The sequence below is a fragment of the Bos indicus genome, chromosome X (genome assembly GCF_029378745.1).
Source record: "Bos indicus isolate NIAB-ARS_2022 breed Sahiwal x Tharparkar chromosome X, NIAB-ARS_B.indTharparkar_mat_pri_1.0, whole genome shotgun sequence".
NCBI lineage: Eukaryota > Metazoa > Chordata > Mammalia > Artiodactyla > Bovidae > Bos > Bos indicus.
The window spans coordinates 24,072,631-24,144,719 of NC_091789.1; the positions used below are offsets into that span (position 1 = coordinate 24,072,631).

Genomic DNA, 72,089 nt, shown 5'->3' on the forward strand with positions numbered 1-72,089 from the left:
TTACTCAACGTTCAAATGTTCTTTCAATGAATCTGTAGGGGAGAAAGTGGTCTCCCTGTCCTATTTCTCTGCCATCTTAAGACCGCCCCCACAATATACATGTTTCAATGCTATTCTCTCAAATCGTCCCACCCTCTCTTTCTACCACACAGTCCAAAAGTCTGTTCTTTACATGTGTCTTTTTTGCTGCCTTGCATATTGGATTTCCATCACCGTCTTTCTAAATTCTATGTATATGCGTTAATATACTGTATTGATGTTTCTCTTCCTGACATACTTCACTCTGTATAATAGGCTCCAGTTTCACCCATCTCATTAGAACTGACTCAAATGCATTCCTTTTTATAGGTGAGTAAGAATCTACTTCTGCTTTATTGACTATGCCAAAGCCTTTGACTGTGTGGATCACGATAAACTGTGGGAAATTCTGAAAGAGATGGGAATACCAGAACACCTGACCTGCCTCTTGAGAAACCTATATGCAGGTCAGGAAGCAACAGTTAGAACTGGACATGGAACAACAGACTGGTTCCAAATAGGAAAAGGAGTACGTCAAGGCTGTATACTGTCACCATGCTCATTTAACTTGTACGCAGAGTACATCATGAGAAACGCTGGGCTGGAAGAAGCACAAGCTGGAACAAGATTGCTGGGAGAAATATCAGTAACCTCAGATGTGTAGATGACACCACCCTTATGGCAGAAAGTGAAGAGGAACTAAAAAGCCTCTTGATAAAAGTGAAAGAGGAGAGTGGAAAAGTTGGCTTAAAGCTCAACATTCAGAAAATGAAGATCATTGCATCTGGTCCCATCACTTCATGGGAAATAGATGGGGAAACAGTGGAAACAGTGTCAGAATTTGTTTCTTTGGGCTCCAAAATCACTGAAGATGGTGACTGCAGCCATGAAATTAAAAGACGCTTACTCCTTGGAAGGAAAGTTATGACCAACCTAGATAGTATATTCAAAAGCAGAGACACTACTTTGCCAACAAAGGTTCGTCTAGTCAAGGCTATGGTTTTTCCTGTGGTCATGTATGGATGTGAGAGTTGGACTGTGAAGAAGGCTGAGCACCGAAGAATTGATGCATTTGAACTGTGGTGTTGGAGTAGACTCTTGAGAGTCCCTTGGACTGCAAGGAAATCCAACCAGTCCATTCTGAAGGAGATCAGCCCTGGGATTTCTTTGGAAGGAATGATGCTAAAGCTGAAAAACTCCAGTACTTTGGCCACCTCATGCGAAGAGTTGACTCATTGGAAAAGACTCTGATGCTGGGAGGGATTGGGGGCGGGAGGAGAAGGGGACGACAGAGGATGAGATGGCTGGACGCCATCACCAACTCGATGGACGTGAGTCTGAGTGAACTCCGGGAGTTGGTTTTGGACAGGGAGGCCTGGCGTGCTGCGGTTCATGGGATCATAAAGGGTCAGACACGACTGAGTGACTGAACTGAACTGAATATTCTATTGTGTATATGTACCACAACTTCCTTATCCTTTTGCCTGCCAATGGGTATCTAGGTTGCTTCCGTGTCCTAGCTATTGTAAACAGTGCTGCAATGAACTTTGTGGTACATGTGCCTGTTTCAGTTCTGGTTTCCTCTGCGTGTATGACCAGCACTGGGATTACTGGGTCATTTGGCAGTTCTATTTCCAGTTTTTAAAGGAATCTCCACACTGTTCTCCATAGTGCCTGTCTCAGTTTGCAATCCCACCAAAAGTGTTAAGTGAGTGAAGTTGCTCAGTCGTGTCTGACTCTTTGTGACCCCGTGGACTGTAGCCCACCAGGCTCCTCCATCCATGGGATTCTCCAGGCAAGAATACTGGAGTGGGTCGCCATTTCCTTCTCCAGAGGAAATCCGGACCCAGGGATCAAACCCAGGTCTCCCTCATTGCAGGCAGACGCTTTAACCTCTGAGCTACCAGAGGAGACCCCGTGTTAACAGTGTTAAGAGGGTTGCATTTTGTCCACATTATCTCCAGCATTTAGTGTTTGCCAGCTGCAACGGACCTCGCAGAAGCGTGACTGAGAGGAGCTACCCCACGTCTGAGGTCAGGGGCGGCAGCCAAGAGTAGCTAACCCATGTCCGAGGTCAGGGGGGCGGCCGAGAGGAGCTGCCCCACGTCCGAGGTCAGGGGTGGTGGCCGAGACTGCCAGGCTGCGATGGCACAGGAGCAGCCAGGAGGAGCTACCCCACACCCGAGGCCAGGGGCGGCGGCCGAGAGGAGCTACCCCATGTCCGAGATCAGAGGCGGCGGCCGAGAGTGCCAGGCTGCGAGGACGCAGGAGCCGCCGAGAGGAGTTACCCCACGTCCAAGATCAAGGGCGGCGGCTGGGAGTGCCAGGCTGCGATGGCGAAGGAGCGGCTGAGAGGAGCTACCACACGTCCTAGGTCAGGGGCAGCGGCTGAGAGGAGCTACCCCAGCCCAAGGCCAGGGGCGGAGGCCGGGAGGAACTATCCCATGCCCCAGGTCATGGGCAGCGGCCTAGGGGAGCAAGCCCATGTCCAAGAAGTGGTGGCTGCATGGGCGCAGGAGGGCCGAGAGGAGCTACTCCACGTTTAAGGTCAGGAGGGGTGGCAGTGAGGAGATACCTCTAGTCCAAGGTAAGGAGCAGCCATGAAGAGATATCCCACGTCAAAGGTAAGAGAAACCTAAGTAGGTGTTGCGAGAGGGAATCAGAGGGCAGACACACTGAAATCATAATAACAGAAAACTGGTCAATCTAATCACATGGACCACAGCCTTGTCTAGCTCAATGAAACTAAACCATGCCATGTGGGGCCACCAAGACGGGCGGGTCATGGTGGAGAGGTCTGTCATGACTGAACGACAGAACTAAAATGAACTGAACTGAGACTTTTTGATGGTGGCCATTCTGACGAGCATGAGATGATATCTTATTGTGGTTTTGATGTGCATTTCTCTAATAATGACCACAGCTCAGAACATCCAAAGAGATTCATTAGAGTTATATAGAATAGAGAAGCGGGAGGAAGGAGATAGAGGTGACCCAGAGGAGAAAAGGGAGAGTGAAAAGGGGAAAGGGCAATCAAGCCAGTAATTAAAATCCCTAATTAAATACTGAAGATTAGATTATTAAAGGTACAAAATTGATAACAAATACCAAAAAGCAAAGATGAAAAACCTAGAATAGAGGTTCGACTCTCAAAAATACAACATAAAAAATTCAAAACAGAATCGATCACAAAAATTTAAAAAATATGTATGGAATTTGTTTTAAAAAATGTTTTTTTTTTTTTTGGAAAGGTAATCAGTTCAGTTCAGTTCAGTTCAGCTGTTCAATCATGTCTGACACTTTGTGATGCCATGAACTACAGGAATAGTAGGCTATAAAAATGAAAGTTAAAGGAGTAATAAAGAACTAATTTTTTTTTAATTAAAAAGTGATCATGGTAACAATATATCTAGGAATTTCTCTGGAGCTGTTGCGGGCAGCTCAGACAGTCCATTCTCCCTGCTTGTACTTGTTCTCCGTTTCCTGGGTGCACTGTGAGGGCACAGTCCCAGGTGTGCTATGTATCTCCTCTGGTGAGCTGATCTCAGGCTGTGACTCTCCTGGGAGATGTGAACCTTCCAGGATCCCAGGAAGATGTTGTTAGCAACTGGCAGTCTGCTCACAGTTTGGTGAATGATGCAGTCTCTGGGGCCGAGATTGCAGCAACCCCTTTCCTTCTGGCTCTGGCTGTCACACACCTACCTCTCTGCTTTCCAGGAGGGAGGGCCCTAACTGGGCAGCCAGCTTGCTCTCCTTTGGTATTTGCTAGGATGCAATCCATTGTTCTGTGATCGCGCCAGGGGTCACCATGCAGCATTAGAGTTTTGGGTGGGAAAGGCCCTTTCTTTTCTTTTTTGTCTCTCTGGAGATCCTAAGGTTTGGGTTGCTCTGTTACATTAGTTCTGTCAGATTGTTCTCAGGGCGTTCAGGCCCAATCCTTACCCTAAGGACCAACCAATGAAGCAGCCCACACTTCCCTGCCCAACCCACACTCGCTGGTCAAGGACGCGAGTGTCTGTGTCACTTTGCCGCTGGTATTTGCAGTTAGGCACATACTCTGTGGGTTTTTTTTTTTTTTTTTTTTTTTCCCCTCCCGGTTTGTTGCCCTCTGAGTCCAAAGCTCCCCATAGACACGTCTGTGAGAGGGTTTCCTATTGTGTGCAAAGTTGTCCTTTACGACTCCCTCCCCAGGACGGGTCTCCGTCCCTAAATCTTTTGTCTCTGTTTTCCTTTTCTATACTTTGTCCTACCTCGTTTTGAAGAGATTGGGCTGCCTTTCTGGGTGTCTGGTGTCCCCCGCCAGCGTACAGAGTTGTTTTGTGGAAGTCGCTCAACATTCAAATGATCTTTTGATGAATCTGTGGGGGAGAAACTGGTCTCCCCATCCTATTGCTCCACCATCTTGGAACTGTCCCCGGGGTTTTTAATTCATTTATTTTTTAATGTGAGTAGGAATTCCTTGAACCCAAATAGGAAGGAAAGAACAGTGCATGAACTTGTGGTTGAGGGAACTTTGTGTCCAGGTGGCCAAAATGAAGATTCCGGGAAGGGGCTAGCTGAAAACAAAGCCGGAGTGGGTAATCAGGGTAACCCTTATAAACAGGTTGTGTGTTAAGAATCTTTCTTTAAGTCTGTTTCTCCATCTTTAAAATGAATAGAAAAGAGATGAAGGGGTAAGCCTGAATGGGTAGCAGTCTTTGAAACCATTATTTGGGGGTCATTGGAATAGAACAAAATTAAATATTCTTTGGAAAATAAAACTCAGTTTTGCCCTGAAGCTCTAAATAATCCTGCTCTTCAAATACTTTTAACTGTATAAAGATCAGAAATGCTAGTTTTATGCAATGTTACGTGTAAGTTATATCTCAATAAAGCAAGGGAAAAAAACTAAAAAGAGAAGATGTTACTTTATTGCTTTTTGAATCAAATAATTTTAATTTGGTGCTTATGCTGCTAAGTCGCTTCAGTCGTGTCCAACTCTGTGCGACCCCATAGACAGCAGCCCACCAGGCTCCCCCGTCCCTGGCATTCTCCAGGCAAGAACACTGGAGTGGGTTGCCATTTCCTTCTCCAATGTATGAAAGTGAAAAGTGAAAGGGAAGTCGATCAGTCATGTCCAACCCTCAGCGACCCCATGGACTGCAGCCTATCAGGCTCCTCCTTCCATGGGATTTTCCAGGCAAAAGTACTGGAGTGGGGTGCCATTGCCTTCTCTGTTGGTGCTTATAAAGAAAAGAATATCTGTCAACTCTTTTTTCAAAAAACTCAGTATTTTCCCTAGTGGTGGATAGATGATAAAAAATATGTTAAAGCCAATATTTCAGAAATAGCTTCCAAGTTAATTTATCATTAACTTCACATTGCCAATGGATATAGGAGCTATGGTGTATTTTTTTTTTTTTTTTTTGCTTTCACATAGATTTATATGATTTTTTTAATGTGAGCTCACATGCCTAACATGTTAGAAATTCAAATTCATTTCAACTCAGAAATTCTGGGGTACAATTTTGATTAAAATCATGCATAACAGATGTGCTTTAAAATCCCATTTCTTGCTTCAAATTTGTTGTTATTCTTTTTGCTAGAACAAGGATGAGGCTCAGAGACTCTTGCCTCTGGCAGAAAACTTAAGGGGTGTTCAAACACTCCATAATCAAGATAAATAACATTTTCATGTAATATTTTAAAAATAAAAATGAATCCACAAAAAATTCATGTTGTACAAAATATGAAGTATTTTAAATAAAGACAGGATCTGACCCTGTGCTAGCCCCTGCCGATCCCAACTCTGTGTTTTAAGTTTGCAGGGCCATCCTTATCTTGTCCATTTTAAAAAAGCAGAGGGGCAGGTTCCAAGGACTCAGTCACTGCCTCTAAACAGGCCTGTGAACCCAAGAGCTCTAGAAATGTCTCTAGCCTTCTGCCCCAGGACTCTGCTCCTGGGCTTGTGTTTGATGATCCTCTGTGAAAAATGTCTTTTCCTGCTTTCTCTCCCCTTAGATCTCTCTAAACTTTTCTGATTTCCCCTCTTTTATCCAATTGTCTTGCTCCCAGAGTCTAGCCAACACCGTCCTCACTGGAAAGTATCTGAGCTTGTCCTAGCTCCTTCTTGGCTAAATTATAATCCTTTTCCAGGTGAGAGGGAGGAAGAAGAACCTTTCCTGGGTTTCCACCTCATGGCTTTCTACTGCCCTCCTCTGGGCTTCAGTTACCACTGCAGTTCCACTGCAGGCCTTCAGTTCATTTTTCCCATTAGATATTTTTTCTAATTAAAAACAGCATATGCACCTTATAAAAGTTTCAAATCACACAGAAGTATTTCACCTTTTCTTTATCCCTTCAGTTCTTCGGACCCCTTGAAAATTGCTTTAAATATTTGTTACCGATAGCCTGCTAAGATACCTTTATTTTATATTGCATTTTAAAATTCTGTGAGGAATGTTTGAATCTATTCTCATTATGAAAAATCAAAAATATAGAAATATGCAGAATAGGAACTTCTCTGCTGGTCCAGTGGTTAAGACTTCTCCTGCCAATGGAGGGGTGCGCGTTGTATCCCTGGCTGGGGAACTAAGATCCTAAATGCTGTGGGGTCAAAAAACAAACAAACAAACAAACACAGAACACAACATAAAAGAGAAGCAGAATGTATGCAATCAATTCAATAAAGACTTTAAAAATGGTCCACATCAAAAAATCTTAAAGAACTATACAGAATAAAAAGTTACAGTCTTGGCCCATGGGGGAAGGGCCTCTGCACCAAAGGGGCCCAGTCAGCTGGTGGTAGACTCCCAGTGAAGGCACCTGGAAGAGTAGGCCGTGAATCCGCAGGCTCGGGTGGAAGCCCGGCCCGTCCCCAGACCTCCCTGGGGACTGGACTCTGACCAAAAGGGCCTAGGGTGTGTGGTGAGGCCAGAGGCAGCCTAGGGCCTTGTGCTGTATGCTCAGTTTTGTTTTGTTTTTTTTTCCTCCTGGAGCTTGATCCTGGCCTGGGAGTGCTTTCGGCTTCACATTCTGTACCCTTGGAACTTTGGTTTAGTAATGCTGGCAACGTCTGACTGGCCCCAATGTGGAGGTGACACCGGGTTTGTTTTTCTACCTGAAAATGAAAAGCTCTGGAGGGGTATACATTCTCTACCAGATTATGAGGTTTGCACACTTTTGGGCACTCTACTCCCTTGGTAACAGCAACTTCTTGCCGTGAATAGATGACTTTCTACTCCTTGTGAAGACTTTGTTAAGAAGCAGGAATAGCTTGAGGAGTCTCTAAACAGACAGTGGTCTAGAAAACAGAAATATCTAGAAAACGAATAGTGTATGTTTTCAACCAGGTACATTTTTACATTTCTGTTGAGGGCTGTGTCTGCTACTGCATCTGATGGTATCTTAAGAGGGCTTCCACTCCAGAACCTAGATTCACTACTTTCCCTATGTCCTCACAACACTATGGTTTTGAAAAGCTATCCTTAAACTGCATTTGCTGGTGTTGGCTCATTTCAGACTTAACAGTTGATAGAACTATCAAATGAAATTCACTTTTATGATCAGAATGATTCCAAAATATTTGTTCTTTTGACACATTACACCTTAGTTCTGCTATGGCTTTTTATAGTCTTTTGGTTTGACACTTGGAAAACTCCAAAAAAAAAAAAAAGGATAATTCCTTATCAGGATCCAATATCTGCTTATTGAGCACTTGTCCTGTGCGAAGTAACATGCTAGCTCCTGAAAAAAAGTCACAGTCTTTTCTTTGATGACCCCATTCTTTTCCCATTCTAGAGGTGATGACACAAATGTTTTATGGGCATCTCTCAAATCGTTTTCTACATATTTAAGTAACTACCAAGTACATGATAGACACAGCCACATAATGAACATAAGTGGGATAATTCCGTGAGTGTTGTTTTTCAGAGTTTTAGAAAATTACACAACTACATGTACACTCCTATTCATAGCAGTATCATTCACAAGAACCAAAAGGTGGAAACAACTCACACGCCCATCAACAGATGAATAGATAAACAAACTGTAGTATGTGCATACAGTGAATTATTATTCACCCTTATAAAGGATTTAAATTCTGAGACATGCTAGAGCATGAATGGACCTTGAATATAATTATGCTAGGAAAGAAGCCAGTCACAAAAGACCAAATAATGTATGATTACACTTACATGAGCTACCCTAAAATAGTCAAATTGATAAAGATATATAGTAGAATGATGGTTACCAGGGACTGGGCAGAAGGGAGAATGCAAAGTTATTGTTTGGTAGATACCAAGTTACAGTTTGGGATGCTAGGAAAAATCCAGAGATGGATGGTGGTGATGATTTTGCATGTATTTAATGCCAGTGTGAATGTATTTAACACTACTGAATTATACCCTCAAAAAGGGTTAAAATGGTAAATTTTAGGTTATGTATATTTTACCACAATTTAAAAACTGGGGGAAAAAAATCACACAACTAGTACCTGAATGATTTCCTTGTAAGAAAGTCAAACATAAACATTTGCAGTGGAAAACATGATGAACCCTACTGATCACTTCCCCCTCCATCCCATTATGCTCTCCTGAGGTAAATGCTTGTAGACGGTCTGGTGTGTGCTCTGAATCTTATCTGTGAACCGACATACATTACAGAGCAAAGTTAAAGACTTTGCTGGGACCAGACTGGGTTAAAATCCTGGCTCTACCATTGACCAACTTGGTGACCCTTGGGCAAGTTAGTGTTTCTGTGCTTTAGGTTCTTCACTTGTAAAGGAAGAATGGTAATTGAAGCTTCTGAATGAGGGCCCCAGTGATGATATTAGATAATGCACTTAGCACAGTACGTAGCACTTAAGTGGTCAAGAAATGTTAGCTTGCTATTGAATGTAGTGTGTTCATATTTAGAGATTGAGGAAAGTAAGCCGGCAGATAATACTTGTGACATTAAAAGCAGAAAGCAAGGATGGGGTGAAATTTGAGGAGGGGGGCCAAAAAGGGCAGCAGAAGAACCCAAGAAAGGAAATGAATGGCTGCCAATCAAATCTGCTGCTGCTGCTGCTGATTCTAAGTCACTTCAGTCGTGTCCGCCTCTGTGCGGCCCCATAGACGGCAGCCCACCAGGCTCCCCTGTCCCTGGGATTCTTCAGGCAAGAACACTGGAGTGGGTTGCCATTTCCTTCTCCAATGCATGAAAGTGAAAAGTGAAAGTGAAGTCACTTAGTCGTGTCCGACTCTTAGTGACCCCATGGACTGCAGCCCACCAGGCTCCTCCGTCCATGGGATTTTCCAGGCAAGAGTAGCGGAGTGGGGTGCCATTGCCTTCTCCACCAATCAAATCTAGCATCTACCAATGGAACAAAATGTAGAGGAGATACAAGGAATCACAGAGAGAGGCACAGTAAGGAGACTATCATATACTACTCTCAGTAAAAGACAAATCAAATGGACACAAAATTATTAAGGAGATAGAAGATGTAAATGAAATAATTGATAGAGTCCATCTTATGGATATACATAGAACTTTGTACTCCCTCTTATTTTCTCATGAGCATGACAAGTTGTTTTATCTGCTTGGAATGGGAAATCGATTATTTTGGAAAACCACTTCTCCCCACCCCAGCCTGGTTCTGGAAAGGGGTAGCAGTGATAGAATCCCTCCTAACTGGCAACAAGGACGGGCATGTGGCTTAGGCTAGACCAGTAATAATTTCCTATCTTTGGCCATAGTGGTTGGTTTATAGTTGGTCATGTGACTCAGGACAGGTGAACCAGAGGTCTTCAAGTTTTTTCGAACAATTTGGGCTAAGAAGTTCCTTTAGCACTACTGGTGGTAAACTTGATATGGGAAACCTGAATTCACCATATGGTAAGTTCAAGGTTATGAATTCAGAGTTGCCTGTGCCATGGGACTGTTGGTAGGACTTAGCTGACTAGAAAGAGTAAAACTGACATAAGGAGCAACAGAGATGCAAAACAGAGAGAGTTTTCCAAGGAGAGTCACAATTCTGATTGTTCCTGAGGCCGTCTGCATCACTGCCATTTCGTGGGTTGATTATACGCATCTGTATATACTTGAGCCTTGAACAACTCAGGCTTGAACTGCATGTGCCTACTTATAGGTGGATTTTTTTCCCAATAAATCCCAGGATGTGGAGCTGTGGATATGGAGGTCAACAGTGAAGTTTACAACTGCAGGGAGAATCGAGAATTCCTGCCCCTAACTCAATGTTGTTCAAACATGAACTGTATTCCTTCTCTTGCTGATTGGAATTGGGGCTTATGTCATTTCAGCCACAAGAGTTGTAGTTAATATGAACTGGTGTGGTATGTGTAAACAATAGGATAATAACACAGGGTGTTCCTGGGCCATTAATAAAGGAAAGTGGGGCAAAGGGAAGCCCAACATGCTTGTTCGTAGGACAGCAGCCCCCAGCCTCACCTCTGTGGCACAGGGCCTGCTGCTAAGGTGTGATGAGGCCAAGGCCAACGCTGACCGAAATTTCAAATTGCCCCCTTCCCACATTTGGCAGTGCACCCTGTCATTGCAGGCTTGAGCATTTCCAGTGAGAAGGATGTTCTCAACTTCCCCTCCTAATCCCTCTGTGCTTACCCACAAGACTTCCCTGCCAGTGTGGTGCATTTATCTTGTCACCTGCACATGCTCACAGCATGTGTGCACATGTGCCCTCAAGTGCCTTCACGAACACACACATCAGTATCCATGAAACCTCAAGTGAGATTTTGCAGAAGAAAGCATCTGTAGGTAAAAAAATTTTGTCTTGTTGACCTTTAAATAGTTGGTTTTTAAATTTCATATGCCTGTTGTGCTCTAGTTATTGCCACATAAACAGCAAGAAGCCGTTTTGATCTCAGCTGCCTGTCCAGTCTCATTTTATTCAGTGTCCAACATTAATGAACTGGCAGTTCATTACTTTCTAGGTCTTGAGCCTCCAAAGGAGATCCTGACAGATGAGTATCCACTTCACCATTCTTAGCCTGTTCTGCCCTCGTGTGGGCAAGGGACACAAATGCTTTGGGATTTAAGCCCCAAGTTCCATTTGCAAAGAGCTCTAATGGTCAGAGATCTGTTTCCCTCCAGGGGTGAAGGAGATGTGAGTAGGACACTTAGAGAAAACATGAGTTTTAAACCAAGTAAGACTGACTCCTTTTGTTGAATCCTTACAACCGATTCAGACTGGAGGATTTGCTCCTCTGAATGCAGCGTCCCTCAGAGGATCTAGCATTTATTAGCCCTGCCAGGTACCAGGCAAGGAATTCCTACAGCAGTTCTCCTGGTGCCCATTATATTATTATCTTCATCTTACAGATGGTTTATTGAGGCTGGGAATGGCTAAGTAGTGTACCCAATTTCCCAAAGCCAGGAAGTGGCAGGAGGTTTTGAAAATAAACTGGGAATATAAATGGGAAATATAAAATATAACATTTCATTAGGACATTGCATGGAAATAATCTAGGTTGTATCTGTCTGTCTGTATGTTGTGGTTCAGCCATTAAGTCATGCCTGACACTCTGTGACCCCAAGGACTGCAGCACACCAGGCTTCCATATCCTTCACTAACTCTCGGATTTTGCTCAGACTCATGTCCTTTGAGTGGGTGATGCCATCCAATCATCTCATCCTTTGTTGTCCCCCTTCACCTCCTGCCCTCAGTCTTTCCCAGCATCAGGTCTTTTACAGTGAGTCAGCTCATCGCATCAGGTGGCCAAAGTATTGGAGCTTCAGCTGCAGCATGAGTCCTTCCAATGAATATTCAGAGTTGATTTCCTTTAGGATTGACTGGTTTGATCTCCTTGCCATCCAAGGGACTCTCAAGAGTCTTCTCGAGCACCACAAGTCAAAGGCATTGATTTTTCTGTGCTCAGCCAAGAATTAACATGAATGCTCATGAACCCATTAACCTGAGAACACCATCAGTGCCATTAAATTCTCCACTGTATCCTTACAGGCCTGCCTCGCTGCCCTGAAATACTAACGTTTTTTTTTCTTTCTTTCATTTGGCTGCACTGCCTGATCAGGGATTGAACCTGCACTCTCCGCAGTGAAAGCACAAAATCCTATCCAATGGATTGCCAAGGAATTCCTGATCCTGACTTTTAAAACATTCCTTTGGTTTTCATTAATGCTTTATCCCACAAGTACGTGTCATTAGTTTTGCTTAATTTTTAAGTGTATAAAAATGGGATGATATTTTACATTTCTTCTGGAGTTTGCTTTATTCACTCAAAATTTCTTGTGACTTCCATCCATGTTCCTGTGCGCACGTGCAGTTATTTCCCCCCCTGATGTATAGGACTCTATTATATGACTATACCAGAATGTTCTCATTCCCTTCTCCTGGTAATGGACACTTTACTTGTTTCTAGCTTTCCACTATTATATCCAGTGCTGCTGTAAATCCATGTACCTGCCTCTTGATGTGTATGTTTGAGTTTATCTTGGGAACATACCTGGAAGAGAATGGTTGGATTATAGGCAATGCAGATGTTCAACATTTGCATGATAATCTAATATTTTTCCCCAAAGTGTTTGAATCACCTTATAGTCCCTCCAGAGTGTCTTAGAGTTGCCATTGTTGCAAATTCTTGCTATCATTTGAATTTCCCAGAACTTTACATTTTGTCCCAATTAGTGAGTGCAAAAAACAGTGGTATGTCACTGTGATTACTAGGAGTTTGTCAAATTTGTTTTCAAATTCAATGGCCTTAAGCTGAGTCACTGAATGGGGCAGTGGAGTAGTATTCCAGATGGATGGACCACTTAGGAGAGTTTCTTTGTCCACTTGGGCCACTGTAACAAAATATCACTGGACTATGTAGAAAGCTGAGTGCCTAAGAATTGATGCTTTTGAACTGTGGTTTTGGAGAAGACTCTTGACAGTCCCTTGGACTGCAAGGAGATCCAATCAGCCGATCCTAAAGGAATCAGTCCTCAATATTCATTGGAAGGACTGATGCTGAAGCTGACACTCCAATACTTTGGCCACGTGATGTGAAGAACTGACTCACTTGAAAAGACCCTGATCTTGGGAAAGATTGAAGGCAGTAGGAGAAGCGGATGACAGAGGATGAAATGGATGGCATCACTGACTCAATGGACACGAGTTTGAGTAAACTCCCATAGTTGGTGATTGACAAGGAGGCCTGATGCGCTGCAGTTCATGGGGTTGCAAAGAGTCAGACACGTCTGAGCTACTGAACTGAACAAAATGCCACAGACTGGGTGGCTTATAAACAAGAACATCTATTTCTTACCATTCTGGATGCTGAAGTCTAAAACTGGAGTGCCAGCGTGATTATGTGAGTGCCTTTTCCAGATCACAGACTTCTTGTATCCTCACATGATGGAAGGGTATAGATCTCCCTGGGGATCTCTTCTTATTAGGGTGCTAATCCCATTCATGAGATTAGTGTGCCCTCAGGACCTAATCATCTCCTAAAGATCCCACTTCCTAATACCATCATATTGGACATTTGGATTTCAACGTATGGATTTTGAGGGGATGCAAATATTCAGATCATAGCAGAAAGAGTTCTGAGTCAGGTCAGAATTTAGTACGTTTAAAGAAGAGAAAAAAGTCACCACAGGTGGAACTGAGTTGACTGCTGCTCAGTTAGCTAACCTCTCAGTACCCATGTCTTACCTGGCTTGACTTGTGAATTTTGCAAGAGTCCACCTGCCAGTCCTTATCTCTTCTGACCAGCTCTCAATGATTGCATCATATAATATGGTGAAATTGTATTTTAAGTTTAACCAAGTTGATTCATACTGGGTCTTATCTTTCTTATCTTTTATCAGATAGGTTTAATATTTGGATGAACTTCCAGAAGATTATTTCAAAATATCATTTTTATCATCTTATCACTGGTTTCTTGCCAATTCTTCCTTGATAATGAAACAAGGTTAAAACTGATTTTTGAAGCACATGTGGACTCTCATATGGAGTCCTGAAAGATGGGTGAGAATGAGTTTTCAGGACTTTATTTTAGAGATTTCTTAACTGTAGTACTTTGGCCACCTCATGTGAAGAGTTGACTCATTGGAAAAGACTCTGATGCTGGGAGGGATTGGGGGCAGGAGGAGAAGGGGATGACAGAGGATGAGATGGCTGGATGGCATCACTGACTCAATGGAGGTGAGTCTGAGTGAACTCCGGGAGTTGGTGATGGACAGGGAGGCCTGGCGAGCTGCGATTCATGGGGTCGCAAAGAGTCGGACACGACTGAGCGATTGATCTCATCTGATCGGATTGGCCAAGAAAATGTATAGACCCTGCCAACTCAGTGGCTTTGAATTATAGGTATATTTATTCTTTGGACAATATAACTGCTGGTTAACTGAGGGTGATTCTACATGAGATTTTGCCCCTCCTTACCATCTTGTTGGGGCTTCTCCTTCAGCCTTGGATGTGGGGTATCATTTTTTGGTGGGACCCAACATTCTCCTGTCGATGGTTGTTCAGCAGTCAGTTTGAATTTTGGAGTTCTTTTTTTTTTTTTAATTTTTTTTATTTTTTTATTTTATTTTATTTATTTATTTTTTTTTCTCTAATTTTATTTTATTTTTAAACTTTACATAATTGTATTAGTTTTGCCAAATATCAAAATGAATCCGCCACAGGTATACATGTGCTCCCCATCCCGAACCCTCCTCCCTCCTCCCTCCCCATACCATCCCTCTGGGCCGTCCCAGTGCACCAGCCCCCAGCATCCAGCATCATGCATCGAACCTGGACTGGCAACTCGTTTCCTACATGATATTTTACATGTTTCATTGCCATTCTCCCAAATCTTCCCACCCTCTCCCTCTCCCACAGAGTCCTGAATTTTGGAGTTCTTGCAGGACAAGTTTAGCGTGTGTCCTTCTACGCCGCCATCTTATTCTCCTTTCTATAGTTCTGTGTATTGTGCCACCTCTTTTTAACATCTCCTGCTTCTGTTAGATCCATACCATTTCTGTCCTTCATTTTGCCCATCTGTGCATGAAATGTTCAATTGGTATCTCTAATTTTCTTGAAGAGATCTCTGGTCTTTCCCATTCTATGTTTTTCCTCTATTTCTTTGCATTGATCTCTTAGGAAGGCTTTTTTTTAAATCACTCCTTGCTAGTCTTTGGAACTCTGCACTCACATGGATATATCTTTCCTTTTCTCCTTTGCCTTTCTGATTCTGATGATGGCCCTCAATGGACCACACCAACTGGTATTTGTGCCCTTGTACAGTCCCTGCCGCATGAGCTTCTGGCTGGCACCTACTAGTAGGATGCTATGAAAAGGATAGTGTGCCAGTTCCAGACACAGTCTTTTTTTTTTATTCAGCCCTTATATTTTCCCAACTTTATTGCTATGTTATTGACATCTAACACTTTGTAAGTTTAAGGTGTACAATGTGATGATTTAATATATGCATATATTGTGAAATGATTACCATGAAATAAGGCTAGTTAACACAGCCATCACCTCACATAGCTACCTTTTGTGTGTGTGTGGTGAGGACTTTTCAGATTTAATCTTTTAACAAGTTTCATGTATTCTATGTAGTATTGTTAACTATAGTCATCATGCTACACATTAGATAGGCAAGAAATTGTTCATCTTATAACTGGAAGTTTGTACCCTTTGACCACATTTACTCATTTCTTCCTCCTGGCCTCTCCAAAAACCACGAATCTACTGTCCGTTTCTATGAGTTTGGGTTTTTCTTTTTTCTCAGATTTTACATATAAATGAGATCATAGAATATTTGTCTTTCTCCGTGTGACTTCATTAAGCATAGTGTCCTCCAAGCCCATTCATATAATCACAAATGGCAGGATTTCCTTGTTTTTATTGCTTAATAATATTCCACTTTGTGTGTATATGCACACATGTGTACACATATACACACACACTACAGTTTCTTTACCATTCACCTGTCAATGGACACTTAAATTGTCTCCATGTCTTGGCTATTGTGAATACTGTTGCAGTGAATATGGAGGTACAGCCATCTCTTCAAGACAGTAATTTCATTTCCTTCAGATATATAGAGAGAAGTGGGATGGCTGGATTATATGGTAGTTCTAGTGTTAATTTTTTGAGAAACCTCCACACTGTTTTCCAAAGTGGTTGTACTAATTTACATTTCCATAAGCAGTGTACAAAAATTCCCTTTTCTCCACATCTTTGCCAGCATTTGTTATGATTTATCTTTTTGTAATAGACTTTCTAACAGATTTGAGAGGATATCTTATCGTGGTTTTGACTTGCATTTCCCTGATTATTAGTGATGTTGAGCACCTTTTCATATATTGGTTGGCCATATGTATATATTCTTTGGAAAAATGGCTATTGAGATTCTATGCCCATTTTAAAATCTTATTATTTGTGTTATTGCTGTTAAGCTTGATCAGTTTTTTATATATTTTGGATATTAACCCCTTATCAGATAGTTGGTTTGCAAATATTTTTTTCCCATTCTGTAGGCTGTCTTTTCATTTTCTTGATTATTTCCTTTGCTGGACAGTAGCTTTTATTTTGCTGTAGTCCTACATGGTGAGTTTTGCTTTTGTTGAAAGCAAAAACTGAAGTAGCATAGTAGAAACTATTCATGAAGGCTGAAGGAAAATTTCATTTTGGAGATTGCTTAGTCACAATGTAAGAAGTCTAATGAAGGAGTGTCCAAGATGCCGGAGAAGGAAGAACCTTAGCTCAAGTCCTTCCATGAAATTTATACTACTTAGAGAGCTTCCATTGAAAAGAAAGACCTACAGAAGGCAGAAAATATGTACAATGAAATTTACAAAGAAGGAGCCACAAAGAGTTGGGTAGGAGGGCCAGATATGTGGTATAGTTAAGACCAATAACTCCCTGAGCAGGAAACTCACAAAGGGGAGAATAGTTACAACTGCAGAAGTTCTCCCAAAGGAGGAAGGTGTCCAAGCTCTACATCAGGCTCCCCACCCTGGGGGTTCTGTGCCAGGAAGACAAACCTCTAGAATATTTGGTTTGGGAGACAACAGGACTTAGTTTCAGGAGTGCCATAGGCCTGGAGGAAATAGACTCCTCTCTTAAAGGGTGCACACAAAAGCTCACATGTTTCAGGACCCAAGGAAGAAGCAATAATTTGGGATGAGCTTGGGTCAGCCCTACCTGTTGACCTTGGGAAAGCCTCCCAGGGAGGCAGGAGGCAACTGGAGCTCACCCAGGGGACACAGATGCAGCAGCCATTTTGGGGAGCTTGTTCTACCACAAAGACACTGGTACTTGCAAATATCATTTTGGAATCCTTCTAGCTTATTCACACTGGGTCCTACCAACCTGTTGGCACCAGTACTTAGACAACTCAGGACAAGCAGCTGGCCAGATGGTGACACAGCCTTACCCACCAACAGGCGGGCTGCCTTAATACCCTTGAACCTCCAGTCATCCCAGGACTAGGCCGCCTATACCAGAGAGCCGTGGAACCTTCCCCACACCTTCAGGGCCCTGCAGCAAGCCTTTGATACCCTGCCCTGCCTAGAAGCTCTCTTGCCTGGAGCATTCCATGGATGGAGGAGCCTAGTGGGCTATAGTCCCTGAGGTGGCAAAAAGATGACTGAATGCACACACATACCCCTGTCTACCAGCAGGCCAGCACCAACCCCTGAAGAGCCACAGTTCTGGAGCCAGAGACCACAGCATACTATACATAGAAAATCCTAAAGACACCACCCTAAAAACTCCCTGACATCATCAATAAATTAGGATTCAAAATTAGTAGTTAGCAATCTGTTGTGTTTCTATATACTAACAATGAACTGTGAGAAAGAGAAATTTGCCAGTGCAGGAAAATGAATAAAATATCTAAGAGTAAATGTAACCAGGGGGTAAAAGACTTGTCCTTACAAAACTTGCCAAACAGGCAAGTTTGGCCCTGGAGTACAAAATGAAGCAAGGCAAAGGCTAACAGAGTTTTGCCAAGAAGATGCATGGTCAAAGCAAATACCCTCTTCCAACAATGCAAGAGATGACTCTACACGTGGACATCACCAGGTGGTCAATACCCAAATCAAATTGATTATATTCTTTGCAGCCGAAGATGGAGAATATCTATACAGTGAACACAAACAAGACCGGGAGCTGACTGTGGATCAGATCATGACATCCTTATTGCAAAATTCAGACTTAAATGGAAGAAAGTGGGGAAAACCACTAGACCATTCAGATATGACTGAAATCAAATCCCTTTTGATTATACAGTGGAAGTGACAAATAGATTCAAGTGATTAGATCTGATAGAGTGCCTGAAGAACTATGGATGGAGGTTTGTAACAATGTACAGGAGGCTGTGATCAAAACCATCCCCATGGATAAGAAATGCAAAAAGGCAAAATGGTTGTCTGAGGAGGCCTTAGAAATAGCTGAGAAAAGAAGAGAAGTATCAGGCTAAGGAGATTAAGGAAAGATATATTCATCTGAATGCAGAGTTGTAAAGAATAAGAAGGAGCGAAAAGAAAGCCATCCTAAGTGATCAATGCAGAAAAAGAGAGGAAAGCAATAGAATGGGAAAGCCTAGAGATCTCTTCAAGAAAATCAGAGATACCAAGGGAATATTTCATGCAAAGATGGGCACATCAAAAGACAGAAACGGTATGGACCTACAGAAGCAGGAGGTATTAAGAAGAGGTGGCAAGAATACACAGAGCTATACAAAAGTAGCAAGAATAAACAGAAGAACTGTACATGAAAAAGATCTTCATGACCCAGATAATCACGATGGTGTGATCACTGACCTAGAGCCAGACATTCTGGAATGTGAAGTCAAGTGGGCCTTAGAAAACATCACCTCGAACAAAGCTAGTGGAGGTGATGGAATTCCCGCTGAGCTATTTCAAATCCCAAAAGATGTTGTTGTGAAAGTACTGCACTCAATATGCCAGCCAATTTGGAAAACTGAGCAGTGGCCACAGGAATGGAAAAGGTCAGTTTTCATTCGAATCCCAAAGAAACGTAGTGTCAAAGAACGTTCAGACTTCAGCACAGTTGCACTCATCTCACACACTACCAAATTAATACTGAAAGCGTTGCCGGAAGGGTGTCCCCTTCCAGGGCCCGAAAGTGGGCTCTTGTCTAACACTCAGAAATGAATTGTGTGAGGATACAAATGTGCTGACAAAGCACACGATTTCATTGGAAAGGGCACCTGGGCGGAGAGCAGTAGGTAAGGGAACCCAGGAGAATTGCTCTGCCACAGTCTTCTGTTTTCTGGTGATGGGATTAGCTTCTGGGTTGTCTTTAGCCGATCATTCTGACTGTCAACTACAAATTGCACTTCCCAGTGCAATTGCATTGCATTGCCAGTGACTGAACAGCAAAGGCATTTGCCATCTGCCTCTATGGAGATTGAAGACCATGCTGCTGTAGCTATTGACCTTCAGCAACCCCTGAGGGAGTTCAGGGTGGAGTGAGGCACTCTGTGCTCCAGGGAATCGGGTGGGACAGGTCTTTAGATAGTTGGATGTTTTTAGGAACAAATTTTATCCTCTTAGTCCTTGCATCTCCTCATATCTAGAGAAGCACTAACTTCCTTCATGGTGACATCAGACCCTCATGACTAACAAAAATCCTTTTGCAAATTGAGTGCTTCATGGCATTGAACTCCCCCTTCACCAAAACCTTATATATTGACTTTCCCCCACTGCCACTTTGGAGCAGTCTCTCAGAGCTATTTGAGATGCTGCCTCCCTGGCCGCAGTCTGCATTTTGCCCCAAATAAAACTTGCAGCTCTCAAGTTGTAAATCTTTTTCTTTTAGTCGACAGTTATGGTGACCAAGAAGGGACCCAGAGTGGACTTCCTTTCTTCGACTGGACTCCACGAGGAACCAGAGCTTTGGTACCAGCAGTGGCCCCTTGTGCCCATCCGCATCCTTGGGGAGTGCTGACGAATTTGAGTAAGTCTCTCCTGGTTTTTGAATCTCACATATTGGTTGAGATTCTGAGTTTTATTTGGCGGTGGAGCAGGTTACCTGCCACCTCCTAGTAGGAACGTACTGGTGGGGAGGGGGGCACGACTTGGGTCAAACATCCAAGGACTACCCAATTATGGTCTAGACAGTGAGTGGGGCTCGGTAGAAAGATACTGAGGAATTCCAGTCAAAAAATTCCAGTCAAAAGATACTGGGTGGGGGGCTGGCTGAAAGATGCCAGGAGAATTGCCCACCCAGTGGAAAGGTACTGAGTAGGGGGGTCTTGATTGGAAAAAATCAAGGAATACCCGGGTCTCGGCTGAAAGATTCTCAGGTCGCTCCATTGTAGGGGACTGTATGGTCTTGACTGAGTGGTTAAGTAAAAGGCTAATCTGACACTTTCCCTCAATTTGACTGCCTTTATAGAATTTGTCAGGATAAAAGTGAGGAAAATACATGAGAGCTTTGCTCTGAAGAAAAAAGACAAGACTCCTCCTGGTCTGTTTTGGTTTTCTCAGGTGACTGAGAAATTCATGGGAGCGGTTCAGGCCTACTCCTCATACCATGCAGTGGTCCCATAGGGAAACCCACACATTAATTAAAATGCTTGCTCATCCGGGGGTCACACATGAGAACTGGCCATTCAGCAACCTGAGCAGCCATGGTGGCCTTAGATTGCTGGAGGCAGAATCCGAGACACATAAGACAAGCTGAAACGAGTCTGGGGTGACTCCTGGAGAAGTTAAGTTCACAAGAAGCACATGGGCCCACTACACAAGTTCACTAGTGAGTTTTCTCCCTGACAAATTCAGCTTAAAATGGGAAACAGAATCTCTCAAAAACAGAAACAAAGGGGTATCAGAAAGACCAGCGTGTGACTAACACTCCAGCCAGATTCATGTACAATACATACGGAGCACTAGTTAATTGGAGAAATTATACTGAAGGAGATCTCAACCTAAAATGGCCAAATTGGGGTTCTTTTGATATTCCGAAATTGGTATTTTTTTGCATGCACAATTTGAAAAGGTCGGTGTGCTTACTTTGACTGGTATCTAGAAGCTTCTAAAACAGGAAATGATAGAGTAACTTCTTCACAGAAAATCAACGAGAAAATGCTTGAAATTATACCAAAACTAAAAAGGCTGCTAGCACTGACTTTGCCAGGTCTCAGGTCTAGTCAAACTGGGACGTCACGTTTGACATTTATGGCATTTGGTTTTTGATTTCTGGGCATCACTTTACCACATTTTGGGGGCACTCTTGCCACTTGGCTTTTGATTTCTGGGCATCTCTTTGTCTTTTGTTTCATTTGGAGTGTGACTCCTGGCTGGTGAAATTCTGCTTCAGTTTGGTTTTGTTCTTTTGGTTTGAGTGCACAGACATCTGGTATAAACTGTTTGAGCTAATGTGGGAATTGCTCACTGTAAATGAAAGGTTGTTGTTGAATCAGGTGAAGACACCAGGATTCTTGGCCCCCAGAAGAGAATTCAATCCAGGGCCAGAGACGAGGCTTGATCGCCCAGAGCTTTTGTGTAATAAAGTTTTATGAAAGTATAAAGGAGATATAGAAAGCTTCTGACATAGGCATCAGAAGGGGGCAGAAAGAGTACCCCCTTGCTTGTGTTAACAATGAAGTTATATACTCTCCAATGAATCCAAAGAATGTCTGGAGGTTGTAAAGACCTCACCAGACCTACTCCCATAATTTACATTTTAAGATAACAGAATTAGCCAGAAAGTATAATCCAGAGACTGTCCTCAGGCAAGATACTTGATTGTTATATTAGTTCAGTTAGTTAGTTCTGTCGCTCAGTCATGCCTGACTCTTTGCAACTCCATGAATCGCAGCACACCAGGCTTCCCTGTCCGTCATCAGCTCCCAGAGTTCACTGAGACTCACGTCCATCGAGTCAGTGATGCCATCCAGCCATCTCATCCTCTGTCGTCCCCTTCTCTTGCCCCCAATCCCTCCCAGCATCAGAGTCTTTGCCAATGAATCAACTCTTAACATGAGGTGGCCAAAGTACTGGAGTTTCAGCTTTAGCATCATTCCTTCCAAAGAAATCCCAGGGCTGATCTCCTTCAGAATGGACTGATCGGATCTCCTTGCAGTCCAAGGGACTCAGGGATTCTTAAGAGTCTTCTCCAACACCACAGTTCAATCGCATCAATTTTTGGCGCTCAGCCTTCTTCACAGTCCAACTCTCACATCCATACATGACCACAGGAAAAACCATAGCCTTGACTAGGCGAACCTTTGTTGGCAAAGTAATGTCTCTGCTTTTCAATATACTATCTAGGTTGGTCATAACTTTCCTTCCAAGGAGTAAGCGTCTTTTAATTTCATGGCTGCAGTCACAATCTACAGTGATTTTGGAGCCCAGAAAAATAAAGTCTGACACTGTTTCCACTGTTTCCCCACCTATTTCCCATGAAGTGGTGGGACTGGATGCCATGATCTTCATTTTCTGAATGTTGAGCTTTAAGCCAACATTTTCTCTCTCCTCTTTCACTTTCATCAAGAGGCTTTTGAGTTCCTCTTCACTTTCTGCCATAAGGGTGGTGTCATCTGAATATCTGAGGTTATTGATATTTCTCCCAGCCATCTTGATTCCAGCTCGTGTTTCTTCCAGCCCAGCATTTCTCATGATGTACTCTGCATATAAGTTAAATAAACAGGGTGACAATATACAGCCTTGACGAACTCCTTTTCCTATTTGGAACTGGTCTGTTGTTCCATGTATAATTCTAACTGTTGCTTCCTGACCTGCATACACATTTCTCAAGAGGCAGTTCAGGTTTTCTGGTATTCCCATCTCTTTTGAATTTTCCACAGTTTATTGTGATCCACACAAAGGCTTTGGCATAGTCAATAAAGCAGAAATAGATGCTTTTCTGGAACTCTCTTGCTTTTTCCATGATCCAGTGGATGTTGGCAATTTGATCTCTGGTTCCTCTGCCTTTTCTAAAACCAGCTTGAACATCAGGAAGTTCATGGTTCACATATTGCTGAAGCCTGGCTTGGAGAATTTTGAGCATTACTTTACTAGCGTGTGAGATGAGTGCAATTGTGTGGTAGTTTGAGCATTCTTTGGCATTGCCTTCCTTTGGGAATGGAATGAAAACTGACCTTTTCCAGTCCTGTGGCCACTGCTGCGTTTTCCAAATCGGCTGGCATATTGAGTGCAGCACTTTCACAGCATCGTCTTTCAGGATTTGAAATAGCTCAACTGGAATTCCATCACCTCCACTAGCTTTGTTCGTAGTGATGCTTTCTAAGGCCCATTTGACTTCACATTCCATGATGTCTGGCTCTAGGTCAGTGATCATACCATCATGATTATCTGGGTCATGAAGATCTTTTTTGTACAGTTCTTCTGTGTATTCTTGCCATCTCTTCTTAATATCTTCTGCTTCTGTTAGGTCCATATCATTTCTGTCCTTTATTGAGCTCATCTTTGCATCAAATTTTCCTTTGGTATCTCTGATTTTCTTGAAGAGATCCCTAGTGTTTGCCATTCTGTTGTTTTCCTCTATTTCTTTGCATTGATTGCTGATGAAGGCTTTCTTATCTCTTCTTGCTATTCTTTGGAACTCTGCATTCACATGTTTATATCTTTCCTTTTCTCCTTTGCTTTTCACTTCCCTTCTTTTCACAGCTATTTGTAAGGCCTCCCCAGACAGCCATTTTGCTTTTTTGCATTTCTTTTCTTTTCTTTTTTTTTTTTTTTGCATTTCTTTTCTATGGAAATGGTCTTGATCCCTGTCTCCTGTACAATGTCACGAACCTCATTTCATAATTCATCAGGCACTCTATCTATCAGATCTAGTCCCTTAAATATATTTCTCACTTCCACTGTATAATCATAAGGGATTTGATTTAGGTCATACCTGAATGGTCTAGTGGTTTTCCCTACTTTCTTCAATTTAAGTCTGAATTTGGCAATAAGGAGTTCATGGTCTGAGCCACAGTCAGCTCCTGGTCTTGTTTTTGCTGACTGTATAGAGCTTCTCCATCTTTGGCTGCAAAGAATATAATCAATCTGATTTTGGTGTTGACCATCTGGTGATGTCCATGTATAGAGTCTTCTCTTGTGTTGTTGGAAGAGGAGCTACCCTACGCCCAAGGCCAGGGGCAGTGGCCGGGAGGAGCAACCCATGCCCGAGGCCAGGGGCGACGGGCGGGAGGAGCTACCCCACGCCCCTAAGCCCGAGGCCAAGGGTGGTGGTGGGGAGGAGCAACCCCTCATCCAAGGAGCCATGTCTGCGCGGGCACAGGAGGGCCTAGAGGAGCTATCCCACATTGAAGGTCAGGAAGGGCGGCAGTGAGGAGATACCCCTCGTCCAAGGTAAGGAGCAATGGCTGTGCTTTGCTGGAGCAGCCATGAAGAGATACCCCACGCCCAAGGTAAAAGAAACCCAAGTAAGACGGTAGGTGTTGCAAGAGGGCATCAGAGGGCAAACACACTGAAACCATACTCACAGAAATCTAGTCAATCTAATCGCACTAGGACCACAGCCTTGTCTAAATTACAATCCCATCCTGCAATTAAAATTATTCTGCAAAAGACAAGGGAAATGGACAGAGATCCCCTATATCCAAATTTTCTTCCGACTAAGAGATATGAAGGAACTCTGTCTTAAGTATGGGATTGTAGTACGCCCTAAAAGTGAGCCCACTAGGCAAATGGTGTTAGGCACAGGGAACCAAGAAAAAGAACCCCCTCGTGTAGGCTCACCTCCCACAGCTCCCGAGTTGCCTGGTGCTCCTTCCTCGTACCCAAACGTGCCTCCATATCCGGGAGCACCTCCTCCACAAAAGACAGCTTGAGTATGTCCCTTAGTTAAAACTGGAGGAGAATCTGGACCAACCCGGGTCCATAAGCCCTTCTCCCTCTTAGAACTAAGGCAGATCAAACAAGACCTGGGAAGCTATACAGATGACCCGGGCAAATATATAGATACATTCCAACATATTACCTTGGCCTTTGACTTGACATGGAAAGACATCATGGTCATATTTAGTAAAACTTTATCTGATCCTGAACATACCAGGGTCTTAAAGGAAGCCCGGAGGTATGCAACAGGGCTCCACATGTCGAGTGATAGATACTCAGAAGGGGAAACTGCAGTCCCCTCCTCCGATCCTAATTGGAATTATAATGACCCTGAGCACATCTGGGAAAGAGATCATTTTCTAATCTGTGTGAAGGCAGGACTGAAAGTAGCCCAACAAAAAGTAATTAGCTATGCCCGGGTCTCAGCAATAACTCAGGAGCCCAACAAGAACCCCGTTGCCTTTCTGGAGAGGCTAAAAGAGGCACTCCAAAAGTTTACCAACCTGGACTTAGACTCTTACGAGAGACGGGTGATTTTAAAGGACAAATTCCTGTCCCAATGTGCATCAGATATCAGAATTAAGTTACAGCAGCTACAACAGCAGGACCCTGCTGCCTCTTTAGATGAGATGGTCCAGACAGCCACCAATACCTTTTATAACAGGGAACAGGAGAAGGAGGCCAAGGCCCAGGAAAGGAGAGAAAGAAAGAGACAAGGCATGCCCAGATGCTGGCCGCCCTCCAGAGAAGCCCGATGGCAAACCCCGAGTCCTTGAGGGACAAGACACGAGACAGATGCCTGATCTGTAGACAGGCAAGGCTTTGGGCCAAAGAGTGTCCAAACCGTGACAAGTCTCCTAGAACGGCTTGCCACAAGTGCCATCAACTGGGACATTGGGCGGCACTCTGCCCTCGGGACCCAAGAGCCTCAAGGTCAAGTGCCAAGCCTACCCTCACGATGGTTCAAGAGGACTGAAGCGGCCTGCTCCAGCCAGCCCGCCTGTCACAGATAACCATCATGGGGCTGGAGCCAAGGGTGCAACTGGATGTGGCAGGTAGGTCCGAGAATTTCTTGGTTGACACAGGGGCTACCTACTCTGTCCTGATCTCCTACTCTGGAGCCTTCTCTTCCCAAACCTGTACCATTTTGGGTGCTACAGGAAAAGCAACTACTAAAAGATTCACCCAAGCACTTCTTTGTTGCTGGGATGGACAAATATTTTCCCACCAGTTTCTGGTGGTCCCTGAGTGTCCTACCCCCTTATTGGGAAGAAATATACTCACTAAACTGGGGACCACCCTTGTGATGGGAGGTTTTTCAGCCCCTAGAGCTCTACAGCTCCTGGTTACTACTGAAGAACCCATTACACCTTCAATATAGAGGGACCAAAAACTACGGGAAGACAAAATTAACCCCCAGGTGTGGGACCAGGGGATTCCTGGATGAGCCCACCAAGCTGAACCGGTCATCATTGTCCTCCGAGATCCCACTCGGTTTCCTAATTGGAAACAATCTCAAAATAGAGGCTCGGGAGGGACTACAGCCTTTAATAAATAAATTCCTTGCTTGTGGGCTATTGGTCCCCACCAGTTCGCCATGTAACACCCCAATCCTCTCAGTAAAGAAAAAAGACGGAACCTGGCGACTGGTTCAAGATCTCCAGATCATAAATGAAGCTGTAGTCCCCCTCCACCCCACAGTACCCAATCGCTATGTAATCTTGGGAGAAATCCCACCCAGTGCCAAGTGGTTTACAGTCTTGGATCTCAAAGATGCATTTTTTTGCATACCACTGGCTAAAGAATCCCAATACCTTTTGCCTTTGAGTGGGAGGCCCCAGGAGAAAAACACCAACAGATGATTTGGACAGTATTACCTCAGGGGTTCAGAGATAGCCCCCACCTGTTTGGACAGGCCCTTACCCAGGACCTCCTAGATCTGGACCTGGGACCTAATGGGAAAATATTACAATACGTAGATGACCTACTAATCTGCTCTCCAGATGAGAAAAGTGCCCATCGACATGCAATTCAGGTTCTAAGCTTGGCAGAAAGGGGATATAAAGTCTCCCGTGCTAAGGCACAGATGGTGGAGACAAAGGTCACTTACCTGGGAGTTCAGATTACGCATGGGTCCAGGAGGCTGTCCTCTGATCGGGTACAAGGAATCCTCCAGTTGCCCTCCCCCACGACTCGAAAACAATTGCGAGCTTTCCTAGGGCTAACTGGTTATTGTAGAATCTGGATACCCAATTATGGTCTAATTGCCCAGCCTTTATATGAAAGCTTAAAGGGACGAGATGATTCAATCCCACTGATGTGGGGAACTCCTCAAAAGAAGGCAGAGCTACACTAAAACAGGCCTTAACTCAGGCACCAGACTTGAGGTTGCCAGACCCAGAAAAAGCATTCCAACTTTATGTCCATGAAAGAGAGGGAATAGCCTTGGGAGTGTTAACTCAAAGGTTGGGATCTGAGCCCCAGCCTGTAGCTTACTTATCCAAGAGGCTCGATCCAACTTCCCGAGGTTGGCCCCCCTGCCTTCGAAATCTTGCAGCTATTGCAATCATGATAAAAGATGCTTTAAAACTCTCCTTTGGGGGCAAACTAACTATTTTTACCAGCCACCAAGTAAAACAACTCCTAAATGGGAGAGGCCATTTATGGATGTCTGATCAAAGAATCTTCAGATATCAAGTAATGCTGATGGAAAACCCAGGCCTCACTATATCCCCTTGTGAGGTTCTTAACCCAGCCACCCTCCTGCCTATCCCCCGAGGGCTCTCTCCCCTTTCACTCTTGTCTAGAAACCTTGGACCACTGGACAATACCCCGAGAGGGATTGTCAGAAGATCCTCTGACCAATCCTGAGGAAATCTGGTACACTGATGGAGGCAGCTTTGTCTTGGATGGAAAAAGAAGAGCCGGGTATGCAGTAGTCTCCAATTTTGAGACCATAGAGGCTAAGCCTCTGCCACCAGGTACTTCAGCCCAATTAGCTGAGCTCATAGCCCTGACTCGAGCTTTAGAGCTGGGAAAAGGAAAAAGAATAGCCATTTACACTGACTCCAAGTATGCCTTTCTGGTGCTACACGCACATGCGACTATTTGGAAAGAAAGGGGCCACTTGACCACCTAAGGGTCCCCAATCAAATATGGTGATCAGATTCTTCAACTCTTGAAGGCAGTCCATCTGCCCACTGAGGTTTCAGTCTCCCACTGTAAAGGACACCAAAAAGGGAACACAGAAGTGGCACGAGGGAACCAAGCAGCTGATCAGGCAGCTAAGAGAGCATTACAGAACCATGACCTAATAGAGATTGCCACCTTAGTTCCACAGACTAATTTGCCAGAAACTCCTTCATATACTGAAGGTGAGACTCTTAAAGCTAAGAGTGAGGGCTTTCAAGAAGATCATATGGGATGGTTCCAAAAGGAGGGACTCCTTTTTCTGCCTGGAAACCTCCAATGGAAGTTGGTTAACTCCTTACATGCCACTACTCATTTAGGAGAAAAGGCCCTCCAAAGATTACTAGAAAGGTCCTTCAGAGGAACAGGCCTCCAAACAACTATAAGACAGGTGGTCTCCTCTTGTCCCACTTGCCAATTAAACAACCCCCAATGAGCTCGAAGACCCCAGCTGGCCCAGACCATCCAATGATGTGGGGCCTACCCAGGAGAGGACTGGCAGATGGACTTCACCCAGATGCCAGTTTCTCAAGGGTATAAATACCTATTAGTTATGAGAGATACATTCACAGGATGGATTGAAGGCTTTCCCACCTGGACTGAGAAGCCTGAGGAGGTGGTAAAAAAACTGCTCCATGAAATCATTCCAAGATTTGGTCTGCCCCGGTCATTACAAACTGACAATGGGACATCATTTACTTCTAAGGTCACCCAAGGAGTCTCAAAAGCATTGGGCATTACTTATTGTCTCCATTGTGCCTGGAGGCCTCGATCTTCAGGAAAAATAGAAAGAGCCAATCAATTCTTAAAATCAGCGATAAAAAAATAACCCAGGAGACTTCCCAGGGATGGAAGGAGGCTTTACCAATAGCTCTCCTCCATACCCGCATTGCCCCTAAGGAACAGGTTGGTCTTTGTCCTTATGAGATGCTATATGGGAGACCTTTTGTTTATGTCAATGACCTCTTCCTAGATCCAGAGGTTCAGACCCTCCAGTCTTATACCATAGCCACTGGGCAATTCCAACAGGATATACGCTTGTGGGGTATGAACCAGGACCCAAAAGATTCTAAAGAGTCACCACTATATGCTCCAGGAACTCAAGTCCTAATTAAAGTCTGGAAAGATGGGTCCCCAAAGGCTCAACTCCAGTCCACATGGAAGAGCCCCTACCCTGTAATACTTTCTACCCCCACAGCAGTCAAGGTACCAGGACATGACTCCTGGATTCACTACTCATGAGTCAAGCCGTGGAATCAAACAGAAGACACTCAATACACCTGTGAGCCCCTGGGAGCTCTCAGATACCTATTCAGGACTACCAGTGAGTGTCATTCTAATGAACACCCCCAAAATCTGGTTTCTGGGGATAAGATTTCTCAGGATAACTCTAAGGAGCCAACACAGTTTGACAGAGATTGTACTCCAAGACAGACAGGAGATAAATCTTTTGATCCCTGAACAAGGAGGGACTTGAGCTATCCTGGCGATGTGAATTTAAAATTGACCAATGTCCCTACTAGTCCTTGTTATGTTATATTGATGATGCCTATGATTATTCCATGTACTGTCAATTGTCTGACCTGTTTTGTCTCTGCCCAGGTCAACCAGCTACAACATGCAGTGCCAGTTCAACAAAGATATAAAACTACAGCTGACCACGGAAAATATCACACACCCTTGGACACCGCTATAAGGACTCTGAGGCTTGAGACTAGCAAGAGGGGGAGGCCCAATGCCCCTCACCGTCCCAGTTCAGCAGGAAGTAGCCAGAAAGACCTCAACGCCCCTATTCCCAAAAAATTGGGCCTCCCATCTCTTGAAGGGGGAATGTTAGGTAGGTAGAATAGGGAAAAGGAGTCCAAAATGGCGGTGACTAAAAGACAAGGTCAAAGGAAGGTCCGAGGACCAGAGTGAAGACTTCAGGCAGAACAAACAGCACTCCTGGCTAAGCCCAATTTGCATAGGGCAGGCCCAGGTAGAGGAAAAAACGTATAAAAGGAGGAGCCAAAATGCTTTCTCACGGACTCTCTCTCGCGCGCGTGCATGCGCTCCTCCACTCTCTTCTCTTCGAGTCTTGGATTCTCCTGCTATCTTCTAAATAAAATGGAGCTGTAACACTGATTTGTCTAAGAGCTGTAGCATGGTTTGTCCAAGACCCGAGAGCTGTGACGCGCTGAGGGCTTTAATGTCTGTTGCTCCAAATCTTTGTTGTGACGAGACAAAGAACCGAGGAACATACACTCGCATGACACTTCCATGTCCTTGTTAAACCTTTCTTGCATCTTCTCAATCCTTGTCTCCAGGCTATTTATTTATGATTCCATTTTCTTTTCAAGATTTTGGATCATTTTCTCATCATCATTGGGAATTCTTTACCAGGTAGATTCCCTATCTCTTCCTCTTTTTTGGTTTGATGGACATTCTTTCTCTTTTGGTTTGATGGACATTTATCCTGTTCCTTTACCTGCTTGGTATTCCTCTGTCTTTTCATCTTGTTTATATTGCAGTATTTGGGGTGGCCTTTCTGTATTCTGGCAGTTTGTGGAGTTCTCTTTATTGTGGAGTTTCCTTACTGTGGGTGGGGTTCTATGGGTGGCTTGTCAAGGTTTCCTTGTTTGGGAAGCTTGTGTCTGTGTTCTGGTGGGTGGAGCTGGATTTCTTCTCTCTGGAGTGCAATGAAGTGTCCAGTAATAAGTTATGAGATGTCGATGGGTTTGGAATGACTTTGGGGAGCCTGTATATTGACGCTCAGGGCTGTGTTCCTGTGCTGCTGGAGAATTTGCATGGTATGTCTTGCTCTGGAACTTGTTGGCCTTTGGGTGGTGCTTGGTTTCAGTGTAGGTATGGAGGCATTTGATGAGCTCCTGTCAATTAATGCTCCCTGGAGTCAGGAGTTCTCTAGTGTTCTCAGGATTTGGACTTAAGCCTCCTGTTTCTGGTTTTCAGTCTTATTTTTACAGTAGCCTCAAGATTTCTCCATCTATACAGCACTATTGATAAAACATCTAGGTTAAAGATGAAAAAGTTTCTCCACAGTGAGGGACACCCAGAGAGGCTCACAGAGTTATATGGAGAAGAGAATAGGGAGGAGGGAGATAGAGGTGACCTGAATGAGATGCAGTGGAATCAAAAGAGGAGAGAGCAAGCTAGCCAGTAATCACTTCCTTATGTGCGGTCCACAGTCTGGACTGCTCAGAGATGTTCACGGAGTTATACAGAGAAGAGAAGAGGGAGGAAGGAGACAGAGGTGGCGAGGAGGATAAAGGGGGGAATCCAAAGGAGAGAGACAGATCCAGCCAGTAATCAGTTCCCTAAGTATTCTCCACCATCTGGAACACACAAAGAGATTCACAGAGTTGGGTAGAGAAGAGAAGGGGGAGGAAGGAGATAGAGGCGACCTGGTGGAGAAAAAGAGTCTAAAGGGGGAGAGAGCAGTCAAACCAGTAATCTTGCTCCCAAGTAAAAATGGGTACTGAAGATTAGGTTCTTAAAGGTACAAAATTGATAACAAACACCAAAAAGCACAGATTAAAAATCTAGAGTTTGGATTTTCAAAAATACAATATTAAAGGGAAAAAAGTCACACAAATTATAAAATATAAATATATATGAAGTTTGTTTTAAAAAATAAGGTGTCTTTTTTTTGCAAAGTAATAGTAGGTTATAAAAATGAAAATTAAAGGAGTAATAGAGGACTTAAATTTTTTTAAATTAATAAAAAATAAAGAATGATAGTAAAAATAGTAAAAATATATCTAAGACTTTCTCTGCTGTTGTTGTGGGCAGTGTGGGATCAGTTCATCTTCGGATAGTTCCTTGATCTGGCTTATATTTCTCAAGATCTATAGGCCCCTTCCTATGTAGTTGGTGTTAACTACAGGGTTTTAATCTATTGCTCCTGTCACTTCCAAGGAGGTTCCCTCTGGTTTAGCTTCTTCTGTTTGCTGGTCTCTTCAGTGGCTAATTTGCCCCCTGACACAAGGGGAGGTGGTGGACACTATTTTAGGCTCACTTGTTCAGTCGTGCTGTGGGGAGGGAGGGACGCTGCAAACAAATAACACTGGTGTGTGCTCGCAGTGTCTCAGCCACACTGGGTTTGCCCCCGCTCACGGAGTCTGTGCTTTCCCTGTCAACACTGCTTAGGCTCTAAGTTGCTTGCCGGGAACTGTCTGAGGCCAGCAGTGGGTTGTTTGCACTTCTCAGGTCTAAGCCGCTCAGGTTCAGGTACTCAGGTAGTCCTCAGAAGCGCAGAGTCAGTTGGGCCTGTGTTTTGTGCCCTTCCCAGGTCCGAGCAGCTCAGGTGACCAGGTGTTTGCCGAGCGCGGTCGCTGCGACTTATCGCCTCCCCCGTTCCTGCTGCTTGGTTTTCAGGGTGTACAACTGGTGCACCTTCTCAGGCGGATGTTGATCGTCCAGAATCCCAAGATGTCTTAATTAGCAACGAAGCCTGCTTGCAGTTTGGTAGATAATGCCTCTCTGGGGCCGCGATTGCCCCCTTCTGGCTCTGGCTCCCTGTCACCAGAGGGGGATGGTCTACAGCCTGTTAGCTCTGCTCAGTCCTTTGTTCTGTGAGCAGGCCTGGCAGTGTCTTAGGTTAGGGCTTTTCACGTGGTGGCTATCCTGCAGTCTGGTTTGCTAGCCCAAGTTAGTTCCCTCAGATTGCCCTCGGGGTATTCAGGCCCGGTCCTTACTCTAAGCAATGCAGCCCACGCCTCCCTGCCCAGCCCCTCCTTGCTAGTGGCAAATGCAGGCGTCTGTACTGCTTCTTTGCTGGGGGAGTTACTGTTGGGCACATAATCTGTGGGTTTAAATTATTTATTTATTTTTCCTCCCAGTTATGTTGCCCTCTGTGGTTCCAAGGCTCACCACAGACTCGGCAGTGAGAGTGTTTCCTGGTGTTTGGAACTTCTCTTTTTTAAGACTCCCTTCCCAGGATGGAGCTCTGTCCCTACCTCTTTTGTCTCACTTTTTTTCTTTTATATATTTTCCTACCTCCTTTGGAAGACAATGGTCTGCATTTCTGGGTGCCTGATGTTCTCTGCCGGCATTCAGAAGTTGTTTTGTGGAATTTACTCAGTGTTCAAATGTTCTTCTGATGAATTTGTGGGGGAGAAAGTGGCCTCCCCAACCTATTCCTCCGCCATCCTAGAACTGCCCCCTGGAGAAGACTCTTGAGAGTCCCTTGGACTGCTAGGAGATCCAACCAGTCCATCCTAAAGGAGATCAGTCCTGGGTGTTCATTGGAAGGGCTGATGTTGAAGCTGAAACTCCAATACTTTGGCCACCTGGTGTGAAAAGGCCCTGATGCTGGGAAAGATTGAGGGCAGGAAGAGAAGGGGATGACAGAGGATGAGATGGTTGGATGGCATCACCGACTCAATGGACGTGGGTTTGGGTGGACTCCAAGAGTTGGTGATGGATAGGGAGGCCTGGTGCACTGCGGTTCATGGGGTCTCAAAGAGATGGACACTGAGTGACTGAACTGAACTGAACTGATGATAGATTTAAGTTTCTTTATCTCTTAAATGATCTGTTCTGAAATCCCTTATTGTTACTTTGGCTAAGTTTTCGCTAAGTATTGTTTCACACTGACCTATAATCCCATCTGACTAAGTGTTCTAAAACTTTTTGATATTTATTCACAAAACTTCCTAAATCATTCTAATGAAGAAGATTTCTAGCTAACTTTGGGATGCTTCAGAGGGCCCCTGAAACATCCCAAAGAGAGATATTACACTAATAGGTTCATTTTGTATATAGAATTACATGGAAGGTATTCTCAAGTTAGCAATAAGTCTCAGGTTATATTGTATGGTAAATGTTATTAATATAGATACACTAGAAACTGTACAAAGTTCCTAAAATTCTGATATGTTTGGGTAAAATGTTACCAGGCATAATTCTAGTTACTATCTCAAAATATTGTCATAGCACTAACCAAGTTTTGCCTCTTCAAGAAGATTTATAAAAAAGACTTTTGGATAAATACCAGTTTCTGAACTGTGTAAAAATTCTAATAGAAAACTGATGACTTCACAAAGTTTAACAAAAGGACTGAATGAACTGGTGAATATGCTTATAAGTTTTATGGTTTCTCTCTGAAAAAATTACTGATTTGAATCTGTGTTTTCCAGGTGTAAAGAAACCTTCCCCTCGAATTATGACAGTAATTTGGTAAAATTATATTTTATAAACAAATTGAAACATTTAATATTTTCTCTCTATCTGAACCCTCCAGAGCTTGGAAACCTTTAGTTTCCAGTAAATTTATCAGATAAGTTAGGAAAATTATCTCAATAACAGGTACAGAAATCTCAAGGAATTTTGGAGACCTTGAGAAGGGAGGAGTTTACTTAGATCTGTTAGGCAAAATCTGTGATAAGCCTTTGGCATGACTTTCCTAGCCCTGAAAGCTCTTATTTTAAAAGTTCAGTCTGAGACGCTATAACAGTCTCAGCAAAGCAAAAAAGTCTATGACCAATTATGGTTATATAAGTCATCAGGCCAAGTTTATTGAGAGCAAACCCATATTACAAACAGGTCTCAATTGGGTTATATTTGGTAAAAATGACGGTGATTTCAGGTAGAAAGAGATGTTTCAATGAATGTTGAATCCCAGTTTGTTAATGGAGGTCTGTATCTACTAAGACTCATTTCCTTGGTGGTTCTTTGCTGTTAGGGTATATTAACATAAAATTGAATTATTAAAGGACACTCTAGGGTTGTTTCTGAAGCTAATCTCAGTAATCTGTCTTTAAGTGAAGATCAGGTGCCTCACACATGACCTTCAATCAAGACTGGAAGAAGATATAATTTAAAGAACTGTCTCCAGCCTGGATGGAAGTACCTTTCCATCAGGAACTCTTAACTAGCTCATGCCCAGTGACACTGAAGGGAAATTGACTCTTGGGTTAACTCCCACTTCCAAAAGGCCCCTAAGCTGGACTGGTCTATAGAGAGGCCTGCTGACCTCAAAATCACCTTAAAACAGTGCTCAAATAGAGGAAACTATACTACACGAGGGAGAAGGCAATGGCAACCCACTCCAGTACTCTTGCCTGGAAAATCCCATGGATGGAGGAGCCTGGTAGGCTGTAGTCCATGGGGTTGCTAAGAGTCGGACACGACTGAGCGACTTCACTTTCACTTTTCACTTTCATGGATTGGAGAAGGAAATGGCAACCCACTCCAGTGTTCTTGCCTGGAGAATCCCAGGGACGGGGGAGCCTTGTGGGCTGCCATCTCTGGGGTCGCACAGAGTCGGACATGACTGAAGTGACTCAGCAGTAGCACACTACACTAGGATGAGAAGAAGATGACATCAGAAGCAGACAGCTTGCCCAAGATGCTGATCTGACTTTTATGATCATTTATAATGTTTTCTTGATTCCTTGGACCTATGCCTATTAATCAAATTTTTCTATCATGGACATGATTCTATGCTAGTTTAAAACGCAATCCAATTGTTCGGTTGTGGCCAGTTACCTGTGTCTAGTACTTCTGGATTACCTTGGTGGATTTCTGTTCTCTAGGGATACTCACAAGGAAATTTAGATGAGTGTTCAGTCCTGTTCTATCTTCATGATATTACTAGATGGGATTCTCTCACCTGGCCAGTTAATAGTACCTGTTGTGATCCTGGCCATAGATTTAAGATTTCTCTTAGGGTGATTTAAACTCAAAGGGAGTGACAAGCTAAGTCTCCATTAAAAAATTAACCTCTCATTTATGAAAAGTAAAAATCCCGCAATTATGGGGTAGATCTACATGGTTAACAGCAGACTATGGTCATTTAAGTTTAAAAGCTCCTCTACGTTGGGAAGGGTTAAATCATATTAAAAATGATCAACCTGGTTATTATGAAACAAGGCTGGGTGCTTTATGAACTGTGTCTATTATTACCCTTAGAGAGTGTGATTGGTATGGAGCTCAGTGGATTTGTGGCACTAGTTCATGGCCTTCACATCTACAAGGATGGATACGAAGGTGTAGCCTGGGATTCCCAGGAATTTAAGGTCATACATGTTAACAAGTTAGAGGTAACCCTAACCAATCTAGCACTGGTATGATGTCAATGGGTCAAAGATCTGTATTCTACTGGTATGACCATTTAGCAGCTTGTGTGTGTGTGTGCCTTCAATGGGGTTGGAGGATTTAATTGACCATATCTAAGCCTTAACACACAGGCACATAGCGCAGCCAAGAGGAGCTACCCCACTTCCGAGGTCAGGGGAAGAAGCCAGGAGGACCCCATGTACGAGGGGCGGCAGCCAAGAGGAGTTACCACATGTCCAAGGTCAGCGCAGTGGCAGAGAGTGCCAGGCTGTGACGGCACAGGAATGGCTGAGAGGAGCTACCCCATGTCCAAGGTCAGGGGCAGCGGCCGGGAGGAGCAACCCCACGTCCAAGGAGCGGTGGCTGTGCAGGCGCAGGAGGGCCTAGAGGAGCTATTCCATGTTCAAGGTCAGGAGCGGCGGCAGGGAGGAGATAACCCTTTTCCAAGGTAAGAGAAACCCAAGTAAGATGGTAGGTGTTGCAAGAGGGCATCAAAGGGCAGACACACTGAAACCCATAATCACAGAAAACTAGCCAATCTAATCACACTAGGACCACAGCCTTGTCTAACTCAATGAAACTAAGTGATGCCTGTGGGGCCACCCAAGATGGGAAGGTCATGGTGGAGAGGTCTGACAGAAAGTGGTCCACTGGAGAAGGGAATGGCAAAGCACTTCAGTATTCTTGCTTTGAGAACCCCATGAACAGTATGAAAAAGCAAAATGATAGTATACTGAAAGAGGAACTCCCTGGGTCAGTAGGTGCCCAATATGCGCCTGGAGATCAGTGGAAAAATAACTCCAGAAAGAATGAGGGGATGGAGCCAAAGCAAAAGCAATACCCACTTGTGGATATGACTGGTGATAGAAGCAAGGTCCGATGCTGTAAAGAGCAATATTGCATAGGAACCTGGAATGTCAGGTCCATGAATCAAGGCAAATTGGAAGTGGTCAAACAAGAGATGGCAAGAGTGAATGTCGACATTCTAGGAATCAACGAACTGAAATGGACTGGGATGCGTGAATTTAACTCAGATGACCATTATATGTACTACTGCGGGCAGGAATCCCTCAGAAGAAATGGAGTAGCCATCATGGTCAACAAAAGAGTCTGAAATGCAGTACTTTTGAAATCTCAAAAACGACAGAATGATCTCTGTTCGTTTCCAAGGCAAACCACTCAATATCACAGTAATCCAAGGCTATGCCCCAACCAGTAATGCTGAAGAAGCTGAAGTTGAATGGTTCTATGAAGACCTACAACACCTTTTAGAACTAACACCCAAAAAAGATGTCTTTTTCATTATAGGGGACTGGAATGCAAAAGTAGGAAGTCAAGAAACACCTGGAGTAATAGGCAACTTTGGCTTTGGAATATGCAATGAGGCAGGGCAAAGACTAATAGAGTTTTGCCAAGAAAATGCACTGGTCATAGCAAACACCCTCTTCCAACAACACAAGAGAAGACTCTACACATGGACATCATGAGATGGTTAACACCGAAATCAAATTGATTATATTCTTTGCAGCCAAAGATGGAAAAGCTCTATACAGTCAACAAAAACAAGACTGGGAGCTGACTGTGGCTCAGATCATGAACACTTTATTGCCAAATTCAGACTTAAATTGAAGAAAGTAGGGAAAACCACTAGACCATTGAGGTCAGGTATGACCTAAATCACATCCCTTATGATTATACAGTGGAAGTGAGAAATAGATTTAAGGGCCTAGATCTGATAGATAGAGTGCCTGATGAAATATGGACGGAGGTTCATGACATTGTACAGGAGACAGGGATCAAGACCATCCCCATGGAACAGTAATGCAAAAAACCAAAATGACTGTATGGGGAGGCCTTACAAATAGCTGTGAAAAGAAGAGAAGTGAAAAGCAAAGGAGAAAAGGAAAGATATAGGCATCGGAATGCAGAGTTCCAAAGAATAGCAAGGAGAGATAAGAAAGCCTTCCTCAGTGATCAATGCAAAGAAATAGAGGAAAACATCAGAATGGGAAAGACTCGAGATCTCTTCAAGAAAATTCGAGATACCAAGGGAACATTTCATGCAAGGATGGGCTCGATAAAGCACAGAAATGGAATGGACCTAACAGAAGCAGAAGACATTAAGAAGAGGTGGCAAGAATACACAGAAGAACTGTACAAAAAAGATGTTCAAGACTAAGATAATCACGATGGTGTGATTACTCACCTAGAGCCAGACATCCTAGAATGTGAAGTCAAGCGGGCCTTAGAAAGCATCACTACGAACAAAGCTAGTGGAGGTGATGGAATTCCAGTTGAGCTATTCCAAATCCTGAAAGATGATGCTGTGAAAGTGCTGCACTCAATATGCCAGCAAATTTGGAAAACTCAGCAGTGCCCACATGACTGGAAAAGGTCAGTTTTCATTCCAATCCCAAAGAAAGGCAATGCCAAAGAATGCTCAAACTACCACACAGTTGCACTCATCTCACACGCTGGTAAAGTAATGCTCAAAATTCTCGAAGCCAGGCTTCAGAAATACATGAACCGTGAACTTCCAGATGTTCAAGCTGGTTTTAAAAAAGGCAGAGGAACATGAGATCAAATTGTCAACATCCGCTGGATCATCGAAAAAGCAAGAGAGTTCCAGAAAAGCATCTATTTCTGCTTTATTGACTATGCCAAAGCCTTTGACTGTGTGGATCACAATAAACTGTGGAAAATTCTGAAAGAGATGGGAATACCAGAACACCTGACCTACCTCTTGAGAAACCTATATGCAGGTCAGGAAGCAACAGTAGAACTGGACATGGAGCAACAGGCTGGTTCCGAATAGAAAAAGGAGTACGTCAGGGCTGTATATTGTCACCCTGCTTATTTCACTTATATGCAGAGTACATCAAGAGAAATTGTGGGCTGGAAGAAGCACAAGCTAGAACAAGATGGCTGGGAGAAATATCAATAACCTCAGATATGCAGATGACACCACCCTTATGGCAGAAAGTGAAGAGGAACTAAACCCTCTTGATGAAAGTGAAAGTGGAGAGTGAAAAAGTGGGCTTAAAGCTCAACATTCAGAAAACGAAGATCATGGCATCTGTCCCATCACTTCATGGGAAATAGATGAAGAAACAGTGGAAACAGTGTCAGACTTTATTTTTTGGGGCTCCAAAATCACTGTACATGGTGACTACAGCCATGAAATTAAAAGACGCTTACTCCTTGGAAGCAAAGTTATGACCAACATAGATAGCACATTGAAAAGTAGAGACATTACTTTGCCAACAAAGGTCCGTCTAGTCAAGGCTATGGTTTTTCCATTGGTCATGTATGGATGTGAGAGTTGGACTGTGAAGAAAGCTGAGCACCGAAGAATTGATGGTTTTGAACTGTAGTGTTGGCTAAGACTCTTGAGAGTCCCTTGGACTGCAAGGAGATCCAACCAGTCTGCTCTGAAGGCGATAAGCCCTGGGATTTCTTTGGAAGAAATGATGCTAAAGCTGAAACTCCAGTACTTTGGCCACCTCATGCGAAGAGTTGACTCATTGGAAAAGACTCTGATGCTGGGAGGGACTGGGGGCAGGGGGAGAAGGGGACGACAGAGGATGAGATGGGTGGATGGCATCACTGTCTCAATGGACGTGAGTCTGAGTGAACTCCGGGAGTTGGTGATGGACAAGGAGGCCTGGCGTGCTGCGATTCATGAGGTTGCAAAGAGTCAGACATGACTGCCCGACTGAACTGAACTGAACTGAACTGATATAGGTTGCCCTTAAGGAGATATTTGACTGAAGCTCTCAGAAAACTTTCTTCCTACTTCTAGTTCCCTTCCTTTGTTGCTTCTAATTCTTAGGAATTTCACGATGTGGCAGGGACTGGAGGATTTTGAGAGTTGATAAAACTGGAGACTTTTAAATATCCCTCATCTGGTGTAGCACTTCTCTGTTGCCACTTAAAGATCTGCCAACCAGGCACATGCCACAGCGAGCTAGCATCCTCAACCCTGTTAGCCTGGTAAAACATGGTCTTCTAGCGGAGTGAGCATTCCTTCAGCTCTTCATAGCCCCCTCTCCCCACAGGAGATAGAAGAGAGGATTTCTAAGCATCCTTTCAGCTACATGTTTCTATAATTTCTTTTTAAAAAATTTATGCCTTCATTTTAATTGGAGAATAATTATTTTACAATATTGTGATGGTTTTTGTCATATAGCAACATGAATCGGCCAAAGTATACTTGTGTCCCTTCCCTCCTGAACCCCCCTCCCAACTCCCACCCCACTCCATCCCTCCAGGTTGTCACAGAGCACCTGCTTTAGGTGCCCTGGCCATGCCTCATACCTCAAACTCACACTGGCTATCTATTTTACATATGGTAATGTATATGTTTCAATACTGTTCTCTCAAATTATCCCACCCTCTCTTTCTCCCACTGAGTCCAAAAGTCTGTCCTTTACATCTGTGTCTCCTTTGCTGCCCTGCATGTAGGATCATCAGTACCATCTTTCTAGGTTCCACATGTATGTGTTACTATACAGTATTTGTCTTTCTATTTTTGACTTACTTCACTGTGTATAATAAACTCAAGTTTCATCCACCTCATTAGAACTAACTCAAATACATTCCTTTTATAGCTGAGTGATATTCCATTGTATATATAATTTCTTAATTTTTTTTTAATTTTAAATGTTTAATTTTTAAAAATTTAATTGAAGTAAAGTTGATTTACAATGTTGTGTACTTCCATGCTTATAGAATTTCATGTAGAAATACATGTTGGAAGTGTTTGAAATCTGCATTTTTGCACTTTTTTTAAGGGATAGGTTTTTAGAAAGCACTTTATTGAATAAAGTGAGATTCAACCAGTCAAGGAGATCTAACCAGTCAATCCTAAAGGAAATCAGTCCTGAATATTCCTTGGAAGGATTGATACTGAAGCTGAAGCTCCAATACGTTGGCCACCTGATGCAAAGAACTGACTCATGAAAAGACTCTGATGCTAGGAAAGATTGAAGGCGGGAGGAGAAGGGGACGACAGAGAATGAGATGGTGGGGTGGAATCACCCATTCGATGGACATGAGTTTGAGTAAGCTCCTGGATTTGGTGGTGGACAGGCAAGCCTGGCATGCTGCAGTCCAAGGGGTCACAAAGAGTTGGGCAGGTCTGAGCGACTGAACTGAAATGAAATTACTGAATAAAAGGAGCAAAATATAAATAATTTCAGTTCCATTGTTATCGTTGTGTTAGTCATTCAGTCGTCTCCGACTCTCTGTGACCCCAGAGCTTCCCTGGTAGCTCAGATGGTAAAGAATCTGCCTGCAGTGCTGGCGACCTGAGTTGGATCCCTGGGTCTGGAAGATCCCCTAGAGAAAGGAAGGACTGCCTACTCCAGGATTCTTGCCTGGAGAATTCCGTCGATAGAGAAGTAAGGTGGGCTATAATCCACGGAGCCAGAAAGAGTTGGACATGGCTGAAGAACTAACGATTTTAGTTCCATAGACAGGAACAAGGTATGAGTTTTGGAGATGAAGGTAAGGAATGTGGATGAAAGGGAAACACAGCGCTGATGGTCTTAGAGGGAAGGACCACGTTTGAAACTGGCTTCACAGCGACCCCTGGTGGCCGGGAATGTAAGGAAGCCAAGGACTGACTGACATACAGCCCTGACACTTGCTGAACCGGGAAATATAAAATGGGAGCCAGACAGAAGAAAGATATCATGACAGGTAAGATAATGCTACAAGAAGGCTAGCAAATAGAGATTCAGAGTCCTCTTACTTAAACCAGGACATTGCCAAGAAGTGTCAAAAACTATCCTTTGAAGTGAGACGAGTTGTTTTAGGTATTAACTTGTGGAAGCTTTGACTGGTAAAAAAATTATTATTTTTCTTTTTTGCAAAATTTCTTCTCTAACTCAGGGTACATGCTTTTTTATATATTTTATATTGGTTTTATGTGTGAAGCCCCATACTAATGCACCTAGAATTTTTCACGTTGAATGAGCTTCAAATATTCTGTAGACTCCTTCTCTATAATTAAGTGTGGTTTAAAAAGCAACATACATACTCATGCTCATAGCTTGTGTTTAACATGTCATTATCATTGGTTGTCACTGGTAGTTAGTCCTTTTTATTAGATATTAATATTCCCAGCCTTTAAAGTATTACAAGTCTTTAGCTTAAGAATGATAAAGAGAAGAAAGCTTAGGTCATTTGACTTTGCCTACCAAGACTTCGGTTGAATTTAAGCTGAAAAACTATGCAGTTTTGACGTTGGCTATTTTCCAGGCTACTGATAGCCCAGATAAACTCCAAAATCATCTTACAATATGAAGCCAGATTACCCAATGAAATTTTAATTTTTAAAAAATTTAGACTGAGATGCTGTCAAATGCTGGTTAACATCATTTGAACAAAGCAACCACTAAAAAAAATGAGGCAAATGGAGGAAATTTGCATACAGACTGGATAATTTATATTAAGGAATTATTATTAAGTTTCATATGAGATAATAGTATTGTGTTTCAGTTCAGTTAAGTTCAGTCACTCAGTCGTATCTGACTCTTTGTGATCCCATGGAGTATTGTGTTTATGTATTTTTAAAATTTATTATTTTTTTGAGATATAAATGGGAGGGCAATGGATAGTAGTTTAAATGAAACAACATTGGCCATGTAATGATAATTGTTGAATCTGAGCAATGTTTATATGGGTGTTCATTCATACTCCTACTTTTTTGTTTGAACTGTTTTTCATACTAAACCATAAAAATTTGATCAGAACTTTTGCTTCTATTTGTGAATTTTAAAAAGACCAGGCTATCCCAGAACAATTCTAACCCTTTGCAGTTTATCTTCACAAAAAATGTAATACCAGTAGGAAATCAAGTCTGTAGCTACCACAATGCTTTTCAAATGCATTTTCTACCTCTTAAAACTTTTATATATCATGCCATCTGTGAATTTCATGATGACCTTACAGACCCCACCAGGAGACTACCAGTGGAGGAGGCAGAGGTTATGGGGAAGTCAGATGTGAATGAAGTCAAGACATATTTATATGCTCCTGGTAAGTTAGGAGGATGGTCCAGATTGATTAAAAGTCAAGTAAGGACTTTGCTGATACCAGTGGACTGGGTGATCTGAGAATAAACACATACCCCAGAAACTGGAAGTGAGAAGGCAGTACAGCATAATGAAAATTTGAACTTAAGTCAATCATAGATTCATTTCTTGATTCAATCAATTGCTAGATGTGATCTTACTATATGATACAGAGCATCAGTTAACTCATATGGTAGTCCATATAATAGGGGACTGTTGGGGATTAAATAAAATATGTGAATGTGAGGAAAGTGTTAACACAGCAGGTCTGGTTGTTTGGTCCTTGTATGTCAAGGGAACTGGAAACCATGATTTGACTATTGGTCAACCCAGGGGGAATGTTCTAATGTTAATTGGTTGATGATCATGTTTTGTTCACCTGATTGCTTGGCACAAACATCAACATCGATAATGTGCATCTGGTGTCATTGTTGGGATCCTGAGTTTCACTTGCCATGTCTGGTCATGGAGCATGATGTACCTATGGAATCTGTTCTCCATAAAAGCCTCAGATGCTGAGGCTTCCCTGGGCAGAGCCATGTTGCACACATGCCTCTAGATTATTGCTAGAGAAGAGAGAATGTCCTAGGTGGCCCCAGAGGGGCAAGTACTCAAAAGCGCATGTCCAAACTCTCTGATTCACCCGAAAAGAAGTCTTTTTCCTGTTGCTCTTGATTTGTATATTTTTGCTCTAATAAACCTCAGACATGACTATAATCTGCTTTTGAGTCTTGTGAGTCCTTTTTCTAAATCAGTAAAATTGAGGGGAGGGTGGCCTTCAGATATCCTGGACATAAAGGGACTTAGTACAATGTCTGGCAAGTAGTACACATCCAATATATGCTAGCTATGGAATTTAACTGACCCTGCTGAATGTGACAGGGGACTGACCTCACTGTACTAGAATATAGGCTGGGACTGCAGGATTTTGTCTGTTTTTCTGAACCATGCTCTTGGAAGTGGGCAGGGATAACCTCTCATCAGTGAGGAAGCTAGAAAATATAACTCCAAGGTTTTCCCCTGGCCTCCCAGCCCTCTGGATTCTAAGTAAGAAGGTACCCTGTGAAGAAAATGGGTAGATATCCGACCTCTATCTGGGCCATTCTGAGAATGCACAACAGGGCAAACTCTCTTTATCAATTTGAAGGGTAACCAAAAGAATCAAAAACCTTGAGAGTGGGGGCTGGAGCCTGGACCCTTACTTTGGTAGCAGTCATCAGAGGCAGTGGTATTAGAAATGAGTATTGGGACTTCCCTGGTGGTTCAGTGGCTAAAACTCCACACTCCCAATGCAGGGGGTCTGGGTTCTATCCCTGGTCAGAGAATCACATGCTGCAGCCAAGGGTTTGCATGCCACAACTAAGAACTGGCATGGTCAAATAAATATGTTTTAAAAAAGGAAATAACTATCAGGAATTTCCCCAACGCAGCCAGAATCAAGCACACAGAGCCGTTTCTGCCACACACTGGGCACCAGAGAAAGACAGTCTTAGACTGTGAGGACACTCTGTCAAAATTTAAAAGATAGTTGGGTTGAGACTTCAATTGAGGGCTAATCCAAGGGAAAGAGGAGCCCAGGGTACCCATCTTGTAATACCTTTCTATATTTGTGTGTGTGTGTGTGTGTGTGTGTGTGTGTGTGTGTGTGTGTGTGACTGTGGTTCACATTTAACCCTGCGCCTGTGTCCAACTTTTATCGGCCCCATCAACTGTAGCCCTTCAGACTCCTCTGTCCATAGAATTTCCCAGGCAAGACTACTGGAGTGGGTTGCTATTTCCTCCTCCAAAGGATCTTCCCAACCCAGGGATCAAACCCACATCTCTTCCATTGGCAGGTGGATTCTTTACCACTGCACCAGCTGGGAAGCCCATCCAAGTGACCAGATCTACGTTGTTGTTCAGCCATCAAGTCGTGTCCAACTCTGTGTGACCCCATGGACTGCAGCAGGCTGGGTTTCCCTGTCCCTCACCATCTCCAGAATTTGCCCAAGTAGATCTAAGATACCTCCCAAAGAGATTTATACCTCTAAAATACAATAATAATTACAACAAAATCAGTTGTTATGTCACACATTTATTTACTATTTTTCAAGTAAATTGCCTCGAGATGGATATAAGTCTAATCTCAATAGTGATACCAAGTGGAGTTTTCCTCTACCAGGTTCTTAAATATGGTGAGCATATAATAATTCATAGAAGCTTGCTTCTGCATGGGTGGTCTTTCTTTTGATCCCTTAATTATTTTGGGAGTTTTTAAACATGTCTTCCTTGCATTTTATATTGCACATTATAATCACCTCCCTGTCACTCTCACCATCACTGTTGTATGTTGTGATATCACTGTCACTCATGTTGCCATACAGTGTGTTGTATATGGGTTGTTTCTTTTTATACGACTTGTAAAAGTGCTTCAATTCGCGTGAAAACAGTGTAACTGGAACATGCTTTTTATTGGCGTCTGAAACATGAGTGATGAACGGCTCAGAAACAGCTCTGCAAACAAGGCACTTTTCCTTGTAGCATCGACAAAACTTCACTGGATGAGGCCTAGATAATATTTCTGCCCTACCTGCACTAGCTGGGCATTTTAGTTTAAGATATCTCTGGCGTTTGGTCAGTTTATCTACACTTGATTGCTCAGGGAAGATTTGATTCTTTGGATAGGGTAGAGGAGTTTTGGTTGGCTTGACCCGACACTGTAGACTTGGTGGCCAAGTTGACTTGATGGCCTTCTCTGGATAGGATGGACTGACCTGACTGACTGGCTTATGGGCATGAGCCTGCCTATGTGCCTTTTTTGGACTGCGTGTTCTATGCAACTTTTCCTGGGGGGGTGATCCTAACACTTTTTTGGGAGCTGATGGCTTGGATGGTTTTTTTTGACTCGAGGGCCTGACTAACTTTTCTGCACTTGAAGGAACTTTTCGTGGACTTGAGGGCCCAGATGACTTATCTATTCTGGATACCACGGATTGTCTTTCTGGATCACCCAGACCAGCAGTCGGTGACTTGGAGTCAGTAAATGATATTTTAGATGACCTGGATGCCTTGATGGTGATATCTTCTTTCTTGTCCCTGAAAATACAGAGGATTTGGAATATGACAATTTAAATCAGAGGAGTAAGATTGCTGTTACCAGAAAATATGGGCTATTGTGTCAATTTAGACTTGTGGTCTTTTTGTGGCTCTAGCAGGAAAATTGAACACAGTAAGAATCAGAGTGTGGTGAAAACTATGAGTCAGGTTACAGATTTGAACTCGTGTTGAATGCTTTTCTTTTTCTTTTTCTTAATTTTGCTGTGTCAACCACAATGTATAACCATATAGTCTATATACGCAATGACACAAACTTGTTTCAAATCTACTGTTGAGAGGGAGAGAGAGAATTTATCTAATCCAGAAATTATAGTTTTCACAAAAAAGCCACAACTTGATATGCAACTGAGGCACAAATGTCACAACCTGTCACATAAAAAAGTCTTAGACCAAATTCATTGTTTTCCTATCATATTTACACCATCAAGGTTTGTAACCATACATATTAATCCTCACAAGCTAACTCTAAAACTGAAGGAATAGAACAGTGGTATATTTCAGTCACCAGTCCTTGGATTGGGAAATTTTTAGAGACCCAGTATACCAAGTGCCAGCCTAATCCTCCTATATTAAAGCCAGGGACTAGAATCACTGAACACAGTTGAAAATTTTTCATGTTATTACATCTCAAAACGATAGATTATCCAAAATGTGTTACTATCTTTGGAATGCAGAGACCCAACTCCTCCCCTGAGAAGATTTTGATTCTGTCTTATTTAGATAGTCATTCCCTCTTTTCATAGACTCAACTTACAATGAAATTAGCAGCCTGGGGCTCAAGTGAACCCTGAATAGGAGATAGTTTTGGCTAAAGTTGATAATGTACTTGAGATAATTTAAGAGCTTCATTTAAGTGAACATATCCAGCCCACAAGATGTTGGTAGCTCTTCTGAAGTCTAAAGTTAATGGTAAGTAACAAAACAACAGTGAACCCGCTTACGTGTGAGTGCGCATGCGTGTGCAGGTACAGTTCTTCATGCGCGTGCACACCCACCTCCTCACCTCACCCCTACACCCCGCCACTTTGTATTTTTAGTTCAAAGGTGTAAGACTTAATGTGGCTGCTTTGGGGACTTCCCCGCTCTTACAGTTACAGAGTATAGTGAAGAACACGTGCCTCCCCCAACCTTGTACTTTTATTCAAAGGTGTAAGACTTACTTGGCTGCTTTATGGGCTTCCTCGCTATCACAGCTATAGTGAAGCAAGCAGGTACACGTGACCATATAGCCAGTGATAAGGGTACCAATTACAATAATGAGTAGACGTCGCCATAATTCCTGCAGTTTGGTCTGCTTGAATTCAGCACGTGTAGTTACTATGAAAGAACATGTATCATCAGAACATGTGCTTGGGAACCAAGTTTGCTTCCATTTTGATGGGGGTTTGTTACTGCAGATCCAAGTCAAATCTCATCATCAATTATTTCTTTAAGCATGATAACCACTGTCATTTTCCTCCCTCTATCACCTCCCCAGCCAGTCACAGTCTACAAGCCAAATCTGGGAGCTGTCTTTGGCTAATCAGTATAATTACCTAGGTTACCCCACATCGTGGCTTGTTCAACCCATTACCTAGGTATTTGAATGTGTGAATGCACTGGAGTGTTGATGTGTGTGTGAACGTGTATGGTGGGAAAAGGGATGGGACAAGAAAACACAGTTCTTGAAACCTACTATGTGTTAGGTACCATGCTAGACTCATTCACATAGAATTTTCTGATGTGGCTGGTGGGGGAGGTGCAGGGGTTGGTGGATTGGGTGGGGAAGGGGAATGAAAGGGGACAGTAAGGCTGTACTCTTCATGTTTCTATGTTTGGAATGTTTACATAGAAGTAAAACTTTCAGGTGTTGTCCTAGAAATTCTCGAAGACCTTCTCATAGTAAAGTAGAATAAACAGCAGATTTCTTACACACAGCTAGCTTGTCTAATTAAGTACTGGAATACATTTAACATAATAGATCATAATTTCTAGGTTTTAAGGTTAGGGACATACCTGCAGTAGCAGATCCATTGCTTTCATTTCTATCTAAACAACTACTTGTCCAAATTGATAAAAGGAGGACATAAATGAAGAGATTCATGTCCAGGACCTTGTTGTCCTGTTTCCTCTCCCAAGGAAACTGCTGAATTTAACATGACTCAGCTTGTTTTAGGGGCCTATGACTTCATAATCATTCTATGTCATATCCTGACAGCATAATCTCACCATGGTGACACATGAGCTCCTGGCTACAAATACTATGAAAAGACTTTTAATCCTTTATTTCTCCATGACATCAAATATTCTATCAGATTTGAACCAAAAAGTTTGAGGCATTATTAAGCACAGAAGGCAGAGAAAATGAGTTAGCTCTAGATACTGAAGAACTATTTTTCTTTGTTAAATGTTAAGGAGGCACCTTACAGCCCTATAGTAGTTCTTAATGTGTTTTAGAGGTTAAATCATCCTGGGGTATAAGTTTGTAGGAATTTTTCTTACTAAAATTAAGATTTTTAATGTCCCTCAAGCTTTTTATTGAGCTGCTTTTAATGGATACCACTAAAGACTTTCTGGCTAGTGAGTGACATGATGAGCTCTCTATTTTAGACCCAACCCCAGCCCCCCCTCCCCCACCAGCTCTTATATCGGAACTAGATTGCTGGGGTTAAAGTAATTTTGACAATTAGAAGGCTGTTATGTAGGTCCACCTGATAGAGGATGGTGGCTTGAAGCAGAGTGGTAAAGATGGAGAGTAATCAATGTATTGGAGGAGTCTTTTGATGTGGGTAGGATTTCAGGAAGGGCAGGCCATAGGGCATGAGGGAGAGAGAGGTAGCAAGGACGATTCATTGCTTCAACAAAAGCATGCTGGAGATCTATGTGACAGGAAGCTTTGTGTTAAGCATGAGCATTCAGACAGTCACAGTCCCTGCCTTTAAGAGTTGGAAATCTAAAGGGAGAGACAGACACGTAAATAACCAATCACTAGGTTATGTAATGGGGCTTCCCTGGTCGCTCAGCTGGTGAAGAATCTGCCTATAATGCAGGAGAACCAGGTTTGATTCCTGGGTCAGGAAGATCCCCTGGAGAAGGGATAGGCTACCCATTCCAGTATTCTTGGGCTTCCCAGGAGGCTCAGACACTAAAGAATCCACCTGTAATGTGGGAGACCTGGGTTCAATCCCTGGGTTGGGAAGATCCCCTGGAGGAGGACATGGAAACCCATGCCAGTATTCTTGCCTGGAGAATCCTCATGGACAGAGGAGCCTGGCGGGCTGCAGTCCGTGGAGTTGCAGAGTCAGACATGACTGAGCAACTAAGCAGCAGCACAGCAGAGCACAGCACAGCACGGTGTATATAATGGGATTTCCAGGCGTCGCTAGTGGTGAAGAACCCGCCTGCCAATGTAAGAGATGTGGATTCAATCCCTAGGTTGGGAAGATCCCCTGGAGGAGGGGGGCATGGTAACCCACCCCAGTATTCCTGTCTGGAGAATCCCATGGACAGAGAAGTCTGGCAGGCTGCAGTCCACAGGGTCACACAGCGTTGGACATGACTGAAGTGACTTAGCATGCATGCACACAGGGTGTGTAATGTCATATGCAGGCTGTGATGTCACAGGATACAGTGCCACAAGATCATGCAAAAGGACTATCTCTTCAAAGTGGGGAGTCCTGGAGGAGATGACCCTTGATCTGAGGTGGGTTTTTGTGCGTGTGTTTTATTTATTTATTTATTTTAAAATTATTTATTTTAATTGAAGGATAGTTACTTTACAATATTGTGGTGGGTTTTGCCATACATTAGCATGAATCAGCCATGGGTGTACATGTGACCCCCACATCCTGAACCCCCCTCCCCACTCCCTTCCCACTCCATCCCTCTCGGTTTTCCAGAGCACTGGTTTTGAGTGCCGTGCTTGATGCATTGGACTTGCACTGGTCATCTATTTTACATATAGTAATATACATGTTTCTTCTTTTTAAATGTATAAATTTATTTATTTTAATTGGAGGCTAATTACTTTACAATATTGTATTGGTTTTGCCATACATTGACATGAATCCACCATGGGGGTACACGTGTTCCCCATCCTGGACCCCCCTCCCACCTCCCTCCCCATCCTATCCTACTGGGTCATCCCAGTGCACCAGCCCCAAGCACCCTGTATCATGCATCAAACCTGGACTGGTGATTCATTTCACATATGATAATATACATGTTTCAATGCCATTTTCACAAATCATCCCACCCTCGCCCTCTGCCACAGAGTCCAAAAGACTGTTCTGTGCCTCTGTGTCTCTTTTGCTGTCTCACATACAGGGTCATCATTACCATCTTTCTAAATTCCAGGTGGCTGCAACGTGCGCGCTAAAATGCAGCCAAGAGGAGTTACCCAACGTCCGAGGTCAGGGGCAGAAGCCAAGAGGACCCCATGCCCAAAGGGCGGTGGCCAAGAGGAGTTACCCCACTTCCGAGTCGGGGGGGGGGGCGGCCGGGAGGAGATACCCCATGCCCTTAAGCCCAAGGCCAAGGGTGGCGGGTGGGCTGGAGGAGCTACCCCACGCCCCCATGCCCGAAGCCAGGGGCAGTGGCCGGGAGGACCAACCCCAGGCCATGGCTGCCCAGGCACAGGAGGGCCTAGAGGAGCTATCCCATGGTGAAGGTCAGGAAGGGTGGCAGTGAGGAGATACCCCTCGTCCAAGGTAAGGAGCATTGGCTGCACTTTGCTGGAGCAGCCGTGAAGAGATACCCCACGCCCAAGGTAAGAGAAACCCAAGTAATACAGTAGGGGTTGCAAGAGGGCATCAGAGGGCAGACACACTGAAACCATACTGACAGAAAACTAGTCAATCTAATCACACTAGGACCACAGCCTTGTCTAACTCAATGAAACTAAGCCATGCCCGTAGGGCAACCCAAGATGGGCGGGTCATGGTGGAGAGATCTGACAGACTGTGGTCCACTGTAGAAGGGAATGGCAAACCACTTCAGTATTCTTGCCTTGAGAATCCCATGAACAGTACGAAAAGGTAAAATGATAGGATACTGAAAGAGAAACTCCCCAGGTCAGTAGGTGCCCAATATGCTACTGGAGATCAGTGGAGAAATAACTCCAGAAAGAATGAAGGGATGGAGCCAAAGCAAAAAGAATACCCAGCTGTGAATGTGACTGGTGATAGAAGTAATGTCTGATTCTGTAAAGAGCAATATTGCATAGGAACCTGGAATGTCAGGTCCATGAATCAAGGCAAATTGGAAGTGGTCAAACAAGAAATGACAAGGGTGAATGTCGACATTCTAGGAATCAGCGAACTGAAATGGACTGGAATGGGTGAATTTAACTCAGATGACCATTATATCCAGTATTGCGGGCAGGAATCCCTCAGAAGAAATGGAGTAGCCATCATGGTCAACAAAGGAGTCCAAAATGCAGTACTTGGATGCAATCTCAAAAACGACAGAATGATCTCTGTTCATTTCCAAGGCAAACCATTCAATATCACAGTAATCCAAGTCTATGCCCCAACCAGTAATGCTGAAGAAGCTGAAGTTGAATGGTTCTATGAAGACCTACAACAGCTTTTAGAACTAACCCCCCAAAAAGATGTCCTTTTCGTTATAGGGGACTGGAATGCAAAAGTAGGATGTCAAGAAACACCTGAAGTAACAGAGGCAAATTTAGCCTTGGAATACGGAATGAAGCAGGGCAAAGACTAATAGAGTTTTGCCAAGAAAATGCACTGGTCATAGCAAACACCCTCTTCCAACAACACAAGAGAAGACTCTACACATGGACATCACCAGATGGTCAACACTGAAATCAGATTGATTATATTCTTTGCAGCCAAAGATGGAGAAGCTCTATACAGTCAGCAAAAGCAAGACTGGGAGCTGACTGTGGCTCAGACCATGAACTACTTATTGCCAAATTCAGACTTAAATTGAAGAAAGTAGGGAAAACCACTAGACCATTCAGGTATGACCTAAATCAAATCCCTTATGATTATACAGTGGAAGTGAGAAATAGATTTAAGGGACTAGATCTGATAGATAAGAGTGCCTGATGAGCTATGGAATGAGGTTCGTGACATTGTACAGGAGACAGGGATCAAGACCATCCCCATGGAGAAGAAATGCAATAAAGCAAAATGGCTGTCTGGGGAGGCCTTACAAATAGCTGTGAAAAGAAGAGAAGTGAAAAGCAAAGGAGAAAAGGAAAGATATAAACATCTGAATGCAGAGTTCCAAAGAATAGCAAGAAGAGATAAGAAAGCCTTCTTCAGTGATCAATGCAAAGAAATAGAGGAAAACAACAACAGAATGGGAAAGACTAGAGATCTCTTCAAGAAAATCAGAGACACCAAAGGAACATTTGATGCACGGATGGGCTCGATAAAGGACAGAAATGGTATGGACCTAACAGAAGCAGAAGATATTAAGAAGAGATGGCAAGAAAACACAGAAGAACTGTACAAAAAGATCTTCACGACCCAGATAATCACGATGGTGTGATCACTGACCTAGAGCCAGACATCCTGGAATGCGAAGTCAAGCAGGCCTTACAAAGCATCACTATGAACAAAGCTAGTGGAGGTGATGAAATTCCAGTTGAGCTATTCCAAATCCTGAAAGATGATGCTGTGAAAGTGCTGCACTCAATTTGCCAGCAAATATGGAAAACTCGGCAGTGGCCACAGGACTGGAAAAGGTCAGTTTTCATTCCACTCCCAAAGAAAGGAAATGCCAAAAAATGCTCAAACTACCGCACAATTGCACTCATCTCACATGCTAGTAAAATAATGCTTAAAATTCTCCAAGCCAGGCTTCAGCAATATGTGAACCGTGAACTTCCTGATGGCATCCGGTCCCATCACTTTATGGGAAATAGGTGGGGAAACAGTGGAAACAGTGCCATACTTTATTTTTCTGGGCTCCAAATTCACTGCAGATGGTGACTGCAGCCATGAAATTAAAGGATGCTTGCTCCTTGGAAGGAAATTTATGACAAACCTAGATAGCATATTCCAAAGCAGAGACATTACTTTGCCAACAAAGGACCATCTAGTCAAGGTTATGGTTTTTCCTGTGGTCATGTATGGATGTGAGAGTTGGACTGTGAAGAAGGCTGAGCGCCGAAGAATTGATGCCATTGAACTGTGGTGTTGGAGAAGACTCTTGAGAGTCCCTTGGACTGCAAGGAGATCCAACCAGTCCATTCTGAAGGAGATTAGCCCTGGGATTTCTTTGGAAGGAATGATGCTAAAGCTGAAACTCCAGTACTTTGGCCACCTCATGCGAAGAGCTGACTCATTGGAAAAGACTCTGATGCTGGGAGGGATTGGGGCAAGAGGAGAAGGGGACAACAGAGGATGAGATGGCTGGATGGCATCACTGACTCGATGGATGTGAGTCTGAGTGAACTCCGGGAGTTGGTGATGGACAGGGAGGCCTGGCGTGCTGGGATTCATGGGGTCGCAAAGATTCGGACATGAGTGAGTGACTGATCTGATCTGATCTGATTGGTGTTTTTCTTTCTGGCTTACTTCACTCTGTATAATAGGCTCCAGTTTCATCCACCTCATTAGAACTGATTCAAATGCATTCTTTTTAACGGCTGAGTAATACTCCATTGTGTATATGTACCACAGCTTTCTTATCCATTCCTCTGCTGATGGACATCTAGGTTGCTTCCATGTTCTGGCTATTATAAACAGTGCTGCAACAAACATTGGGGTACATGTGTCTCTTTCAATTCTGGTTTCCTTCGTGTGTATGCCCTGCAGTGGGATTGCTGGGTCATATGGCAGTTCTATTTCCAGTTTTTTAAGGAATCTCCACACTGTTCTCCATAGTGGCTGTACTAGTTTGCATTCCCACCAACAGTGTAAGAGGGTTCCCTTTTCTCCACACCCTCTCCAGCATTTATTGGTTTTAGACTTTTGGGTAGCAGCCATTCTGACTGGCATGAACTGGTATCTCAGTAATTTTGATTTGCATTTCTCTGATAATGAGTGATGTTGAGCATCTTTTCATGTATTTGTTAGCCATCTGTATGTCTTCTTTGGAGAAATGTCTGTTTAGTTCTTTGGCCCATTTTTTGATTGGGTCGTTTATGTTTATGGAATTGAGCTGCAGGAGTTGCTTGTATATTTTTGAGATTAGTTGTTTGTCAGTTGCTTCATTTGCTATTATTTTTTCCCATTTTGAAGGCTGTCTTTTCACCTTGCTTATAGTTTCTTTTGTTGTGCAGAAGCTTTTAATATTAATTAGGTCCCATTTCTTTATTTTTGCTTTTGTTTCCAATATTCTGGGAGGTGGGTCCTAGAGGATCCTGCTGTGATTTATGTCAGAGAGTGTTTTGCCTATGTTTTCCTCTGCTACTGCTACTGCTGCTAAGTCGCTTCAGTCGTGTCTGACTCTGTGAGACCCCATAGACGGAAGCCCAGCAGGCTCCCCCATCTCTGGGATTCTCCAGGTAAGAACACTGGAGTGAGTTGCCATTTCCTTCTCCAATGCGTGAAAGTGAAAAGTGAAAGGAAGTCGCTCAGTTGTATCCGACTCCTAGCGACCCCACGGACTGCAGCCTACCAGGCTCCTCTGTCCATGGGATTTTCCAGGCAAGAGTACTGGAGTGGGGTGCCATTGCCTTCTCTAATGTTTTCCTCTAGGAGTTTTATAATTTCTGGTCTTATGTTTAGATCTTTAATCCATTTTGACTTTATTCTTGCATATGGTGTTAGAAAGTGTTCTAGTTTCACTCTTTTTCAAGTTGTTGACCAGTTTTCCCAGCACCACTTGTTAGAGAGATTGTGTTTTCTCCATTGTATATTCATGCCTCCTTTGTCAAAGATAAGGTGCCCACAGATGTGTGGATTTAACTCTGGGCTTTCTATTTTGTTCCATATATTTCTGTCTTTGTGCCAGTGCCATACTGTGTTGATGACTGTGGCTTTGTAGTAGAGCCTGAAGTCAGGCAGGTTGATTCCTCCAGTTCCATTCTTCTTTCTCAAAATTGCTTTGGCTATTCGAGGTTTCTGTGTTTCCATACCAATTGTGAAAGTATTTGTCCTAGCTCTGTGAAAAATACCATTGGTAGCTAGATGGGGTTTGCATTGAATCTATAGACTACTTTGGGTAGTATACTCATTTTCACAATATTGATTCTTCCGATCCATGAACATGGTATATTTCTCCATCTATTTGTGTCGTCTTTGATTTCTTTCACCAGTGTTTTATCATTTTCTATATATAGGTCTTTTGTTTCTTTAGGTAGATATATTCCTAAGTATTTTATTCTTTTCGTTGCAATGGTGAATGGAATTGTTTGCTTAATTTCTCTTTCTGTTTTCTCATTATTAGTGTATAGGAATGCAAGGGATTTCTGTGTGTTGATTTTATATCCTGCAACTTTACTGTATTCATTGATTAGCTTTAGTAATTTTCTGGTGTAGTCTTTCAGGTTTTCTATGTAGAGGATCATGTCATCTGCAAACAGTGAGAGTTTTACTTCTTCTTTTGCAATCTGGATTCCTTTTATTTCTTTTTCTGCTTTGATTGCCGTGGCCAAAACTTCCAAAACTATGTTGAATAGTAGTAGTGAGAGTGGGCACCCTTGTCTTGTTCCTGACTTTAGGGGAAATGCTTTCAGTTTTTCACCATTGAGGATAATGTTTGCTGTGGGTTTGTCATATATAGCTTTTATTATGTTGAGGTATGTTCCTTCTATTCCTGCTTTCTGGAGGGTTTTTTTTTTTTTTTTTGTCATAAATGGATGTTGAATTTTGTCAACGGCTTTCTTTGCATCTGTTGAGATAATCATATGGTTTTTATCTGTCAGTTTGTTAATGTGTATTACATTGATTGATTTTTGAATATTGAAGAATCCTTGCATCCCTGGGATAAAGCCCACTTGGTCATGATGTATGATCTTTTTAATATGTTATTAGATTCTGTTTGATGGAATTTTGTTAAAGATTTTTGCATCTATGTTCACCAGTGATATTGGCCTGTAGTTTTCTTTTTGTGTGTGTGGCATCTTTGTCAGGTTTTGCTGTTAGGATGATGGTGGCCTCATAGAATGAGTTTGGAAGTTTACCTTCCTCTGCAATTTTCTGGAAGAGTTTAAGTAGGATAAGTGTTAGCTCCTTTCTAAAGTTTTGGTCAAATTAAGCTGTGAAGCCGTCTGGACCTGGGCTTTTGTTTGCTGGAAGATTTCTGATTACAGTTTCAATTTCCATGCTTCTGATGGGTCTGTTAAGATTGTTTTATTTCTTCCTGGTTCAGTTTTGGAAAGTTGTACTTTTCTAAGAATTTGTCCATTTCTTCCAAGTTGTCCATTTTATTGGCATATAGTTGCTCATAATAGTCTCTTATGATCCTTTGTATTTGTGTGTTGTCTGTTGTGATCTCTCCATTTTCATGTCTAATTTTGTTAATTAGGTTTTTCTCCCTTTGTTTCTTGATGAGTCTTGCTAATGGTTTGTCAATTTTATTTATCTTCTCAAAGAACCAGCTTTGGCTTTGTTGATTTTTGCTATGGTCTCTTTTGTTTCTTTTGCAATTATTTCTGCCCCAATTTTTAAGATTTCTTTCCTTCTACTAACCCTGGAGTTCTTCATTTCTTCCTTTTCTAGTTGCTTTAGGTGTAGAGTTAGGTTATTTATGTGACTTTTTTCTTGTTTCTTGAGGTAAGCCTGTATTGCTATGAACCTTCCCCTTAGCACTGATTTTACAGTGTCCCATAGGTTTGGGGTTGTTGTGTTTTCATTTTCATTCATTTCTATGCATATTTTGATTTCTTTTTTGATTTCTTCTGTGATTTGTTGGTTATTCAGCCGCATGTAGTTTTCAGCCTCCATATGTTGGAATTTTTAATAGTTTTTCTCCTGTAATTGACATCTAATCTTACTGCATTGTGGTCACAAAAGATGCTTGGAATGATTTCAGTTTTTTTGAATATGCCAAGGCCAGATTTATGGCCCAGGATGTGATCTATCCTTAAGAAGGTTCCGTGTGCACTTGAGAAAAAGGTGAAATTCATTGTTTTGGGGTGAAATGTCCTATAGATATCAATTAGGTCTAACTGGTCAATTGTATCATTTAAAGTTTGTGTTTCTTTGTTAATTTTCTGTTTAGTTGAACTATCCATAGGTGTGATTGGGCTATTAAAGTCTCCCCCTATTATTGTGTCATTGTTAATTTCCCCTTTCATACTTATTAGCATTTGTCTTACATATTGCGGTGCTTCTATGTTGGGTGCATATATATTTATAATTGTTATATCTTCTTCCTGGATTGATCCTTTAATTATTATGTAGTGTCCTTCTTTGTCTCTTTGCACAGCATCTGTTTTAAAGTCTATTTTATCTGAAATGAATATTGCTACTCCTGCTTTCTTTTGGTCTCCATTTGCATGGAATATCTTTTTCTAGCCCTTCACTTTCAGTCTGTATGGGTCCCTTGTTTCGAGGTGGGTCTCTTGTAGACAACATATATAAGGGTCTTGTTTTTGTATCCATTCAGCTAGTCTTTGTCTTTTGGTTGGGGCATTCAACCCACCTACATTTAAGGCAATTACTGATAAGTATGATCCCGTTGCCATGGGTTTGAGTTTATACACCCTTTCTGTGTTTCCTGTCAAGAGAAGATCCTTTAGCATTTGTTGAAGGGCTGGTTTGGTGGTGCTGAATTCTCTCAGCTTTTGCTTGTCTGTAAAGCTTTTGATTTCTCCTTCATATTTGAATGAGATCCTTGCTGGTTTCAGTAATCTGAGCTGTAGGTTATTTTCTTTCTTCACTTTAAGTATGTCCTACCATTCCCTTCTGGCCTGAAGAGTTACTATTGAAAGATCAGCTGGTATCCTTATGGGAATCCCCTTGTGTGTTATTTGTTGTTTTTCCCTTGCTGCTTTTAATATTTGTTCTTTGTGTTTGATCATTGTTAATTTGATTAATATGTGTCTTGGAGTGTCTTGCCTTGGGGTTATCCTGTTTGGAACTCTCTGGGTTTCTTGGACTTGGGTGACTATTTCCTTCCCCATTTTAGGGAAGTTTTCAACAATTATCTCCTCAAGTATTTTCTCATGGTCTTTCTTTTTGTCTTCTTCTTCTGGGACTCCTATGATTTGAATATTGGGGCATTTAACATTGTCCCAGAGGTCTCTGAGGTAGTCCTCATTTCTTTTAATTCTTTTTTCTCTGTTTCATTTATTTCTACCATTCTGTCTTCTACCTCACTAATCCTACCTTCGGCCTCCATTATTCTACTGTTTGATCCCTCCAGAATGTTTTTGATCTGATTTATTGCATTATTCATTATATATTGACTCTTTTTTATTTCTTCTAGGTCCTTGTTAAACCTTTCTTGCATCTTCTCGATCTTTGTCTCCAGGTTATTTATCTGTAAATCCATTTTGTTTTCAAGATTTGGGATCATTTTCACTATCATTATTCGGAAGTCTTTATCAGGTAGATTCCCTATCTCTTCCTCTTTTGTTTGGCTTGATGGGCATTTATCTTGTTCCTTTACCTGCTGGGTATTTCTCTGCGTTTTCATCTTGCTTATATTGCCTGGTTTGGGGTGGCCTTTCTGTATTCTGGCGGTTTGTGTTTCATCTTTATTGTGGAGGTTCTTCCCTGTGGATGGGGTTGGATGGTTGGCTTGTCAAGGTTTCCTGGTTAGGGAAACTTGTGTCAGTGTTCTGGTGGATGGAGCTGGATTTCTTCTCTGTGGAATGCAAGAGTGTACGGTAATGAGTTTTGAGATGTCAGTGGGTTTGGTTTGACTTTGGGCAGCCTGTATATTGAAGCTCAAAGCTGTGTTCCTGTTTTGCTGGAGAATTTGCATGGTATGTGTTGCTTTGGAACTTGTTGGCCCTTGGGTAGTGCTTGGTTTCAGTGTAGGTATGGAGGCATTTGATGAGCACCTATTGATTAAAGTTTCCTGGAGTCAGGAGTTCTATGGTGTTCTCAGGATTTGGACTTAAGCCTTCTGCCTCTGGTTTTCAGTCTTATTCTTACAGTAGCCTCAAGACTTCTCCATCTATACAGTGCAGATGGGAAGAGAGCTAGATTTATGATGAAAACTTTTCCACAGTGAGGGACACCTGGAGAGGTACACAGAGTTACATGGAGAAAAGAAGAGGGAGGAGGGAGATAGAGGTGACCAGGAGGAGAAGAGGGAGAATCAAAAGGGGAGAGAGAAAGCTAGCCAGTAATCAGTTCCCTATGTGCTTTCCTCAGTCTGGATCCCTCAGAGATGTTCATGGAATTACACAAAGAAGAGAAGCGGGAGGAAGGAGACAGAGGTGGCCCAGGGTTAAAAGGGGGAATCAAAAAGGAGACAGACAGATCTAGCCAGAAATAAGTTCCCTAAGTGTTCTCCACATCCCAGAACACACAATGAGATTGACAGAGTTGGGCAGAGAAGAGAAGGGGGAGGGAGGAGATACAGATGACCTGGTGGAGAAAAAGGAGAGTCCAAGGGGGGAGAGCAATCAAGCCATTAATCTCACTTCCAAGTAAAAATGGGTACTGAAGATTGGGTTCTTAATGCTACAAAATTGATAACCAATACCAAACAGCAAAGATTAAAAATTTAGAGTAGATATTAGATTCTCAAAAATACAATATTAAAGAAAAAAACAAAGTCATAAGAATTATAATATGTGTGTGTATGTGTGTGTGTGTGTGTGTGTATATATGTATATATATATGAAATTTCCTTTAAAAATAGGGTCCTTTTTTTTTTTTGCAAAGTAATAGTAGGTTATAAAAATGAAAACTAAATGAGTAATTGAGGACTTAAAATAAAAAAAATAAAAATTAAAAAAATGATAATAGCAAAAATATATCTAGGGCTTTCTCTGGTGTTGTGGACAGTGTGGGGTCAGTTCATTTTCAGATAGTTCCTTGATCTGGCTTATAGTTCTCAAGATCTATAGGCCCCTTCCTATGTCAAATCAGTTCAGTTCAGTCGCTCAGTCATGTTCAACTCTTTGTGATCCCATGAACCACAGCATGCCAGGCCTCCCTGTCCATCACCAACTCCCAGAGTTCACTCAGACTCACGTCCATGGAGTCAGTGATGCCATCCAGCCATCTCCTTCTCTGTCGTCCCCTTCTCCTCCTGCCCTCAATCCCTCCCAGCATCAGAGTCTTTTCCAATGAGTCAACTCTTCACATGAGGTGGCCAAAGTACTGGAGTTTCAGCTTTAGCATCATTCCTTCCAAAAGAAATCCCAGGGCTGATCTCCTTCAGAATGGACTGGTTGGATCTCCTTGCAGTCCAAAGGACTCTCAAGAGTCTTCTCCAACACCACAGTTCAAAAGCATCAATTCTTCAGTGCTCAGCCTTCTTCACAGTCCAACTCTCACATCCATACATGACCACTGGAAAAACCATAGCCTTGACTAGATGGACCTTTGTTGGCAAAGTAATGTCCCTGCTTTTGAATATGCTATCTAGGTTGGTCATAACTTTCCTTCCAAGGACTAAGCGTCTTTTAATGTCATGGCTGCAGTTACCATCTTCAGTGATTTTGTAGCCCCAAAATATAAAATTTGACACTGTTTCCACTGTTTCCCCATCTATTTCTCATGAAGTGATGGGGCCGAATGCCATGGTCTTCGTTTTCTGAATGTTGAGCTTTTGGCCAACTCTTTCACTCTCTACTTTCACTTTCATCAAGAGGCTTTTTAGTTCCTTTTTGCTTTCTGCCATAAGGGTGGTGTCATCTGCATATCTGAGGTTATTGATATTTCTCCTGGCAATCTTGATTCCAGCTCGTGTTTCTTCCAGTCCAGCGTTTCTCATGATGTACTCTGCATAGAAGTTAAATAAGCAGGGTGACAATATACAGCCGTGACACACTCCTAGACCAAAGGGGCCCAGTCAGCTGGTGGCAGACTCCCAGTGAAGGCACCTGGAAGAGTAGGCCGTGAATCTACAGACTCGGGTGGAAGCCCGGCCGGTCCCCAGACCTCCATGGGACTGGACTCTGACCGAAAGGGCCTAGTGTGAGTGGTGAGACCAGAGGCAGCCTAGGGCCTTGCGCTGTATGCTCAGTTTTTTTTTTTTTTTTTTTTTCTCCTGGATCTCGATCCTGGCCCTGGAGTGCTTCCGGCTTCACATTCTGCACCCTTGGCACGTTGGTTTTGTAATGCTGGTGAGGTCTGTGTGGCCCCAATGTGGAGGTGACACCGGGTTTGTTTTTCCACCCAAAAATGAAAGCCTCTGGAGGGGTATACATTCTCTACCAGATTATGAGATTTGTACACTTTCGGACACTCTACTCCCTTGGTAACAGCAACTTCTTGCCATGAATAGATGACTTTCTACTTGTGAAGACTTTGTTAAGAAGCAGGAATTGCTTGAGGATTCTCTAAACAGACAGTGGACTGCTGCTGCTGCTAAGTCACTTCAGTCATGTCCGACTCTGTGTGACCCCATAGACGGCAGCCCACCAAGCTCCCCCGTCCCTGGGATTCTCCAGGCAAGAATACTGGAGTGGGTTGCCATTTCCTTCTCCAATGCATAAAGTGAAAAGTCAAAGTGAAGTCTCTCAGTCGTGTCCAACTCTTAGTGACCTCATAGACTGCGGCCCACCAGGCTCCTCTGTCCATGGGATTTTCCAGGCAAGAGTACTGGAGTGGGGTGCCATTACCTTCTCCGGACAGTGGTCTAGAAAATCGAAATATCTAGAAACGAATAGTGTATATTTTCAGCCAGGTACATTTTTACATTTCTCTTGAGGGCCGTGTCTGCTACTGCATCTGATGGTATCTTAAGAGGGCTTCCACCCCAGAACCTAGATTCACTACTTTCCCTATGTCCTCACAACACTATGGTTTTGAAAAGCTATCCTTAAACTGCATTTGCTGGTGCTGGCTCAAGTCTAGACCTACGAACATATGGCTCATTTCAGACTTAACAGTTGATAGAACTATCAAATGAAATTCACTTTTATGATCAGAATGATTCCAAAATATTTGTTCTTTTGACACATTACACCTTAGTTCTGCTATGGCTTTTTATAGTCTTTTGGTTTGAGACTTGGAAAACCTAAAAAAAACAAAAAAAAAAATGAAAATTCCTTATCATGATCCAATGTCTGCTTACTGAGCACTTGTCCTGTGCAAAGTAACATGCTAGCTCCTGAAAAAAAGGTCACAGTCTTTTCCTTGATGACCCCATTCTTTTCCCATTCTAGAGGTGATGACACAAACGTTTTATGGGCATCTCTCAAATCGTTTTCTACACATTTACGTAACTACCAAGTACATGATAGACACAGCCACATAACGTACATAAGTGGGATAATTCCCTGAGTGTTGTTTTTCAGAGTTTTAGAAAATTACACAACTACATGTACACTCCTATTCATAGCAGTATAATTCACAAGAACCAAAAGGTGGAAACAACTCACATGCCCATCAACAGGTGAATAGATAAACAAATTGTAGCATGTGCATACAGTGAAATATTATCCACCCTTATAAAGGATTTAAATTCTGAGACATGCTAGAGCATGAATATAATTCATGAAATAACCTTGAATGTAATTACACTAGGAAAGAAGCCAGTCACAAAAGACCAAATAATGTATGATTACACTTACATGAGCTACCATAAAATAGTCAAATTGATAAAGATAGAAATTAGAGTGATGGTTACCAGGGACTGGGCAGAAGGGAGAATGCAAAGTTATTGTTTAGTAGATACCAAGGAAGGCGCCAAGATGGCGGAGGAGTAGGATGGGGAAAACACTTTCTCCCCCACAAATTCATCAAAAGAGCATTTAAACGTCGAGTAAATTCCACAAAACAACTTCTGAATGCCGGCAGAGGACATCAGGCACCCAGAAAAGCAACCCAACTCCTCGAAAGGAGGTAGGAAAAAATATTAAAGACAATAAAAGAGACAAAAGAGGGAGGGACGGAGTTCCGTCCCGGGAAGGGAGTCTTAAAAAGAGAGAAGTTTCCAAACAGCAGGAAACCTTCTCACTGCCGAATCCGTGCCGAGCTTTGGAAGCACAGAGGACAACATAACAGGGAGAAAAAATAAATAAACAATTAAAACTCGCAGATTGCGAGCCCTACGGTAACTCCTCCAGCGGAGAAGCAGCGCAGACGCCTGCATCCGCCATTAGCAAGCGGGGGCTGGGCAGGGAGGCGCGGCGCGGGCTGCATCGCTGAGAGTAAGAATCTGGCCTGAATACCCTGAGCACTATCTGAGCGAAATAATTTGGGCTAGCAAACCAGACTGTGGGATATCTACCATGCGAAAAGCCAGCCCTAACCTAAGACACCGCCAGCCCGCGCAGGGAACAAAGGACTAAACAGAGGTAGCTGGCTGCAAACCTTCCCCCTCCGGTGACAGGCAGCCAGAGCCGGAAGGGGGCAATCGCAGCCCCAGAGAGACATTATCTATAAAACTGGCTTCTTTGCTAACTAAAACTTATTGGGGGTCTGGACGGTCAACATCTGCCTGAGAAGGTGCGCCGGTTTTACACCCAGATAACCAAGTGGCGGGGAGGTGATAAGTCGCAGCATTGGCGCTCGCCAAACACCTCATCACCTGAGCTGCTCGGACCTGGGAAGAGCACAAAACGCAGCCCCAGCTGAGTCTGCGCCTCTGAGGACTACCTGAGTGCCTGAACCTGAGCGGCTTGGACCTGGGAGGTGTATGCAACCCAGGGCCAGCCTCGGATTGTTCCCAGCGGAACAACCTAGAGCCTGAGCAGTGTGGGCAGGGAGGCTACACGCGCCGTGAGCGGGGGCAGACCCAGTGTGGCTGAGGCACTGCGAGCGCACGCCAGTGTCATTTGTTTGCAGCATCCCTCCCTCCCTCCCCATAGCGCGACTGAACAAAGAGAAGAAATACAGCTCCACCCACCAGAACACCGACACAAGCTTCCCTAACCAGGAAACCTTGACAAGCCACCTCTACATACCCACACACAGCGAGGAAACGCCACAACAAAGAGAACTCCACAAACTGCCAGAATACAGAAAGGACTCCCAAACTCAGCAATTTAAACAAGATGAAGAGACAGAGGAATACCCAGCAGATAAAGGAACAGGATAAATGCTCACCAAACCAAACAAAAGAGGAAGAGATAGGGAATCTACCTGATAAAGAATTCCAAATAATGATAGTGAAATTGATCCAAAATCTTGAAATTAAAATGGAATCACAGATAAATAGCCTGGAGACAAGGATTGAGAAGATGTAAGAAAGGTTTAACAAGGACCTAGAAGAAATAAAAAAGAGTCAATATATAATGAATAATGCAATAAATGAAATTAAAAACACTCTGGAGCCAACAAATAGTAGAATAACAGAGGCAGAAGATAGGATTAGTGAATTAGAAGATAGAATGGTAGAAATAAATTAATCAGAGAGGATAAAAGAAAAACGAATTAAAAGAAATGAGGACAATCTCAGAGACCTCCAGGACAATATTAAATGCTACAACATTCGAATCATAGGGGTCCCAGAAGAAGAAGACAAAAACAAAGACCATGAGAAAATACTTGAGGAGATAATAGTTGAAAACTTCCCTAAAATGGGGAAGGAAATAATCACCCAAGTCCAAGAAACCCAGAGAGTCCCAAACAGGATAAACCCAAGGAGAAACACCCCAAGACACATATTAATCAAATTAACAAAGATCAAACACAAAGAACAAATATTAAAAGCAGCAAGGGAAAAACAACAAATAACACACAAGGGGATTCCCATAAGGATAACAGCTGATCTTTCAATAGAAACTCTTCAAGCCAGGAGGGAATGGCAAGACATACTTAAAGTGATGAAAGAAAATAACCTACAGCCCAGATTATTGTACCCAGCAAGGATCTCATTCAAGTATGAAGGAGAAATCAAAAGCTTTTCAGACAAGCAAAAGCTGAGAGAATTCTGCACCACCAAACCAGCTCTCCAACAAATACTAAAGGATATTCTCTAGACAGGAAACACAAAAATGGTGTATAAACTCGAACCCAAAACAATAAAGTAAATGGCAACGGGATCATACTTATCAGTAATTACCTTAAACGTAAATGGGTTGAATGCCCCAACCAAAAGACAAAGACTGGCTGAATGGATACAAAAACAAGACCCCTACATATGTTGTCTACATGAGACCCACCTCAAAACAGGGGACACATACAGACTGAAAGTGAAGGGCTGGAAAAAGGTTTTCCATGCAAATTGGGACCAAAAGAAAGCAGGAGTCACAATACTCATATCAGATAAATTAGACTTTAAAACAAAGGCTGTGAAAAGAGACAAAGAAGGTCACTACATAATGATCAAAGGATCAATCCAAGAAGAAGATATAACAATTATAAGTATATATCCACCCAACATGGGAGCACCGCAGTATGTAAGACAAATCCTAACAAGTATGAAAGGAGAAATTAACAATAACACAATAATAGTGGGAGACTTTAATACCCCACTCACACTTATGGATAGATCAACTAAACAGAAAATTAACAAGGGGAAAAAAAAAAAAAAAAAACATGTATCTATAAAGCTCACTAAAGCAAAGCACAGTAAAATGAGGTATGGCAATAAAAGGCGTTAAATTTATCAAATAAAAAAAAATAAAGTGCTGAAAAATTAAAGCTGTCAAAAAAATAAATAAATAAAAATAAAAATAAAATACCCAGTTATTGAATGAAAAAAAAAAAAAATACTGAGAGAAATTTTTCTACCCATCACAGATGCTTCCAGCCATATCATTACATGATCTACAAAATAAAAGTCCATTAGTTAAAGGAAACAGTAATTGATACTCAACTTAGTGATCTGAAGGAAAATGTATCTCAAGGCTCAAAGGCATAAGTTGAATAGAAGTTCTTACGCTAAAAATAAAGATACAACGTCTTTCCTGCTCTCTGATTACAGAGAACTTTCATATTCTCACCAACTTAAGTACATCTAACAGATAAAGAAGCCCACTAATTTTAGTTATTTAAGTTATTAATTTAATCTGATGTCAGAGATTCAAAGGACACCTACTAACTATAAAGCACCATGGTACATAATACGTAAGGACAGAAAGGAAGTAAGTGATGTTATCTATACTAGCTCACAGGAGGAGAGCAGGACTTGTCTCTGGAGTCCAGGAAAAAAATATTAGTAGCTCTAATTATATATGAAAATTGTAAATTTACAGATTATTACTATCTAGTTTAACCTAAACTGAAACCCACAAAATGGGCACTGATTTAAACAGATTCTCACAAAGAAACACCACATTGAACATGCACTAATAGTAAGACAAAATGTGCCCACATTCAAACAAGCAGAGCTAACACACACACACACAAAAAGTGAACACTGGTACCAGAGCCCAGCTGACTGGGAGAGAAAGTGTGCCAAGTGCCAACAGCACCGATTTTATATTGTGACTGTCACCAAAGTTTCCAAAGATGGCCGGTATTTATATTCCATGTGCCTTTTTCCCCCAGTGCTTTGATACTCCCTATGAAGAAGGAGGGTCTATTCCCTCTCCCCTTGAACCTGGTTGGGACTTCACTCAGCCTCAGTGAATTGCAGCAGAAGAGATGCTAGAGGATTTCTGAGGATTGGTCATTGAAAGCCACATCACTTCTGCTTGGCCCTCTCTTTCTTGAGATGCCAGTCCATGGAACACAGCCCCCATCCTGTGTGGAAGCCCAGGTTACGTGGAGAGTCCAGGTGAGGCTGTTCCCGATGACTGTCCCAACTAAGTTCCAAGCTTCCAGCTGTTAATAGCATCACCCGCCAGACATGTGAGTGAATGAGACTTTCAATGATCCCAGCTTATGCTGAATAGAGCAGAGATGAACTTCCACTGCAGAAAGTATTAGTCGCTCAGTCGTGTCTGACTCTTTGCGACCCCAGGGACTATAGCCCACCAGGCTCCGCTGTCCATGGGATTCTCCAGGCAAGAATACTGGAGTGGGTAGCCATTCCATTCTCCGGGGGATCTTAATGATCCAGGGATTGAACCCAGGACTCCCGCATTGCAGGCAGATGCTTTACGATCTGAGTCACCGTGGCTAATCACCACTGCTGAGCCTTGCCCAAATTAGATTAGTGAGTAAAATGAACATTGTATAGCTTTAGGCCATAAAGTTAGAGGGTAATTTTGTTGTAAGTCATAGTACTGGAATGGTTACTTCCCTAGATCTGGAATCCAGGGTCCTGAAAAGGTTACTAGACTCCATTGTCACCAAGTCAGTCTCTTCCAGGTCCATCTAAATCTTGGTTCCCCTAAGGATGCTCCCTGTGACTATGACCACCTCCCCACATTGGCCTTGTTTCTGAACAGCTGGGCTTCTGCACACATCCATCCTCATCATACCTAAAAAAAAAAAAATTCTGAGACATGCTAGAGCATGAATGGACCTTGAATATAATTATGCTAGTAAAGAAGCCAGTCACAAAAGACCAAATACTGTATGATTACACTTACATGAGCTACCATAAAATAGTCAAATTGATAAAGATAGAAATTAGAATGATGGCTACTAGGGACTGGGCAGAAGGGAGAATGCAAAGTTATTGTTTGGTAGATACCAAGTTACAGTTTGGGATGCTAGAAAAAATTCGAGATGGATAGTGGTGATGGTTTTGAGTGTATTTAATGCCAGTGTGAATGTATTTAACACTACTGAATCATACACTCACAAAGGTTAAAATGGTAAATTTTAGGTTATGTATATTTTACCACAATTTAAAAACTGGGGAAAAAAAGCACACAACTAATGATTTCCTTTTAAGAAAGTCAAACATAAACATTTGCAGTGTAAAACATGACAAACCCCACTGTCCACTTCCCCACTCCCTCCCATTCTGCTCTCCTGAGGTAAATGCTTGCAGACGGTCTAGTGTGCGTTCTGAGTCTTATCTGTGAACTGACATATATTACAGAGCAAAGTTCTTGGGCCAGATTGGCTTAAAATCCTGGCTCTACCATTGGCCAACTTAGTGACCCTTGGGCAAGTAAGAGTTTCTGTGCTTTAGGTTCTTCACATGTAAAGGAAGAATGGTAATTGAAGCTTCTGAATGAGGGTCCCAGTGATGATTATATTAGATAATGCACTTAGCACAGTACGTAGCACTTAAGTGGTCAAGAAATGTTAGCTTGCTATTGAATGTAGTGTGTTCATCTTTAGAGAATGAGCAAAGTAGGCCGGCAGATAATACCTGTGACATTGAAAGCAGAAAGCAAGGACTGGATGAAATTTGAGGAGGGAGGCCAGAAAGGGCAGCAGTAAAACCCAAGGAAGGAAATGAATGGCTGCCAATCAAATCTAGCATCTACCAATGGGACAAAATGTAGAGGAGATACAAGGAATCACAGAGAGAGGCACAGTAATAACAGAGACTATCATATACTACTCTCAGTAAAAGACAAATCAAATGGACACAAAATTATTAAGGAGATAGAAGATGTAAATGAAATAATTGATAGAGTCCATCTTATGGATATACATAGAACTTTGTACTCCCTCTTATTTTCTCATGAGCATGACGAGTTATTTTATCTGCTTGGAATGGGAAATCGATTATTTTGGAAAACCACTTCTCCCCACCCCAGCCTGGTTCTGGAAAGGGGTAGCAGTGATAGAATCCCTCCTAGCTGGCAACAAGGACGGGCATGTGGCTCAGGCTAGACCAGTAATAATTTCCTATCTTTGGCCATAGTGGTTGGTTTATAGTTGGCCATGTGACTCAGGACAGGTGAACCAGAGGTCTTCAAGTTTTTTCAATTTGGGCTAAGAAGTTCCTTTAGCACCACAGGTGGTATACCTGATATGGGAAACCTGAATTCACCATATGGTAAATTCAAGGTTATGAATTCAGAGTTGTCTGTGCCATGGGTCTGTTGGTAGGACTCAGCTAACTAGAAAGAATGAAACTGACATAAGGAGAAACAGAGATGCAAAACAGAGAGTTTTCCAAGGAGAGTCACAATTCTGATTGTTCCCAAGGCCATCTGCATCGCTGCCATTTGGTGGGTTCATTATACGCATCTGTATATACTTGAGCCTTGAACAACACAAGCTTGAACTGCATGTGCCTACTTATATGTGGATTTTTTCCCAATAAATCCCAGGATGTGGAGCTGTGGATATAGCGGTCAACAGTGAAGTTTTCAACTGCAGGGAGAATCGAGAATTCCTCCCCCTAACACCATGTTGTTCAAACATGAACTGTATTCCTTCTCTTGCTGATTGGAATTGGGGCTTATGTCATTTCAGCCACAAGAGTTGTAGGTAATATGAACTGGTGTGGTATGTGTAAACAATAGGATAATGCCACAGGATGTTCCTGGGCCATTAATAAAGGAAAGTGGGGCAAAGGGAAGCCCAACATGCTTGTTCGTAGGACAGCAGCCCCCAGCCACACCTCTGTGGCACAGGGCCTGCTGCTAAGGTGTGATGAGGCCAAGGCCAACGCTGACCGAAATTTCAAATTGCCCCCTTCCCACATTTGGCAGTGCACCCTGTCATTGCAGGCTTGAGCATTTCCAGTGAGAAGGATGTTCTCAACTTCCCCTCCTAATTCCTCTGTGCTTACCCACAAGACTTCCCTGCCAGTGCGGTGCATTTATCTTCTCACCTGCACATGCTCACAGCACGTGTGCACATGTGCCCTCAAATGCCTTCATGGACACACATGTCAGTATCCATGGGAACTCAGGTGAGATTTCATAAAAGAAAGTATCTGTAGGACAAAAAATTTTGTCTTGTTGACCTTTAAATCATTGGTGTTTAAATCTCATATGCCTGTTGTGCTCTAGTTATTGCCACATAAACAGCAAGAAGCTGTTTTGATCTCAGCTGCCTGTCCAGGCTCATTTTATTCAGTGTCCGACATTAATGAACTGGCAGTTCATTACTTTCTAGGTCTTGAGCATCCACCAAAGGAGATCCTGACAGATTAGTATCCACTTCACCATTCTTAGCCTGTTCTGCCCTCGTGTGGGCAAGGGACACAAATGCTTTGGGATTTAAGCCCCAAGTTCCATTTGAAAAGAGCTCTAATGGCCAGAGATCTGTTTCCCTCCAGGGGTGAAGGAGATGTGAGTAGGACACCTAGAGAAAACATGAGTTTTAAACCGAGTAAGACTGACTCCTTTTGCTGAATCATTACAACCATTTCAGACTGGAGGATTTACTCCTCTGAATGCAGCGTCCCTCAGAGGATCTAGCATTTATTAGCACTGCCAGGTACCAGGCAAGGAATTCCTACAGCAGTTCTCCTGGTGCCCATTGTATTATTATTATCTTCATCTTACAGATGGTTTATTGAGGCTGGGAATGGCTAAGTAGTGTGCCCACTTCCCCAAAGCCAGGAAGTGGCAGGAGGTTTTGAAAATAAACTGGGAATATAAATGGGAAATATAAAATATAACATTTCATTAGGACATTGCATGGAAATAATCTAGGTTGTATCTATCTGTCTGTATGTTGTGGTTCAGCCATTAAGTCATGCCTGACACTCTGTGACCCCAAGGACTGCAGCACACCAGGCTTCCGTGTCCTTCACTAACTCTCGGATTTTGCTCAGACTCATGTCCTTTGAGTGGGTGATGCCATCAAATCATCTCATCCTTTGTTGTCCCCCTTCACCTCGTGCCCTCAGTCTTTCCCAGCATCAGGTCTTTTCCGATGAGTCAGCTCATCGCATCTGGTGGCCAAAGTATTGGAGCTTCAGCTGCAGCATGAGTCCTTCCAATGAATATTCAGGGTTGATTTCCTTTAGGATTGACTGGTTTGATCTCCTTGTCATCCAAGGGACTCTCAAGAGTCTTCTCCAGCACCACAAGTCAAAGACATTGATTTTTCTATGCTCAGCCAAGAATTAACATGAATGCTCATGAACCCATTAACCTGAGAACACCATCAGTGCCATTAAATTTTCCACTGTATCCTTACAGGCCTGCCTCGCTGCCCTGAGATACTAACGTTTTTTTCTTTCTTTCTTTCATTTGGCTGCACTGCCTGACCAGGGATTGAACCTGCACTCTCCACAGTGAAAGCACAAAATCCTATCCAATGGGCTGCCAAGGAATTCCTGATCATGACTTTTAAAACATTCCTTTGGTTTTCATTAATGCTTTATCCCAGAAGTATGTGTCATTAGTTTTGCTTAATTTTTAAGTTTATAAAAATGGGATGATATTTTACGTTTCTTCTGGAGTTTGCTTTATTCACTCAAAATTTCTTGTGACTTCCATCGATGTTCCTGTGCACACGTGCAGTTATTTTCCCCCCTGATGTATAGGACTCTATTATATGACTATACCAGAATGTTCTCATTCTCTTCTCCTGGTAATGGACACTTTACTTGTTTCTAGCTTTCCACTATTATATCCAGTGCTGCTGTAAATACATGTACCTGCCTCTTGATGTGTATGTTTGAGTTTATCTTGGGAACATACCTGGAAAAGAATGGTTGTATTATAGGCAATGCAGATGTTCAACTTTTGCATGATAATCTAATATTTTTCCCCAAAGTGTTTGGATCACCTTATAGTCCCTCCAGAGTGTTTTAGAGTTGCCATTGTTGCAAATTCTTGCTATCATTTGAATTTTCCAGAACTTTACATTTTGTCCAAATTAGTGAGTGCAAAAAACAGTGGTATGTCACTGTGATTACTAGGAGTTTGTCAAATTTGTTTTCAAATTCAATGGCCTTAAGCTGAGTCACCGAATGGAGCAGCGGAGTAGTATTCCAGATGGATGGACCACTTAGGAGAGTTTCTTTGTCCACTTGGGCCACTGTAACAAAATATCACTGGACTATGTAGAAAGCTGAGTGCTTAAGAATTGATGCTTTTGAACTGTGGTTTTGGAGAAGACTCTTGAGAGTCCCTTGGAC

The 72,089-nt window shown here is 42.8% G+C and overlaps 1 protein-coding gene and 1 long non-coding RNA gene across 2 annotated transcripts; one reads left to right on the forward strand and one right to left on the reverse strand.

Annotated features, from left to right (window-relative positions):
• Window positions 1–13,834: 13,834 nt before the first annotated feature.
• Window positions 13,835–30,105, forward strand: LOC139180927 (uncharacterized). The gene is made up of 3 exons (XR_011565117.1): window positions 13,835–14,161; window positions 19,799–19,936; window positions 25,457–30,105. It is a non-coding gene; the product is annotated as an uncharacterized lncRNA (long non-coding RNA).
• Window positions 30,106–45,189: 15,084 nt separating this feature from the next.
• Window positions 45,190–48,331, reverse strand: LOC139181241 (uncharacterized protein CXorf66 homolog). The gene is made up of 3 exons (XM_070784144.1): window positions 48,210–48,331; window positions 47,375–47,531; window positions 45,190–46,193 (listed from the first exon to the last, which is right to left on the reverse strand). Exons 1-3 carry the CDS (start codon window positions 48,295–48,297, stop codon window positions 45,353–45,355), a joined length of 1,086 nt encoding a protein of 361 aa, XP_070640245.1. The 5' UTR covers window positions 48,298–48,331; the 3' UTR covers window positions 45,190–45,352.
• Between the last annotated feature and the right edge of the window lie 23,758 nt (window positions 48,332–72,089).

Coding starts and splice junctions, on each gene's coding strand:
- LOC139181241 (XM_070784144.1), bottom strand. CDS start 48,297: ATGAATCTCTTCATTTATGTCCTCCTTTTATCAATTTGGACAAGTAGT. Junction 47,532..48,209: donor CAATGGATCTGCTACTGCAG/GTATGTCCCTAA, acceptor GTTCTTTCATAG/TAACTACACGTGCTGAATTC. Junction 46,194..47,374: donor GAAGCCCATAAAGCAGCCAA/GTAAGTCTTACA, acceptor CTGTATTTTCAG/GGACAAGAAAGAAGATATCA.